The sequence below is a fragment of the Rana temporaria genome, chromosome 9 (assembly GCF_905171775.1).
Source record: "Rana temporaria chromosome 9, aRanTem1.1, whole genome shotgun sequence".
Classification (NCBI taxonomy): Eukaryota; Metazoa; Chordata; class Amphibia; order Anura; family Ranidae; genus Rana; species Rana temporaria.
Genome location: NC_053497.1, coordinates 120,682,479 through 120,754,567, shown reverse-complemented (window position 1 = coordinate 120,754,567; position 72,089 = coordinate 120,682,479). Strand labels below are relative to the sequence as shown.

Here is a 72,089-nt window from a genome sequence, read left to right as displayed (position 1 = left end):
AGAACAGCAACAGGTCAATGTACAGAAAGTATACGTCGTCTATAAGTAGGCATGTAAGATGGCCTGAAATAACACAGCGACTCATTGGGAACGGATGCTTTCCAATCCACTTTGGAGTCTTAGAAGATTACAGTGTATATAAATAAACCCATTTAATGCATTGACAAGATCCCGGAAAGATCTCTGTAATCAAATCTGATTAAACGGGGTGTGAGCTGGACGCAGAATGGAGGCAAGAAAAAAAGAAGGTTGAGAATGTTGTATTTGCTCACCATTTCCGATGGCCGGCATTATGTAGCTACGGGAGACAGCCCAACAAATCCCATTAGGATCAGCACTCAGCGGCGTCAGTCTGATTGACAGGACACCACTAGAAAGCTGGTTAGTCCATTACCTTCATATAGGGAGGGGGAAGAGCTCAGGATGGCGTGATGATAATTATGTACTGTCACTAAGGCAGAGGGAAGTTATATATTAAGGGCCAGATCCACGAAGAAGTTACGTTGGCGTATCTATTGATTGGTATCCACAAAACAAGATACGCCTGAAGCTGGGCTAGATCCAACTGACGTATGTCTTAGTACGCCGTCGGATCTAAGGTGCATATTTACGCTGGCCGCTAGGTGGCGCTTCCGTTGATTTCCGTGTAGAATATGCAAATTAGCTAGATACGCCAAACCACAAACGTACGTCCGGCCGGCGCATTTTTTTACGTTGTTTCCGTAAGGCTTTTTTCGGCGTAACGTTACCCCTGGGTTTATGAGGCGTACGCAATGTTAAGTATGGACGTCGGGCCAGCGTCAAATTTTCCGTTGTTTACGTCGTTTGCGATAAACACAGATCTGTTTTATTTCTTTGCTCTTTGTTATCTTTGTTATGATTCATTATGAATTTAACGACAAGTTCAAATTCAGACAAAAAATAATAATATATTTTGTGGAGAAGGATTAGAACCCCCGGCTTTTTTTCACTGGTATCTGGGGCTCTGTTAGAATTCAAATACACATATCAAAATTAGCAGGTAATAAAGATCAGGGGTAAGGGAAGATGAAAATTGATCTTAGACAAGGTCATTGGAAAAGAAAAGGGGTTACTGTAGGCTGCACTTAAATGATCCTGATCCCAAAAATTATAAACTCAGGAGGTAATATCAAAGAGTTTATTCTGATAATAATTTAATCGGTTGAATCACATTGAATATCACATCACAATTAAAAGGGCATGGTGTTGGGTACATCAAACCATGAGCACACATAACATACAGGACATACAGTAGACAAACATTGACACACTACGCTGTCCGGACTCTGTCGGGGTCAGTCATTGGTTTTAGTCACTATGAACAGTTATGGTTGGTAGTGGGGTATGTGATGTTCAATACAAGATTGACATAGGACTGCCAATTGTGGCCCTAATAGTATACTGACCAATGACTGATCCCTAAGGGATGGAGGAAGGGGGGAGGGGGTGTGAGAGGGAAACGGGAGGGGGGAAAAGAATCCAATGCCACGTGGCTATCCAACTATCCTAGATCTCTGGGCATGTTCCCCTGCAATAAGTGTCAGATATGCCCCTATGTCGATCGTACATCCTCCTTTCAGGATGCCCACGGACAATGTGATTTTGAGATCAGGGACCTGATAAATTGTTCGACAACCAGAGTGATTTATTTAATCACCTGTCCCTGTCCCAAAATATACGTGGGAAAAATGAAACGTGCCCTGAAAGTTCGGATAGGTGAGCACTTACGTGAAATTAACGAAAAACAAAAAACCCCTGAAAAACCACTCGCCAAGCATTTTGCTGAACACCACAACAGATGCTCCAAGGGCATGACTGTGAAGGGAATTTATGCCCTCAAATAACCCGGTAGACGAGGTGACTTTGACCGTATCCTCCAACAAAAAGAGAAGTGGTGGGTATATCGTCTCAAATCACTCGTCCCCGTTGGCTTGAACACTGAACTAAACTTACAAGTCTTTCTACACTCATAGGAAAACCTTGATTATGTCCCTATTCACCCCATGAGATACAAACTGTGATGCACCTTGGGACATCCTGCACACTATTAATTTTACCTTGGCTTTTCCTACCTCCTTTATTCATAACATCTTTGATACATGATTGACAATGTTCAAAACAAACACCTCACACTATCTCAAGCTAATCCTTCATGACTGTCAGGTTACCCATACAGTCCAAATCGTACCTAAATTTACGATATCTACCCAAATGTATTATTGCTCCCACTCGCTCCTGGAAGTCAGTGATTTCCACTGCCATAGATCTAGATGAAGCGATTGAGATACGAGTGTTACATGAGGAAACCGTCACTTTAATTTTTGGGTAGAACATAAATAATCCTGGTGATGAATGTCATTTGTTCAGCCGACAAATATTTGTTTCTCCTCCCCCTCCCTTTCTACCTTTTCCTCACCTTCATCCCTGCCGTGCACTCTCTTCCCTTCCCCCACTGTGTTCCTACTTCTAAAATTGAACACCGTTTTACAAAATGAGTTACACCAAATGAAGAAAGAAAAACGAGCATGCAAATAAATCAATTATTTTGGGAAATTCAAAGTAATTTACTTCACTTAATCTCCATGACACCGTAGCGTCGGGTATTCCATGCAGCGAATCAACGTCAGCACGCACTGTTTGGTGTCAGTAGCAGCTGTGGATTGCGTATAAAAACATCCAGCAGCTGACATTCCATTACGTCCAGGAAGAAGCTACGCCATTGGCTACGGCGAAACGCGTCGACGTCATCACCAGACGCTGCCCATGTGACCTGTCCATGTGATCCAATTCAAACCAGGAAGGAACACGGAGGAACGCGAGACGGAGACGGTGACGGCGATTGAGGCGCTACACCGGGCTACTCAGCCCACGCTCTGGATACAGGGTAATCTAACTCCTGCCCCAATTGATTCATTGCAACTGAGTTATTTGCACTCTCGGATACATCACTTGTGACAACTAACCAGAGGTTTGCAAATACTGGACTTATCATTACTCTGATCATTTCACAGAATGAATGAAGCTCAACAAAGGTCTGTAACCAACTTTCATTTTTTGATGTTATTACTTGGAGACACTTGGATGACTATATCCTCCGAATTTTCATTAACAATCCAACTTGCCAATGTCAGATATACTTGGGGATCTAGCTGCTTCAATTTGAAAAGCAACATAATTCATATGACTCTTGGTTATTAAGTCACACTAACCACCCTATCCTGACACGCAGCAGTACTGTTATGGCTCCGCATATCTAGGGTAAATATATTCATAATTAGCGGTGTGAGACCTACACACACCCCCATTATTTATACTACCTAAACTAATATATCTGTGCATTTCCAGATATTGAATGTTCTTATCATTGATAGCTCATTGTGCACTGCATCAATGTCATTCAAAATTACTGAATAACTACCCTGATTGCCCAGGCCATATAGTACAAACCCTTATTTCAGACCAAGTGAATTACCATTCATCCGAATGATCATCGATTCATTACCATCCAATATAGACTGAGAATTTTGGGACAAGGTGCATCCTTGCACCCTTCACTTGAGGAAGTTACCCCCTCATCAACGACGAACTTATTTATAAGTTCATTACCCAATTCCTCAGTCTAGTGATACCGGTTGCAACATCATCGCCTCAATCCCCATACTTTCCCCCCTCCCGTTTCCCTCTCACACCCCCTCCCCCCTTCCTCCATCCCTTAGGGATCAGTCATTGGTCAGTATACTATTAGGGCCACAATTGGCAGTCCTATGTCAATCTTGTATTGAACATCACATACCCCACTACCAACCATAACTGTTCATAGTGACTAAAACCAATGACTGACCCCGACAGAGTCCGGACAGCGTCGTGTGTCAATGTTTGTCTACTGTATGTCCTGTATGTTATGTGTGCTCATGGTTTGATGTACCCAACACCATGCCCTTTTAATTGTGATGTGATATTCAATGTGATTCAACTGATTAAATTATTATCAGAATAAACTCTTTGATATTACCTCCTGAGTTTATAATTTTTGGGATCAGGATCATTTAAGTGCAGCCTACAGTAACCCCTTTTCTTTTCCAATGACCTTGTCTAAGATCAATTTTCATCTTCCCTTACCCCTGATCTTTATTACCTGCTAATTTTGATATATGCTATGGTTACGGCCCCACTTCCATCATTGATGAGAGATCCCACACATACCTATCAACTAACTAATCAGACTTGCCTTTTTCCCTATCCCTCTCCCTTTCCTTCCCCTTAAATGCCTATTCAAATACACATAGCCTACTTACTGGCTGTGGGAAAAACGCAAAAATGTGGCAAAATCGCGTTCTGCGGTAAAAACGTTCCTATCCTGAATGTGATTTTTCCGCATTCATGAGAGGGAGGTTCCCTCCCCTAACCATATCAGCTCCTAAGGCCCCTTTCTCACTGGGGAAGTATGTGCGGTGGCGGTATAGCTCCACTATTTTTGGAATTGCGTCTGTATTTGGCCGCTAGCGGTGCAGTATTAACCGCTGCTAGCAGCTGAAAAAGGGCTAATACTGCACACAATGCGCCGTGGGCGGTATTACCGCGGTGCCCCCAATCTATGCATTAAGGTGAAAAAACATCTGATGATGCCGCCCCCCGAGCCCCCGTTTTACTTGCCTGACCCCTCGAAAGTCCCGCGCTCAGTCCCGAGATCCTCTTCGCCGCTCAGCCTGGCCGTGATTGGCTAGAGCGGATGGATTGAGAGCAGCGCAGCCATTGGCTGGCGCTGCTGTCAATCACATCCAGTGACGCGGCGCGCCGAGGGGCGGGGCCGAGTGATACAGTGAGCGACTATGGCCCGCAAGGACTCATCACCATGCGAGCTCTCGCATGAATGTGGTGAGTTCTTGCGGGGAGGACCAGAGACAGCTGCCGAGGGACCCCAGAAGACGTGGATCGTCGGAAGCTATGGGTGTTGGGATCCCTCAACGCCTCTTGGCGGACCTCAGGGAGACATTTGACCTGAAATGGACGGATAAGGCCCTGAAATACCTTGGTACCCTCATACCTACATCACCCGCCCGACTCTTCCATCTTAACTTCCCACCACTCCTGGCGACGGTGAGAAGGTTGCTAGACCAGTGGAACAGTGGCCTGCACTCATGGCTAGGCCGCTGCAATATTCTTAAAATGTCAGTGCTGCCAAAGTTCCTCTACCTTCTACAGGCCCTCCCGGTGTTGATACCAGGGGATTTTTTCAAACAAACCCATGCCGCCTTTACTAGATTTCTATGGGCAGGGAAATGTCCACGAGTAAGTAGGAAAACACTCTCGCTCCCGAAGTCACACGGAGGCCTGTCTATGCCCGATCTCCGCACCTATTACCGGGCGGCCCACCTGGGAAGGCTGGTGGACTGGTGTCGCCATACTGATACCAAGCTGTGGACACAAATAGAGCAGGAACAGTGTAAGATCCCCCTCCGTAGAGCGCCATGGTGCGCGACAACCCTACCGCCGGAGATCAGGCGTCACCCGCTGATAGGAGCCATGGTTAAGATCACCTCTCAGCTATTGACAAAACCACCCCTTGCGACGCTTAATTCCCCACTGAGACCGATACTAGGACATCCTGACTTTGAACCTGGACTCAATGATAGGAAATTCCTTGAGTTGCGTGAGGCGGGGTTGGACCAAGCGACGCATTTTAGCGACGGGGGTAAGTGGAAGACCGCCGCGGAGCTAACCAATCCTGCAGGCCCGTATAAATTGGACTACATGAGGGCACTTCAGCTCGGACACTTCCTGAATAGTATGCCACCCCCCGACGCTATACGGCAGCCCCACACGCCCTTGGAGGAAATCTGCGTCGAGACCGGGGTGGTCCCACACACCCTATCCCTGATGCATGGCATACTAAACACTCCACCCGAGGGCGGCCCAGTCCCATGCCTTCTTAGGTGGGAAAGGGACTTGAACTGTGTCTTCCCAACGGGCAAGAGACAGCGCATACTTGAGTTCACCCATAAATCGTCCATATGCTCCAGAACCCAAGAAACTAATTACAAGATACTTACAAGATGGTACAGGACCCCGGCGTTGCTACATACCCTCTTCCCTGGGGCGTCGGACCTGTGCTGGCGCTGCCAGGAGGAGAGAGGTACACTCTTACACATATTTTGGTCCTGCGATCGTTTACAGGGGTTCTGGAGAGAGGTACGCCGAGTGACTCAGAATTTCACTAGCCGCGAGATCCCAAACGACCCGGCACTCTTTTTGCTCCACGCGACAGACACCCCATCGAAGGTTTACAAAAAGTCAGTGGTACGCCACCTACTAGATGCAGCGAGAGCCTGCATCCCACTCACCTGGAAATCTCAACACCCACCAACCATTTCCCTTTGGCTTAAAAAAGTAGATGATATCAGCCGGCTAGAGGATCTCATCCTCACAAGCCAAGATAGGCAGGAAGCCTACAAACAAACCTGGCAGCTCTGGAATATTTTTAAATATTCGACTGAGGGTCTGCTCCTCAGGGGGGAGCGGCCGGAGGGCGCCGGGTCGGACACACCCCCTGATACAGGACTGCACCCACGGGGGAACCACCCCACATCCCCCCCCCTCCACCCCACCTGCTTGACTTCTCTCCCCTATTCTACTTTCATTCTTGAACTTTCGAGACTACTCTCTCTTATAAACCTCTTGACTCTAAAAATAGAAAATGGAAGGGAGGCCGGACGGGCACGGCCTGGACAACCAGGACAGGTCCCAAGTTCGGAGATCCCCGTCGCAGTAGGCGGGAGGGGCTCCCTGAGGGACACACTACAACCAAACACGCATGCAACAGCCGGGAGATTGACCCCTTTATATACCCAACCGCGCACAGGCTGCGGCGACACATGGGGGAACGCTAGACATTAGCTACACATGGATACGCATTGTAGATGGTTTTGTTAAGCTGTATGGAAACGAGTGATTTACCTGCTCTGCTGTATATGTTGATACATGCTGTTGTATGGGCCTGTGCAGGCCGGTCTCTCCGTTTATAAATAAAATATTTCAAAAAAAAAAAAAGAAGACGTGGATCGGGGCCACTCTGTGCAAAACGAACTGCACAGTGGAGGGAAGTATAACATGTTTGTTATTTTAAAGAAAAACATTTTTTTCCTTTATTAACCCTTTAAGCTAGTGCATTGTTGGTTCACTTCTATCCAGCCCTTAAAGGGGTTATTTTCCAAATAGGTTCCTTTAACCAGTTCCCGACCCCCGCATGTACATATACGTCCACAATATGGCACGTACAGGCACATGGGCGTACACGTACGTCCTCGCCTATTAGCGGGTGGGGGGTCCGATCGGGACCCCCCCCGCTACATGCGGAGGTCGGGTCCGCTCGGGGAGCGATCCGGGACCACGGCGCGGCTATTTGTTTATAGCCGCTCCGTCGCGATCGCTCCCCGGAGCTGAAGAACGGGGAGAGCCGTGTGTAAACACGGCTTCCCCGTCCTTCACTATGGCGGCGCATCGATCGCGTCATTCCCTTTATAGGGAAGACACGATCGATGACGTCATTCCTACAGCCACACCCCCAAACAGTTGTAAACACATACTAGGTGCACCCTAACTCCTACAGCGCCACCTGTGGTTAACTCCCAAACTGCAACTGTCATTTTCACAATAAAGAATGCAATTTAAATGCATTTTTTGCTGTGAAAATGACAATGGTCCCAAAAATGTGTCAAAATTGTCCGAAGTGTCCGCCATAATGTCGCAGTCACGAAAAAAATTGCTGATCGCCGCCATAAGTAGTAAAAAAAAAAAAAAATAATAAAAATGCAATAAAACTATCCCCTATTTTGTAAACACTATAAATTTTGCGCAAACCAATCGATAAACGCTTATTGCGATTTTTTTTACTAAAAATAGGTAGAAGAATACGTATCGGCCTAAACTGAGGAAAAAAAATGTTTTTATATATGTTTTTGGGGGATATTTATTACAGCAAAAAGTAAAAAATATTGCTTTTTTTTCAAAATTGTCGCTCTATTTTTGTTTATAGCGCAAAAACTAAAAACCGCAGATGTGATCAAATACCACCAAAAGAAAGCTCTATTTGTGGGGAAAAAAGGACGCCAATTTTGTTTGGGAGCCACGTCGCACGACCGCGCAATTGTCTGTTAAAGCGACGCAGTCCCGAACTGTAAAAACACCTTGGGTCTTTAGGCTGCATATTGGTCCGGGGCTTAAGTGGTTAAGCTAGTGCATTGCTGGTTCACTTACTTTTTCCTTCCATTTCCTTTCTAATTGTTCTTTTTTCTTTGTCTGAATTTCTCACTTCCTGTTCCTCCTCAGTAAGCTGTTTTGGCTGACTAACCCCCAGCCAGAACATGGGGGCAAGCTTACGGATGAGAAACAGGAAGTGAGAAATACAGATAAAGAAAAAAAACATTTAGAAGGGAAATGGAAGGAAAAGGTAAGTGAACCAACAATGCACTCGCTTAAAGGAACCTAATTAGAATATAAAAAAACAACCTTTACAACCCCTTTAAGGGCTGGATAGAAAATGAATGGATTTTATTTGAGCTATGTGAGATGGTTTCCCTTTCGTCCTTCCCCTCCTCTTTACCCAGTTCCCATTCTTCCTCCCAAATCCCCCCCCCCCCCCTTCTCTACTGTATTTACCGTGCAATTTGGGTTCAGGGGCCCGATATTACCTGGCTCCTCGGGTTGCCGTTTCATATGTTCTTTTTGACTCCAGTTCAGTGTTTGTCTGCTAATCATGTTGTGTATGATCGCCTTGAAAAAGTATTCATACCCCTTGAAATCTTCCACATTTTGTCATGTTACAACCAAAAACGTAAATGTATTTTATTGGGTATTTATGGGATAGACCACAAAGTGGCACGTAAATGTGAAGATGAAGGAAAATGATATTCAATTTTTTTTTCACAAATAAATATGTGAAAAGTGTGGTGTGCATTTGTATTCAGCCCCCTTTACTCTGATACCCCCCAACCAAAATCAAATTTCCCCCTGGAAAATTTCAAGGGGTCTGAATCATTTTTCAAGGCACTGTAACTGTTGTTGTTTCTGTATTCTCCATGTGCAATCTTTAAAAATAAAGGGCCAGATTCTCAAAGAAGCGCCTATCTTTAGGCGGGCGTAGCGTATCTCAGATACACTACGCCGCCGTAACTTAGAGCGGCAGGTCCCGTATTCAGAAAGGACTTGCTCTCTAAGTTACGGTGTCGTAGTGTAAATGGGCCGGCGTAAGCCCGCCTAATTCAAACTAGGCTGGTAGGAGGCGTGTTGTATGTAAATGATTGGTGACCCCACGTAAATGACGCGCTTTACGAACGGCGAATGCGCGCGCATGCTCAGTATCACTTTGAATTTTCAAAGTAAATTACGCACGATCAATGCTTAGTCGACGTGAACGTAACCTACGCCCAGCCCCATTCACGGACGACTTACGCAAACGACGTAAAATACGATGCTGTTCGTACGTTTTCGACGTCCATACCTAACATGACTTACCCCTGCTTTATGAGGGGTAACTTTACGCCGGTCCGACGCCTTACGTAAACAACGTATCTTGATACGCCGGGCGCACGTACGTTTGTGAATCGGCGTATCTAGCTCATTTGCATATTCAACGCGGAAATATACAAAAGTGCCCCTAGCGGCCAGCGTAAATATGCACCCCAAGATACGACGGCGTAAGGGACTTACGCCGCTCGTATCTAGGCAACAGTGAGGCGTATCTGATTCTATGAATCAGGCGCAGAGATGCGACGCCTTACACTCAGAGTTACGACGGCGTATGTGGAGATACGCCATCGTAACTCCTTTGTGAATCCGGGCCAAAGTATTTTGAAAAAAAAAGAAAATTTATGTATTGTTTAGGTTTGTCCACTTATTATTTTGTTTTAGTAAATCTAAATGTGATTGTAATGCGTATGACCACCCTAAGGGCTTATTAAGATGTGCGATTGGGGGGGCAACAATAAAAACATGCGACTGAGCCACATTTATAGTGCTGCCCCCCCCCCCAAAAAAGCTGCAAAGGTAGCCTCTCCACTGCCCTCAGCAAACCGATCACTCTTTTTGTGTTCAACGATCAGTAATCTCACTGAGCGCGACTCATTTCAGCAAATAGATACACCGCAAGCGCTCCCGCATGCAACGCAGTGCGTTGGTTCAGCATTTACAGGATTAAAACAGGCAGTGAGGAGGTGACATATCGCCTCTTCACCACCTGTCAAACGCCCCTGAAAAGTGACCTTAACATGGATCGCTTTTCTGAGTCGTGGTCGTTTAGATGCTAGCCTATACTTCAGGCTGAAGCTACACAGGTGGCTGATACCCGCAGGACGGATCGCTTGGCATTGAACTGCCTTTAGTTTTATTCGGTAATGCTCATGAGCGATTTGCAGTCCCGCGATCACATGACCAATTACAGGCGACAACTCCATTAATCAAATAAGCAAACATTGAATTTTTTCCTAATCGCAATCTGCACAGAGAGGCGCACGTTTCCCTGATTCAGAGAACAGAAGGCGATCTGATGAAAAACCGAACGTCTGAACAGAAAATCGCAAACAATCGCACTGCTTTGACAATCGCTGGCTTTCCCATTCACCCATGAACTGTCACCCATGTTATATAATATGGATGAGAAGGAAATGAATGGACATGTCATTGTGTTATTATCAGTATCACCTCCCTGTCATACACATACACACACGTGTATAGATCAGCACCTCATCCGATAATAACAGCCCTGCGGGGTGATTACATGGAGTGCAATGCCGAGCAATGATAACGGCGGCACACAGCCAGAAATAACAAAGGACGGTGCCGCCATTGGTGGAAGAATGAATAGTGTTACCCCGCACAGCACACGGTGCCCCCGGGGCTCGCCCATCCTCCGCCGTCTTCTTCTTCTTCTTCTCTCCTTAGCAACGCGGCACCGGTTACCAGGCGCGGGTGTCACATGGAAAACCATCCCACCTGAGCCGTAGCCCATAGGTTCCGCCCCTCGAGGAGTGCCCTATAGTAAGGAATCATGTGATCCATCTGCTGCCTTGCACACTGATAAAGAGCTGAGAAGATTAGGAGTTTTAGTTAATGGCTGCCAGCAGTGCCTGACTTTCAGGGGTTCCCAGCCAGGGATATTAGATAAACTAGCCCAGTACTGAGAGGAAAGGCTATTAGGCCTTATGTACAATGAGTGTTTGGTGCTGGGCACTGCTGGCAGAGGGCACAGGTGCATCATCCACCCCTCTGCCAGCAGCCTGGAAAACGCTATGATTGGCTGAAAGCTGCTACTGGATAGAACTAAGCAGTACTCTCATTTAGGGCACTATGCATACCTCTCAACATTTAGAAAATACAATGCGGGACATCTTGTTGAGCGGGGGGGTTTGGCGGGAATCAAAGTTGCGTCATCCGACTGTAGCCCGCTTCATATTTCCCGCCACACTGTGATTGGGCGTATAGCGGTCATGTGCGGAGGCGGGACTTCTAGACGATCAATGACAGGCCAGCCGCACATGACCACCATACGCCCAATCACAGGGAACCGGACACCAAACATGGCGGTGGAACGCAAACATGGAGGTGGAACGCAAACATGGAGGCACGGAATGTCGCGCCCGGGCCCTGTTTTGCGGGATCCTAGTCTAGTCCGCAGGACCCCGGGACAGACTTTGAATTGCGGGAGGATCCCGCGGAATCTGGGACAGTTGGGAGGTATGCACTATGTGCCCAGGGATGAAGGGTGCAAGCAGTCTGCATTTCAGACGTTCATCTCTGGGGGAATAGTGCCCTAAACCAGTGGTTCTCAACCCTGTCCTCAAGTACCCCCAACAGTAGGGTGACCAGACATCCTCGGTTTCCGGGGACAGTCTCCAGATTGAGGACACTGTCCCCGAACCAAGTCTTTCCCCGGATTGGATTTTAACAAGGGCTGGGGCTATTTCAAAGACAGTCAGAATAAAAAAACAAAAATCTGAATTACACACCCCTGCTCTGCCGCTTCTACTAGCTTGGATGATTTTTTTTCATTATCTGTGCCCCTTTCTGATGATCATGTGTTGGTCGGAGCGGAGGGAATATTTCTTCAGTTTCGGGTGCATGCCCGTTCAACTCCCGCTTGCATGTTCTTCTGCCTTGGCTCAAGTCCCGGCCAGCCACCTGCCTATCTCCTAACCTTCCCTGGTGCAGTGATCTTCCTCCGCTCCCCACCGAGTAGTAGCCGGGGCCCCGGAGAGTGAGACTTGACAGGCTGTGAGGCGGGCAGCGGCGGCAATGGGCAGAGAGTCACTGATTGCCGCCATTAATAGCAAAAAAAAAATATGTTCCCGGATTTAATTTTAAAAATCTGGTCACCTGGTCATATTTTATGAATTTCTCTTAGATAAAATAGCTGTCCAAGATACCAAGCCATTGACTCTGATTTAAAGCACCTGTGTAAGATAAAGGAAAACCTGCAAACATGGCCTGTTGGGCCCCAAGCCCACCCACTTGATTGGCTGGGAGGAAAAGCAACCAGATTGGCCAAAAGGGGAAGCCGCCCACGAACTGGATGAGGTAAGTGCGGGGATGGCGAGACGGCGGGGTGGGGGGTTTATTTGCCGTCCCCCCAAAAAATGGAGCACCAGCTGCCACTGATGAAAACTTTGGGATCCCATGCCTAATGTCCAGAGTGCACAAGGCTTTAATAGATATTACAGCCTTTGTGGAGGGGCTATTTGTTTGCTTCGAGTGGGTTTTGTATTCATATATAAATCTATTGGGGTGAAAAACCTGCTTGAAGGAGAATAACTACAGGTCAAATACACTGTGAATAAATTCTAAATGATCTCAGAAGTATCTCAAACTGATGTCATTACCCCAAGCCCAAAGCTTGTTGCCACATGCCTTTATATTGTTTCATTGCAGCAGATGACAACCCTCTCACTTACCTGATAAAATTAAGCATCGCATACCTTGCAATAGCTCACCTTTCCAGTGGATGGCACATTCAAACTTTGCTCACTGTTATCGTATTCTTCCCGTAAATTCTAATATTTGGGGAGAGTTACTAAAACCGGAGCACTCAGAATATGGTGCAGTTGTGCATTGTAACCAATCAGCTTTGAACTACAAAATGTTCAATTAAGCTTTGACAATACAATCTAGAAGCTGATTGGTTTCTGTGCAGAGTTGCACCAGATTTTGTACACTTCAGTTTAAGTAAATCTTCCCCCTCTGTGTCCCATATCGCTGTGGTTTCTCCTGTCGACCTCTATGTGACTTCTGTGGCCTGTACTAATGAAACTGTGGGCCAGATTCTTGTACATCCGCGCAATTTTGTGCAGGCGTAACGTATCTGATTTACGTTACGCCTCTTCAACTTAGACGGGCAAGTGCTGTATTCTCAAAGCACTTGCTCCGTAAGTTGCGGCGGCGTAGCGTAAATCGGTCGGCGTAAGCCCCAATAATTCAAATTTGGATCAGGGAGGCGTGTTTTATGTAAATCTACTGTGACCCGACGTGATTGGCGTTTTTCTCGAACGGCGCATGCGCCGTCCGTGGAATTTCCCAGTGTGCATTGCTCCAAAGTACGCCGCAAGGACGTCATTGGTTTCGATGTGAACGTAAATGACGTCCAGCCCCATTCACGGACGACTTACGCAAACGACGAAACTTTTTCAAATTTCAACGCGGGAACGACGGCCATACTTAACATTGGTACGCCGCACTTATGCCTCATATAGCAGGGGCAACTATACGCCGGGAAAAGCCTAACGTAAACGTCGTAACTTTACTGCGTCGGTCGGGCGTACGTTCGTGAATTCGCGTATCTAGCTGATTTACATATTTCGACGTGTAAATCGGCTTACACGCCCCTAGCGGTCAGCGGAAAAATGCAGTTACGATCCGACGGCGTAAGAGACTTACGTCTGTCGGATCTAATGGATATCTATGCGTAACTGATTACAAGAATCAGGCGCATAGATACGACGGGTCGGATTAGGACTTACGACGGCGTACATGGCGCTGCGCCGTCGTAAGTCCTTTCAGAATCTGGCCCTGTGTCGGTGGGAGGAACCACACCAGCCATCTTAAAGCTAAACTCCAGGTATGATTTCAATTGCATAGTTACTTTGGTCCAGTTTGGCACAATGAAAGTATGTATATCTTGTACCTGAGGGACCCCTGGGGAAGCTGACAATCATAGTGGTAGTCAATGCTACTAAAGTGAATGTTGCAATCTTCTGGGATAGGTTGCGGGATCAATTTTATTTCTGAGTTAACTCCGCTGACCCATATATTTAATAACCTCATATTCCCTCCAGGTCTGGTTGCAAGGGAATTTAAATGGTGGCTTGACAAAGGCCTATATTGTATTGGACACTATTTTACTCAAGTGTTTTAACATGTGTCATTGCCTTACGAAAGTTGATGATTGGCAACAATCTGAGATTTTGGCTTTTTCTCATCTTTCGAAAACCCCCATTACTCGTCCTCACAAAGTATGAGAAATGGTGTACTAAAGACCTTGGTCAACCAGGTAGTAGATCTTTGATCTACGGGCTTCTCCTTCAAAAAATTACCATATATGACAGATTGGGACAGAGACTCTTCGGTTGATCTGGATTTGGATATGTGGCATCAAAAATTTTGATCTTCCTTTAGGGGAATTCTGAATGTGTCTCTGATTGAGGCCAACCTTAAAGTATTGATTAGATGGTGAGTGAGTGAGTAACTTGTATAGCGCTACAAATGCGAACTAAATTGCCTCAAGGAGCATATTTCCATCCGGTGTCATCCTTATCCTTCAGAAGAGGTGGGTCTTAAGTTTTTTCCTGAAGACCCAATGGTTTTCTTCCATGTGGATGTTTGATGGAAGAGTGTTCCATAGCCGTGGTCCTTGGACTGCAAATCTTCGTTCTCCCTTAGATTTGTAGTGGGATTTGAGGATGTGGAGGAGGTTTTGGTTAGTTGATCGAAGAATGCAATTGGTGGTGTAGTTTTTTATTTTCTCTCATAAGTATTGAGGGGGCTTTCCTTGTGTACATTTGTGGGTGAGGCAGAGGTTCTTAAATGTGACCCGATCCTTTACGGTGAGCCAATGGAGGGTCCTCAGGGAAGGGGTGATTGATTCCCAGGGTTTTTTCCCCGTTGCCAGTCTGGCTGCCGTGTTCTGGACAACTTGAGTTGCGAAATCTGGTATTTAGGTAGTCCTAAGTAGAGGGAGTTTGCTTAGTCAAGTCGAGAATTGATGATTGTTCCGACTACTACCAATGTATCCTCTTCCGGGATGGTACTGAGTAATTTTTCATTTAGATAAAATGTATCCTGACTCCTCTCCACTCTGTTTCAAGGGATGTTCACTATGGGCCACTATGTTCCATATTTGGTGGGAATGTCCCAAGATAAGGAGATTTTATAATAAGATTTTTTCCTTGTTTCGCCATGTGGCTGGACTGTTGATACAGCAACAACCTCAAATAGCTTTATTGAATGAACCAGTGCCCGAAATACCTTGTAGTCAACAGCGACTCATTTTCTTTATCCTCCTTGCTGCCAAAATATCAGTAGTGGGAGCATGGAAAAAATCCTCTGTCTCCTTGAGAAGGTTAAACACAAAATATCATGGATTATGATTAATGAAAAGATAGTCAGCACAATAAAGGATAAGGTGAAGCAATTTGAGAAGACTTGGGACTCTTGGGCCAAAAATATGCAAATGCAGATGATGATTCCATCTTTATCTACAGTTTCTGTGTCTTCGGGAGATCGATAAGCCTATTTTTCATATTCTCTCCCTTCTCAATTCTTCTTTTTCTCTCTCGAGTATTATATCTGTTCTTTCTTTGCAAGATTATGCTTGAAGGGCTCTAATATGAATATGGATTATTGTTGATTCTTATGTCATCTAGATGTACCAGGAGCATCAACTTAAAATATGTTTTGACATACTGTTGCACTTCTTTACAGAGTACTGAAATTCTCAGCTGCCGCTCTGGCTCATGGCTAGATTTTATTAAATGTTTATGGAACAGTTTTGAATATTATACCCTCTATCGATACTGGAATTTTTTATTTTTTTTCTGGTGTGCAAAATAACAATTTTAAGTGGTTACAAAGGCAGTAGTTTTTTTTTTATCCTACTGCATTCTATACAGTAAGATAAAAAAAACAAACAGCTATTTCTTTAGAATAACAAAAGGTAGCAATCTTCAACAAAGTTTGTTAAAAATCATTGCAATGTACATTTATCACCCAGAGGAGATTGTTTTTTCTCAACAACTTTGGAGTTGCTCTTTTTATTGTCATTAGCTTTCCAGTATGAATATTTATTTTGTCTAATACTTTAACCACTTGCCGCCTGCCATCCATCAAATGACGGCTGGGCGGTGCGGCTTTTGTTTTGGGCGGGCATCATATGACATCTTCACCTTCCCAGGCCACTAGGGGGCGCGCGTGCCGTGCCCGCCCACAGCGTCATTGGGGACCTGATGCGCGGGCATCCACAATTGCCCAGTAACGGAGCAGGACCGTGGATCTGTGTGTAAACACACAGTTCCACGTCCTGTCAGGTGAGAGGAGACCAATGGTGTGTTCCTTGTACCGGGGAACACTGATCGGTCTCCTCCCCTTGTGAGTCCCCTACAGTTAGAATCACTCCCTAGGGAACACATTTAACCCCTTGATCGTCCCCTAGTGTTAACCCCTTCCCTGCCAGTCACATTTATACAGTAATCAATGCATTATTATAGCACGGATCGCTATATAAATGTGAATGGTCTCAAAAATGTGGCAAAAGTGTCCGATAAGTCTGCCGCAATATCGCAGTCATGATAAAAATCACAGATCGCTGCCATTACTAGTAGAAAAAAAATAATAATAAAAATGCTATAAATCTATCTCCTATTTTGTAGACGCTATAACTTTTTTTTTAAATTGGGGATTATAGCAAAAGGTATATTAGTATTATAGCAAAAAGTAAAAAATATTGTGTTTTTTTCAAACTTGTCACTCTTCTTTTGTTTTTAGCGCAAGAAATAAAAACCGCAGAGGTGATAAAGTACCACCAAAAGAAAGCTCTATTTGTGGGGGGAAATTTAGGCACAGTGTTGCATGACTGCGCAATTGTCTTTCAAAGTGTGACAGCGCTGAAAGCTGAAAAATGGCTTGGGCAGGAAGTGGGGTGAAAGTGCCCTGTATTGAGATGGTAAAAGTGGTTCTAAAGGCAGAAGGTGTTTTTTTTTTTTTATCTTAATGCATTCTATGCATTAAAATAAAAAAAATCTTCTGTGTGCAGCAGCCCCCCCTCAGCCCGCCTAATATTTACCTGAGCCCCATCTCGATCCAAAGATGTTGTGCGAGAGACTTGGCTGGCCTGTACTGGCCAGGAAATTTTAACAATTTTCCAATTTCCCTTTGGGATTAATAAAGTATTCTGTATACTCTCCCTCCTGATTGGCTGAGACAGCAGTGGAGTGCCATTAGCCCCCCACTGCTGTCAATCAAAGTCAGTGAGCCAATGAGGAGAGAAAGGGGGCTGGGCCACGGCTTTGTTTCTGAATGGACACACAGAGCAGCAACTCGGCTCAGGTGCCCCCATAGGAAGCTGCTTGTTGTGGGGGCACTCGTTAGGAGGGAGGGGCTTGAAGCGCTGAAGGTCCCGAGAAGAGGAGGATCTAGGCTGCTCTGTGCAAAACCATTACACAGAGCAGGTGTTTGTTATTTTTAAATAAAAATAAAAGAGAATTTAGTATCACTTTAAATAATAAAATATGTTTTAGATTTTCACTAAACCTCTGTGGATGGTACTTCAAACATCCTGATGTTGTTCTATCCCTTTTGTTTATTATAAGACACACTTTATGGCCTAATTGTGATCCCAATTCTATAATATGTTACCCAACCTTTTCTTCAATAAAAAATATAGAACAAGAAATACAAGGTGTTTTTTAATTGAACTAGGTGAAGAGGAGAGATGGTGCCATCCAACAATAGAGCACAGGGGAGATAAGGGATCCTGTGAGTTATTGCTATACTTGTCTAATTTTTTTATTGAACGAAGTATAAAGCTCTATAGTGCCACCTATGAGAGAACGGGTATTCACCATAAAATAAAACCTATGGGGACCATTGTGTCAGTGCTTGGAGTACAGTTCCCCATATAGTGTAAACGATAAAAAGACTTGGCAAGGTGAAGGTGAGACAAATCACATATGGCATTTAGGTATTTTGTGGCAAACCTCTTTGTTGATAAATGTGTGGCTTAGGCAATGAAATGGAAGCATGAGTTACGGTAGGTCTAGCAGGTACACTGAGAGACTTTTGAAATATAGATTTTGTAACATAACTCCTGTGAATTTAAAATAACTGCTATATGAGAATATCAACATCCGATGCAAAACGAGAAAGGCTTGCAAAACAATTCTCTTTAACTCAGATTGTGTAGTAATGTAGTTACACAACATATACTTCACTTAAAAGGGTTAGAAACAACGGCCCAGATTCTTGTACACTGGGCATATCTCTGCGGCGGCGTAACGTATCCGATTTACGTTACGCCGCCGCAAGTTTTTCAGGCAAGTGCTTTATTCACAAAGCACTTGCCTGTAAAGTTGCGGCGGCGTAGCGTAAATCACCCGGCGGAATTCAAATTCGGCGGGTAGGGGGCGTGTATCATTTAAATGAAGCGCGTCCCCGCGCCGAACGAACTGCGCATGCGCCGTCCGTAAAATATCCCAGTGTGCATTGCTCCAAATGACGTCATTGGTTTCGACGTGAACGTAAATGACGTCCAGCCCCATTCACGGACGACTTACGCAAAGGGCGTAACTTTTTAAAATTTCGACGCGGGAACGACGGCCATACTTAACATTGGCTGCGCCTCATATAGCAGGGGAATCTTTATGCCGGAAAAAGCCTAACGTAAACATCGTAAATTTACTGTGTCGACCGCGCGTACGCTTGGGAATTTGCGTATCTAGCTAATTTGCATACTTGACAGGGAATCCGACGGAAGCGCCACCTAGCGGTAAAAAAAAAGCAGTTAAGATCCGACGGCGTAAGAGACTTACGCCTGTCGGATCTAATGGATATCTATGCGTAACTGATTCTAAGAATCAGACGCATAGATACGACGGGTCGGATTAGGACTTACGACGGCGCAGCACCATGTACCTCTTTAATGGGGCATAAATAAGGGATTTTTGTACTCACTTTAAAATCCTTTTGTTTTAGTCAATTGAGGGACACAGGAAGTTTTAACCTTTGTGTTATACTGTCGCCTACAGAAGAACTGGAAGCTGGAAAACAATAAAACTGAAGCAGTGGAGAGTTGCTTCCTTGATACTTGGTGGTGGGAAAGAGAGCAAGCACACGTGACACTCCACCCAGCAGATGATGTCCCACAGCATTAACCCCCTTCCCTGGAAAAACAGGTGAGAAAGGGGAATTAAAGTGAATGTAAACCCAAAATTTTTTTATTTTTTATGTCACAATGTACAGTATAAGATTTTCTATCATCTGTGCCCAGTCTTACCACACAGAGTTAATCCAGCTCTGAGCAGTCCTCTTTTATTGTTCAGTGAAATAAAACGGACTTACAGAGAAAAACCTTAGTCCGTTCCGCCCCCTTGCTGTGAGTGACAGGTTATTTACATATCTCATGCACTAGCCTGGAGACAGGCATTATTTTTTAATTCCCACCCCCACTCCTTTTCTGAAGTCATGTGTTACTTTTCTGGATTTTGACTGGATGTTAGTAATCATAGCATAATTTAGTGTAAGGAATACACAGGAAAAAATGCATGTTGACAAAGGGGATTGTAGAGGAGGGTGGGGAGTCTACTCACATCACGACTCCACCCACAGAGCTCCAGACAACAGACCCACCCACAGAATCTTATAACAGACAGAGGGGAAACATTTGACAGGTAAGGATACATGTAGGAGGTATGTATACAGGGCCGGCCCTATGATGGGACCGGGTGGTACCATGGGTACCAGGCAGCACTTTTAGGGGGGCAGCATACTGATGCCCACCAGCACGTTCCGCCAGCTCCACTACCCAAAAAAAATTGATGTCCTTTTTTTCCCACAAATAGAGCTTTCTTTTGGTGATATTTGATCACCTCTGCGGTTTTTATTTTTTGTGCTATAAATATATATATTTTTTAACTTTTTTCTATAATAAATATCCCCAAAATTTAGAAAAATAAACAATTTTCTTCAGTTTAGGCCAATATGTATTCTTCTACATATTTTTGGTACCAAAAAAAAACACAATTAGCGTACATTGATTAGTTTGCTCAAAAGACATTGTGGCTGCCGGCAATTCACAGGTCCCTTTATACTCCTGGATACATGTATAGAGCCATGGCAGGTCCTTTTATACGCCTATATGCATGTATAGAGCCATGACAGGCCCTCTTTATACATCTATAGAGCCATGACAGGCCCTTGTTATACTCCTTTATACATGTATAGAGCCATGACAGGTCCTCTTTATACTCCTATATACATTTATAGAGCCATGACAGGCCCTCTTTATACATCTATAGAGCCATGGCAGGCCCTCGTTATACCCCTTTATACATGTATAGAGCCATGACAGGCCCTCTTTATACTCCTTTATACATGTATAGAGCCATGACAGGTCCTCTTTATACTCCTATATACATTTATAGAGCCATGGCAGGTCCTCTTTATATTCCTTTACATGTAAAGAGTCTCGACAGGTCCTCTATATACATGTATAGAGCCATGACAGGTCCTCTTTATACTCCTTTATACATGTATAGAGCCATGTCAGGTTCTCTTTATACATCTATACAGCCATGACAGGCCCTCGTTATACTCCTTTATACATGTATAGAGCCATGTCAAGTACTCTTTATAGTCCTATATACATTTATAGAGCCATGACAGGTCCTCTTTATACTCCTATACATGTATAGAGCAATGACAGGTCCTCTTTATACTCCTTTATACATGTATAGAGCCATGACTGGTCCCCTTTAGTTATCATGATATAAAATAATGAATGTGGGGGCCTTTTGGTTGGCGTGATTTTTTTTCTGGGGGGGGGGGGGGCAGCATTTCATTCTTGGTCCCAGGCAGCACAATGTCTTGGGCCGGCACTGTATGTATATCCTTATAGATCAGCACTATGGCAGTAGTTTAGAAAGGATGAGAGTGGGTTTACATCCACTCAGCCCAACTGGCCTACTTACTATATGAGTCAGAGACAGGGCAAGCACTGGGGTACTGCCAGTGGTTCTGGATCTGAAAAGTAATCCACAGCTAATTTTTACCAGAGCAGTGTCTGGAAGGCACCATATGCAGAACCTGGTGCCCAAACATCACTTCCAAGACATCCAGGCTTACTATGACCGCATGGAGGAGGGGTAGTTGAAGAGATAAAGCTACAATGGCGTGGTATAGAAGAGTCTTAGTTGAAGAAATATTTGAAGAACAAAGAAGGTGCTAGCAATAGTATACATTATTCCTAAAGCTGAACTCTTCCCATACAGGGAGGCTGTGCGTACACTACAGAGGTTAACTATTTTTTTTTTCTGAGGGGAGGAGAGCAGAGATTTACTCTCACCTAATTCTCTGATCCTCCCCGCAAAAGACTGGTCTGGCATCCCTGTGTTCCAGCCATCTTGCATAGTGGACTGTTCAGGGGCGGACTGACAACTCATGGGGCCCCCGAGCAATAGGAGATTATGGGGCCCCCAGGCAATAGGAGATTTTGGGGCCCCCAGGCAATAGGAGATTATGGGGCTCCCAGGCAATAGATTATGGGGCCACACAGTATTGTATACACACACATACAGTATACACACAATACACTCACACAGTATACATACACACACTGAATAGGTACTGGAGAGGCAGGGCAGCTAAAATCTTGGGATTTTTAGACCAAAAGGATGTCGGTAAGGGACATTTCAGGGACAGAGGTAAAAAAAACACAGATTTTTACATACTGTCCCTGGTTTTGCTGAGGCTGGCAACCCTGATGGGGCCCCCTAGTGGAATGGGGCCCTTGGGCAGTGCCTGAGTGCCCGAATGGTCAGTCCGCCCCTGGGACTGTTCCTAATGTCATCATGCACAGAGCAGGCTCCATAGAGAAGGAACAGTCCACCACTGGACTGTGGGGGGACGCCATTCTCCAGAGGATTGAAGGATTGAGTGAGTATAAGCTTTCTGCTCACCCCTAGATAAAACAGACAGTTGACCCATGCAATGCGGCACATCTCCATTGCATGGGAAATATTTTTTTTTGCCTTGAGTTGGCCACAACATAGCTGAAGAAACGACATCCATCTTATTAGAGCAATAGCAAAAACTATGGCATGCTGATAGTTCTAGGGGTTATCCTGGGCTGGCTAACAATTTTTTTGATTACCAGCATCCAATCTTTTTGTAGGCGGCAGTATAACCCGAAGGTTAGGACTTCCTGTGTTTCTTAATGGACAAGGAAGAAAATACTAGTTATGCATAACAGACAGTTGAAAACATAAATACACAATTACAGTAATCCTAAATGTACTGTTTCATTATTATTATTATTATACAGATTTTTTTTCATTACAACAGTTTGTGCTGCATTTTACAAAATATTAGGCAGTACAGTTACAATACAATTTAATACTAGAAGGCTCAGAAGGTCATGCTCATGAGAGATTACAACGTAAAAGGTAGGGTCAAGTGATACAAAAGGTAAAAAATGGGAGGGATGAGATGATGGAGAAAATGTATAGTTAGGCCCCTTTCACATGAGAAGTCCAATCAGTGCGTTTTTCAGCCGGACCCGATCAGACTTTCCATTCTCCTCTATGAGCAGTTGCATATACTGTAAGTGGACTTGTGTCTGTTTACACCCTGCTACCTCCAGTCCGATCTGGCAAAAACAAATGAAAAGGGGGATACATTGACCTGTCATTTGGCAGCTCCACTCAGCTCAACAGGGGATCAGCGAGTAAACCTGGATCCAGCCTGTGTACAGTAAGTGGACTTGTCTGTTTACACACGGCTACCTCTGGTCCGATGTGGCAAAAACAAATGGAGCAAACCTGGATCCAGCCTGTGTACAGTAAGTGGACTTGTGTGTTTACATCCGGCTACCTCTGGCCCGATGTGGCAAAAACAAATGGAGCAAACCTGGATCCAGCCTGTGTACAGTAAGTGGACTTGTGTCTGTTTACACACGGCTACCTCTGGTCCGATGTGGCAAAAACAAATGGAGCAAACCTGGATCCAGCCTGTGTACAGTAAGTGGACTTGTGTCTGTTTACACACGGCTACCTCTGGTCCGATGTGGCAAAAACAAATGGAGCAAACCTGGATCCAGCCTGTGTACAGTAAGTGGACTTGTGTGTTTACATCCGGCTACCTCTGGCTCGATGTGGCAAAAACAAATGGAGCAAACCTGGATCCAGCCTGTGTACAGTAAGTGGACTTGTGTCTGTTTACACACGGCTACCTCTGGCCCGATGTGGCAAAAACAAATGGAGCAAACCTGGATCCAGCCTGTGTACAGTAAGTGGACTTGTGTGTTTACATCCGGCTACCTCTGGCTCGATGTGGTAAAAACAAATGGAGCAAACCTGGATCCAGCCTGTGTACAGTAAGTGGACTTGTGTCTGTTTACACCCGGCTACCTCTGGCCCGATCTGGTAAAAACAAATGGAGCAAACCTGGATCCAGCCTGTGTACAGTAAGTGGACTTGTGTGTTTACACCTGGCTACCTCTGGCCCGATGTGGTAAAAACAAATGGAGCAAACCTGGATCCAGCCTGTGTACAGTAAGTGGACTTGTGTCTTTTTATACCTGGCTACCTCTGGCCCGATGTGGCAAAAACAAATGGAGCAAACCTGGATCCAGCCTGTGTACAGTAAGTGGACTTATGTGTTTACACCTGGCTACCTCTGGCCCAATCTGGTAAAAACAAATGGAGCAAACCTGGATCCAGCCTGTGTACAGTAAGTAGACTTGTGTCTGTTTACACCCGGCTACCTCTGGCCCAATCTGGTAAAAACAAATGGAGCAAACCTGGATCCAGCCTGTGTACAGTAAGTGGACTTGTGTCTTTTTACACCTGGCTACCTCTGGCCTGATGTGGTAAAAACAAATGGAGCAAACCTGGATCCAGCCTGTGTACAGTAAGTGGACTTGTGTCTGTTTACACCTGGCTACCTCTGGCCCGCTCTGGTAAAAACAAATGGAGCAAACCTGGATCCAGCCTGTGTACAGTAAGTGGACTTGTGTCTTTTTACACCTGGCTACCTCTGGCCCGATGTGGCAAAAACAAATGGAGCAAACCTGGATCCAGCCTGTGTACAGTAAGTGGACTTGTGTGTTTACACCTGGCTACCTCTGGCCCGATGTGGCAAAAACAAATGGAGAAAACCTGGATCCAGCCTGTGTACAGTAAGTGGACTTGTGTCTGTTTACACACGGCTACCTCTGGCCCGATGTGGCAAAAACAAATGGAGCAAACCTGGATCCAGCCTGTGTACAGTAAGTGGACTTATGTGTTTACACCTGGCTACCTCTGGCCCAATCTGGTAAAAACAAATGGAGCAAACCTGGATCCAGCCTGTGTACAGTAAGTAGACTTGTGTCTGTTTACACCCGGCTACCTCTGGCCCAATCTGGTAAAAACAAATGGAGCAAACCTGGATCCAGCCTGTGTACAGTAAGTGGACTTGTGTCTTTTTACACCTGGCTACCTCTGGCCTGATGTGGTAAAAACAAATGGAGCAAACCTGGATCCAGCCTGTGTACAGTAAGTGGACTTGTGTCTGTTTACACCTGGCTACCTCTGGCCCGCTCTGGTAAAAACAAATGGAGCAAACCTGGATCCAGCCTGTGTACAGTAAGTGGACTTGTGTCTTTTTACACCTGGCTACCTCTGGCCCGATGTGGCAAAAACAAATGGAGCAAACCTGGATCCAGCCTGTGTACAGTAAGTGGACTTGTGTGTTTACACCTGGCTACCTCTGGCCCGATGTGGCAAAAACAAATGGAGAAAACCTGGATCCAGCCTGTGTACAGTAAGTGGACTTGTGTCTGTTTACACACGGCTACCTCTGGCCCGATGTGGCAAAAACAAATGGAGCAAACCTGGATCCAGCCTGTGTACAGTAAGTGGACTTGTGTGTTTACATCCGGCTACCTCTGGCTCGATGTGGTAAAAACAAATGGAGCAAACCTGGATCCAGCCTGTGTACAGTAAGTGGACTTGTGTCTGTTTACACCCGGCTACCTCTGGCCCGATGTGGTAAAAACAAATGGAGCAAACCTGGATCCAGCCTGTGTACAGTAAGTGGACTTGTGTCTTTTTATACCTGGCTACCTCTGGCCCGATGTGGCAAAAACAAATGGAGCAAACCTGGATCCAGCCTGTGTACAGTAAGTGGACTTATGTGTTTACACCTGGCTACCTCTGGCCCAATGTGGAAAAAACAAATGGAGCAAACCTGGGTCCAGCCTGTGTACAGTAAGTGGACTTGTGTCTGTTTACACCCGGCTACCTCTGGCCCGATGTGGCAAAAACAAATAGAGCAAACCTGTATCCAGCCTGTGTACAGTAAGTGGACTTGTGTGTTTACACCTGGCTACCTCTGGCCCGATGTGGCAAAAACAAATGGAGCAAACCTTGATCCAGCCTGTGTACAGTAAGTGGACTTGTGTGTTTACACCTGGCTACCTCTGGCTCGATGTGGCAAAAACAAATGGAGCAAACCTGGATCCAGCCTGTGTACAGTAAGTGGACTTGTGTCTGTTTACACACGGCTACCTCTGGCCCGATGTGGCAAAAACAAATGGAGCAAACCTGGATCCAGCCTGTGTACAGTAAGTGGACTTGTGTGTTTACATCCGGCTACCTCTGGCTCGATGTGGTAAAAACAAATGGAGCAAACCTGGATCCAGCCTGTGTACAGTAAGTGGACTTGTGTCTGTTTACACCCGGCTACCTCTGGCCCGATCTGGTAAAAACAAATGGAGCAAACCTGGATCCAGCCTGTGTACAGTAAGTGGACTTGTGTGTTTACACCTGGCTACCTCTGGCCCGATGTGGTAAAAACAAATGGAGCAAACCTGGATCCAGCCTGTGTACAGTAAGTGGACTTGTGTCTTTTTATACCTGGCTACCTCTGGCCCGATGTGGCAAAAACAAATGGAGCAAACCTGGATCCAGCCTGTGTACAGTAAGTGGACTTGTGTCTTTTTATACCTGGCTACCTCTGGCCCGATGTGGCAAAAACAAATGGAGCAAACCTGGATCCAGCCTGTGTACAGTAAGTGGACTTATGTGTTTACACCTGGCTACCTCTGGCCCAATGTGGAAAAAACAAATGGAGCAAACCTGGGTCCAGCCTGTGTACAGTAAGTGGACTTGTGTCTGTTTACACCCGGCTACCTCTGGCCCGATGTGGCAAAAACAAATAGAGCAAACCTGTATCCAGCCTGTGTACAGTAAGTGGACTTGTGTGTTTACACCTGGCTACCTCTGGCCTGATGTGGTAAAAACAAATGGAGCAAACCTGGATCCAGCCTGTGTACAGTAAGTGGACTTGTGTCTGTTTACACCTGGCTACCTCTGGCCCGCTCTGGTAAAAACAAATGGAGCAAACCTGGATCCAGCCTGTGTACAGTAAGTGGACTTGTGTCTTTTTACACCTGGCTACCTCTGGCCCGATGTGGCAAAAACAAATGGAGCAAACCTGGATCCAGCCTGTGTACAGTAAGTGGACTTGTGTGTTTACACCTGGCTACCTCTGGCCCGATGTGGTAAAAACAAATGGAGCAAACCTGGATCCAGCCTGTGTACAGTAAGTGGACTTGTGTCTGTTTACACCCGGCTACCTCTGGCCCGATGTGGCAAAAACAAATGGAGAAAACCTGGATCCAGCCTGTGTACAGTAAGTGGACTTGTGTCTGTTTACACCCGGCTACCTCTGGCCCGATGTGGCAAAAACAAATGGAGAAAACCTGGATCCAGCCTGTGTACAGTAAGTGGACTTGTGTGTTTACATCCGGCTACCTCTGGCTCGATGTGGTAAAAACAAATGGAGCAAACCTGGATCCAGCCTGTGTACAGTAAGTGGACTTGTGTCTGTTTACACCCGGCTACCTCTGGCCCGATCTGGTAAAAACAAATGGAGCAAACCTGGATCCAGCCTGTGTACAGTAAGTGGACTTGTGTGTTTACACCTGGCTACCTCTGGCCCGATGTGGTAAAAACAAATGGAGCAAACCTGGATCCAGCCTGTGTACAGTAAGTGGACTTGTGTCTTTTTATACCTGGCTACCTCTGGCCCGATGTGGCAAAAACAAATGGAGCAAACCTGGATCCAGCCTGTGTACAGTAAGTGGACTTATGTGTTTACACCTGGCTACCTCTGGCCCAATCTGGTAAAAACAAATGGAGCAAACCTGGATCCAGCCTGTGTACAGTAAGTAGACTTGTGTCTGTTTACACCCGGCTACCTCTGGCCCAATCTGGTAAAAACAAATGGAGCAAACCTGGATCCAGCCTGTGTACAGTAAGTGGACTTGTGTCTTTTTACACCTGGCTACCTCTGGCCTGATGTGGTAAAAACAAATGGAGCAAACCTGGATCCAGCCTGTGTACAGTAAGTGGACTTGTGTCTGTTTACACCTGGCTACCTCTGGTCCGCTCTGGTAAAAACAAATGGAGCAAACCTGGATCCAGCCTGTGTACAGTAAGTGGACTTGTGTCTTTTTACACCTGGCTACCTCTGGCCCGATGTGGCAAAAACAAATGGAGCAAACCTGGATCCAGCCTGTGTACAGTAAGTGGACTTGTGTGTTTACACCTGGCTACCTCTGGCCCGATGTGGCAAAAACAAATGGAGAAAACCTGGATCCAGCCTGTGTACAGTAAGTGGACTTGTGTCTGTTTACACACGGCTACCTCTGGCCCGATGTGGCAAAAACAAATGGAGCAAACCTGGATCCAGCCTGTGTACAGTAAGTGGACTTATGTGTTTACACCTGGCTACCTCTGGCCCAATCTGGTAAAAACAAATGGAGCAAACCTGGATCCAGCCTGTGTACAGTAAGTAGACTTGTGTCTGTTTACACCCGGCTACCTCTGGCCCGATGTGGTAAAAACAAATGGAGCAAACCTGGGTCCAGCCTGTGTACAGTAAGTGGACTTGTGTCTGTTTACACCTGGCTACCTCTGGCCCAATCTGGTAAAAACAAATGGAGCAAACCTGGATCCAGCCTGTGTACAGTAAGTGGACTTGTGTCTTTTTACACCTGGCTACCTCTGGCCTGATGTGGTAAAAACAAATGGAGCAAACCTGGATCCAGCCTGTGTACAGTAAGTGGACTTGTGTCTGTTTACACCTGGCTACCTCTGGCCCGCTCTGGTAAAAACAAATGGAGCAAACCTGGATCCAGCCTGTGTACAGTAAGTGGACTTGTGTCTTTTTACACCTGGCTACCTCTGGCCCGATGTGGCAAAAACAAATGGAGCAAACCTGGATCCAGCCTGTGTACAGTAAGTGGACTTGTGTGTTTACACCTGGCTACCTCTGGCCCGATGTGGCAAAAACAAATGGAGAAAACCTGGATCCAGCCTGTGTACAGTAAGTGGACTTGTGTCTGTTTACACACGGCTACCTCTGGCCCGATGTGGCAAAAACAAATGGAGCAAACCTGGATCCAGCCTGTGTACAGTAAGTGGACTTGTGTGTTTACATCCGGCTACCTCTGGCTCGATGTGGTAAAAACAAATGGAGCAAACCTGGATCCAGCCTGTGTACAGTAAGTGGACTTGTGTCTGTTTACACCCGGCTACCTCTGGCCCGATGTGGTAAAAACAAATGGAGCAAACCTGGATCCAGCCTGTGTACAGTAAGTGGACTTGTGTCTTTTTATACCTGGCTACCTCTGGCCCGATGTGGCAAAAACAAATGGAGCAAACCTGGATCCAGCCTGTGTACAGTAAGTGGACTTATGTGTTTACACCTGGCTACCTCTGGCCCAATGTGGAAAAAACAAATGGAGCAAACCTGGGTCCAGCCTGTGTACAGTAAGTGGACTTGTGTCTGTTTACACCCGGCTACCTCTGGCCCGATGTGGCAAAAACAAATAGAGCAAACCTGTATCCAGCCTGTGTACAGTAAGTGGACTTGTGTGTTTACACCTGGCTACCTCTGGCCCGATGTGGCAAAAACAAATGGAGCAAACCTTGATCCAGCCTGTGTACAGTAAGTGGACTTGTGTGTTTACACCTGGCTACCTCTGGCTCGATGTGGCAAAAACAAATGGAGCAAACCTGGATCCAGCCTGTGTACAGTAAGTGGACTTGTGTCTGTTTACACACGGCTACCTCTGGCCCGATGTGGCAAAAACAAATGGAGCAAACCTGGATCCAGCCTGTGTACAGTAAGTGGACTTGTGTGTTTACATCCGGCTACCTCTGGCTCGATGTGGTAAAAACAAATGGAGCAAACCTGGATCCAGCCTGTGTACAGTAAGTGGACTTGTGTCTGTTTACACCCGGCTACCTCTGGCCCGATCTGGTAAAAACAAATGGAGCAAACCTGGATCCAGCCTGTGTACAGTAAGTGGACTTGTGTGTTTACACCTGGCTACCTCTGGCCCGATGTGGTAAAAACAAATGGAGCAAACCTGGATCCAGCCTGTGTACAGTAAGTGGACTTGTGTCTTTTTATACCTGGCTACCTCTGGCCCGATGTGGCAAAAACAAATGGAGCAAACCTGGATCCAGCCTGTGTACAGTAAGTGGACTTATGTGTTTACACCTGGCTACCTCTGGCCCAATCTGGTAAAAACAAATGGAGCAAACCTGGATCCAGCCTGTGTACAGTAAGTAGACTTGTGTCTGTTTACACCCGGCTACCTCTGGCCCAATCTGGTAAAAACAAATGGAGCAAACCTGGATCCAGCCTGTGTACAGTAAGTGGACTTGTGTCTTTTTACACCTGGCTACCTCTGGCCTGATGTGGTAAAAACAAATGGAGCAAACCTGGATCCAGCCTGTGTACAGTAAGTGGACTTGTGTCTGTTTACACCTGGCTACCTCTGGCCCGCTCTGGTAAAAACAAATGGAGCAAACCTGGATCCAGCCTGTGTACAGTAAGTGGACTTGTGTCTTTTTACACCTGGCTACCTCTGGCCCGATGTGGCAAAAACAAATGGAGCAAACCTGGATCCAGCCTGTGTACAGTAAGTGGACTTGTGTGTTTACACCTGGCTACCTCTGGCCCGATGTGGTAAAAACAAATGGAGCAAACCTGGATCCAGCCTGTGTACAGTAAGTGGACTTGTGTCTGTTTACACCCGGCTACCTCTGGCCCGATGTGGCAAAAACAAATGGAGAAAACCTGGATCCAGCCTGTGTACAGTAAGTGGACTTGTGTCTGTTTACACCCGGCTACCTCTGGCCCGATGTGGCAAAAACAAATGGAGCAAACCTGGATCCAGCCTGTGTACAGTAAGTGGACTTGTGTGTTTACATCCGGCTACCTCTGGCTCGATGTGGTAAAAACAAATGGAGCAAACCTGGATCCAGCCTGTGTACAGTAAGTGGACTTGTGTCTGTTTACACCCGGCTACCTCTGGCCCGATGTGGTAAAAACAAATGGAGCAAACCTGGATCCAGCCTGTGTACAGTAAGTGGACTTGTGTCTTTTTATACCTGGCTACCTCTGGCCCGATGTGGCAAAAACAAATGGAGCAAACCTGGATCCAGCCTGTGTACAGTAAGTGGACTTATGTGTTTACACCTGGCTACCTCTGGCCCAATGTGGAAAAAACAAATGGAGCAAACCTGGGTCCAGCCTGTGTACAGTAAGTGGACTTGTGTCTGTTTACACCTGGCTACCTCTGGCCCGATCTGGTAAAAACAAATGGAGCAAACCTGGATCCAGCCTGTGTACAGTAAGTGGACTTGTGTCTGTTTACACCCGGCTACCTCTGGCCCGATGTGGCAAAAACAAATAGAGCAAACCTGTATCCAGCCTGTGTACAGTAAGTGGACTTGTGTGTTTACACCTGGCTACCTCTGGCCCGATGTGGCAAAAACAAATGGAGCAAACCTGGATCCAGCCTGTGTACAGTAAGTGGACTTATGTGTTTACACCTGGCTACCTCTGGCCCAATGTGGCAAAAACAAATGGAGCAAACCTGGATCCAGCCTGTGTACAGTAAGTGGACTTGTGTCTGTTTACACTTGGCTACCTCTGGCCCGATGTTGCAAAAACAAATTGAGCAAACCTGGATCCAGCCTGTGTACAGTAAGTGGACTTGTGTCTGTTTACACACGGCTACCTCTGGCCCGATGTGGCAAAAACAAATGGAGCAAACCTGGATCCAGCCTGTGTACAGTAAGTGGACTTGTGTGTTTACATCCGGCTACCTCTGGCCCGATGTGGTAAAAACAAATGGAGCAAACCTGGATCCAGCCTGTGTACAGTAAGTGGACTTGTGTCTTTTTATACCTGGCTACCTCTGGCCCGATGTGGCAAAAACAAATGGAGCAAACCTGGATCCAGCCTGTGTACAGTAAGTGGACTTATGTGTTTACACCTGGCTACCTCTGGCCCAATGTGGAAAAAACAAATGGAGCAAACCTTGATCCAGCCTGTGTACAGTAAGTGGACTTGTGTCTGTTTACACCTGGCTACCTCTGGCCCGATCTGGTAAAAACAAATGGAGCAAACCTGGATCCAGCCTGTGTACAGTAAGTGGACTTGTGTCTGTTTACACCCGGCTACCTCTGGCCCGATGTGGTAAAACAAATGGAGCAAACCTGGATCCAGCCTGTGTACAGTAAGTGGACTTGTGTCTTTTTACACCTGGCTACCTCTGGCCTGATCTGGTAAAAACAAACGGAGCAAACCTGGATCCAGCCTGTGTACAGTAAGTGGACTTGTGTCTTTTTACACCTGGCTACCTCTGGCCCGATGTGGCAAAAACAAATGGAGCAAACCTGGATCCAGCCTGTGTACAGTAAGTGGACTTGTGTCTGTTTACACACGGCTACCTCTGGCCCGATGTGGCAAAAACAAATGGAGCAAACCTGGATCCAGCCTGTGTACAGTAAGTGGACTTGTGTGTTTACATCCGGCTACCTCTGGCTCGATGTGGTAAAAACAAATGGAGCAAACCTGGATCCAGCCTGTGTACAGTAAGTGGACTTGTGTCTGTTTACACCCGGCTACCTCTGGCCCGATCTGGTAAAAACAAATGGAGCAAACCTGGATCCAGCCTGTGTACAGTAAGTGGACTTGTGTGTTTACACCTGGCTACCTCTGGCCCGATGTGGTAAAAACAAATGGAGCAAACCTGGATCCAGCCTGTGTACAGTAAGTGGACTTGTGTCTTTTTATACCTGGCTACCTCTGGCCCGATGTGGCAAAAACAAATGGAGCAAACCTGGATCCAGCCTGTGTACAGTAAGTGGACTTATGTGTTTACACCTGGCTACCTCTGGCCCAATCTGGTAAAAACAAATGGAGCAAACCTGGATCCAGCCTGTGTACAGTAAGTAGACTTGTGTCTGTTTACACCCGGCTACCTCTGGCCCAATCTGGTAAAAACAAATGGAGCAAACCTGGATCCAGCCTGTGTACAGTAAGTGGACTTGTGTCTTTTTACACCTGGCTACCTCTGGCCTGATGTGGTAAAAACAAATGGAGCAAACCTGGATCCAGCCTGTGTACAGTAAGTGGACTTGTGTCTGTTTACACCTGGCTACCTCTGGCCCGATCTGGTAAAAACAAATGGAGCAAACCTGGATCCAGCCTGTGTACAGTAAGTGGACTTGTGTCTGTTTACACCTGGCTACCTCTGGCCCGATGTGGCAAAAACAAATGGAGCAAACCTGGATCCAGCCTGTGTACAGTAAGTGGACTTGTGTGTTTACACCTGGCTACCTCTGGCCCGATGTGGTAAAAACAAATGGAGCAAACCTGGATCCAGCCTGTGTACAGTAAGTGGACTTGTGTCTGTTTACACCCGGCTACCTCTGGCCCGATGTGGCAAAAACAAATGGAGAAAACCTGGATCCAGCCTGTGTACAGTAAGTGGACTTGTGTCTGTTTACACCCGGCTACCTCTGGCCCGATGTGGCAAAAACAAATGGAGCAAACCTGGATCCAGCCTGTGTACAGTAAGTGGACTTGTGTGTTTACATCCGGCTACCTCTGGCTCGATGTGGTAAAAACAAATGGAGCAAACCTGGATCCAGCCTGTGTACAGTAAGTGGACTTGTGTCTGTTTACACCCGGCTACCTCTGGCCCGATGTGGTAAAAACAAATGGAGCAAACCTGGATCCAGCCTGTGTACAGTAAGTGGACTTGTGTCTTTTTATACCTGGCTACCTCTGGCCCGATGTGGCAAAAACAAATGGAGCAAACCTGGATCCAGCCTGTGTACAGTAAGTGGACTTATGTGTTTACACCTGGCTACCTCTGGCCCAATGTGGAAAAAACAAATGGAGCAAACCTGGGTCCAGCCTGTGTACAGTAAGTGGACTTGTGTCTGTTTACACCTGGCTACCTCTGGCCCGATCTGGTAAAAACAAATGGAGCAAACCTGGATCCAGCCTGTGTACAGTAAGTGGACTTGTGTCTGTTTACACCCGGCTACCTCTGGCCCGATGTGGCAAAAACAAATAGAGCAAACCTGTATCCAGCCTGTGTACAGTAAGTGGACTTGTGTGTTTACACCTGGCTACCTCTGGCCCGATGTGGCAAAAACAAATGGAGCAAACCTGGATCCAGCCTGTGTACAGTAAGTGGACTTATGTGTTTACACCTGGCTACCTCTGGCCCAATGTGGCAAAAACAAATGGAGCAAACCTGGATCCAGCCTGTGTACAGTAAGTGGACTTGTGTCTGTTTACACTTGGCTACCTCTGGCCCGATGTTGCAAAAACAAATTGAGCAAACCTGGATCCAGCCTGTGTACAGTAAGTGGACTTGTGTCTGTTTACACACGGCTACCTCTGGCCCGATGTGGCAAAAACAAATGGAGCAAACCTGGATCCAGCCTGTGTACAGTAAGTGGACTTGTGTGTTTACATCCGGCTACCTCTGGCCCGATGTGGTAAAAACAAATGGAGCAAACCTGGATCCAGCCTGTGTACAGTAAGTGGACTTGTGTCTTTTTATACCTGGCTACCTCTGGCCCGATGTGGCAAAAACAAATGGAGCAAACCTGGATCCAGCCTGTGTACAGTAAGTGGACTTATGTGTTTACACCTGGCTACCTCTGGCCCAATGTGGAAAAAACAAATGGAGCAAACCTTGATCCAGCCTGTGTACAGTAAGTGGACTTGTGTCTGTTTACACCTGGCTACCTCTGGCCCGATCTGGTAAAAACAAATGGAGCAAACCTGGATCCAGCCTGTGTACAGTAAGTGGACTTGTGTCTGTTTACACCCGGCTACCTCTGGCCCGATGTGGTAAAACAAATGGAGCAAACCTGGATCCAGCCTGTGTACAGTAAGTGGACTTGTGTCTTTTTACACCTGGCTACCTCTGGCCTGATCTGGTAAAAACAAACGGAGCAAACCTGGATCCAGCCTGTGTACAGTAAGTGGACTTGTGTCTTTTTACACCTGGCTACCTCTGGCCCGATGTGGCAAAAACAAATGGAGCAAACCTGGATCCAGCCTGTGTACAGTAAGTGGACTTGTGTGTTTACACCTGGCTACCTCTGGCCCGATGTGGTAAAAACAAATGGAGCAAACCTGGATTCAGCCTGTGTACAGTAAGTGGACTTGTGTGTTTACACCTGGCTACCTCTGGCCCGATGTGGCAAAAACAAATGGAGCAAACCTGGATCCAGCCTGTGTACAGTAAGTGGACTTGTGTCTGTTTACACCCGGCTACCTCTGGCCCGATCTGGTAAAAACAAATGGAGCAAACCTGGGTCCAGCCTGTGTACAGTAAGTGGACTTGTGTCTGTTTACACCTGGCTACCTCTGGCCCGATCTGGTAAAAACAAAATGGAGCAAACCTGGATCCAGCCTGTGTACAGTAAGTGGACTTGTGTCTTTTTATACCTGGCTACCTCTGGCCCGATGTGGTAAAAACAAATGGAGCAAACCTGGATCCAGCCTGTGTACAGTAAGTGGACTTGTGTCTGTTTACACCTGGCTACCTCTGGCCCGATGTGGTAAAAACAAATGGAGCAAACCTGGATCCAGCCTGTGTACAGTAAGTGGACTTGTGTCTGTTTACACCTGGCTACCTCTGGCCCGATGTGGTAAAAACAAATGGAGCAAACTTGTATCCAGCCTGTGTAAAAGGGGCCCTTAGATGAGTTTTCAGTTTCATGATCTAAAAGGCTCAGAACACCTAACCAGGAAAGTAATTTTCTTTTAAAGTTGTTTGCCAAAAATAATCCATACAGATCCACTAATTAGTGGTCCTCTAATACATTTTTCACTAAATTGCTTCTTGTAACATCCTTTTTGTGCTCCAGAACCTCCCTTTTCTCCCCTCACTTCCCTTTTGGTTGGAATGAGCAGAGCACACTAATTGCGATCACGTGCACTGCCCCGTGCACACTACAAATCCCGTAGTCCATAGTCCATCTCGGGAATGAGAAAGAGAGGATGGCTATGTTTAAAGGAAAAGCTGTTGGTCCCTGAATGGGATAAAGGGGACCTATAGGCAACAATTCAAACATTGCCTAAAATTTGAACCCATCCCCACACAACAAATGTCATACAGTTTTTGGCTGGAGCTGGGATTTAACTAAAAGAAGGGATTGAGCACAGCAGTTGGTGGGGAAGCTATTGACTCAATATAGGGCATACTGAGTCAATATCTACCCCGCCAACTCTGGTGCCTAAGGGGGCGATACCTTGTATCTGGAAAGATGAGTAGTGTCACAAGAAACAAAACTTCTTACGTCACAAGCACTGTTATTGCCCAACCTGTCGGTCTCGATTATGAAAGGAACTGGCTTTTTTTTTCTTAGGAAAACAGGTTTAGCATGTTGTACTGGAATCAGAAAGAGTCACAATATTCAAATGACTCAATGCCACACGTGCTGACAATGGTCGGGTATAGCAGCAATGTAAATGATAGATGGAGGGATAATTATCCAACTAACCACTAAATACAGTAATGTAGAGGAACTACAGCAGCTGACATCAGATTTGTAAAGGGGATGTGCTCATTGGTGATTCATTCATTCTGGCTGGGCTAAAGAAAATTGTCACGATACTAAAAATATACTGTATGGTTGTGATTTTACATATTCCAAAACTGGGCTGTTGGACGGAGTCAATTTCTGGCTTCCTATATATCTTTGATACTCCAACAGCCCTCAATTTGGGACGTTAACCACTTGCTTACTGGGCACATAAACCCCCCTCGTTCCCAGGCAAAATTTCAGCTACCGGCACTGCGTCGCTTTAACTGACAATTGCGCGGTCGTGCGACGTGGCTCCCAAACAAAATTGACATCCTTTTTTCCCCACAAATAGAGCTTTATTTTGGTGGTATTTGATCACCTCTGCAGTTTTTATTTTTTGTGCTATAAAAAAAAAAGAGCAACAATATATATATTTTTTACTTGTTGCTATAATAAATATCCCAATTTTTTTTTTAAAAAAATATTTTTTTTCTCAGGTAAGGCCGATACGTATTTTTCGACGTATTTTTGCAACAAAAAAAAAATCGCAATAAGCGACTGGTTTGCGCAAAAGTTATAGCGCCTACAAAATGGGGAACAGAATTATGATTTTTTTATTTTTTTTACTAGTAATGGCGGCGATCTGCAAATTTTAATTGGGACTGCGATATTGCGGCGGACGTATCGGACACTTTTGACACAAATTTGGGACCATTCACATTTATACAGCGAACAGTGCTATAAAAATGCACTAATTACTGTATAAATGTGACTGGCAGTGAAGGGGTTAACACTAGGGGGTGAGGAAGGGGTTAAATGTGTAGCCTGGGTGTGTTCTAACTGTGTGGGGGGAGGGGGGGTGACTGGGAGAGGTGACCGATGCTGTGTCCCTATGTACAAGAGACACAGATCGGTCTCCTCTCCTTTACACACAGAGCTCCACGTCCCTGCTGTGTTACCTGACGTGTACCCGGCGGACATCGCGGCCGCCAGGTACACGCATCGGCTTCCCAGCGATGCGCCGGGACAGTGTTTACCGGCTGCGCGCCCCCCAGAGGCGCGCGCGGGTAATGCACTTTAAATGACGTCCAAAGACGTCCAGTTGGCACCTGAGAGCCGCGCTGTTGACGTCTTTTGTCAATAGCGTGGGTCTCAAGTGGTTAAAGGTGCTGAAACCTCCTCTTGGAATAATACAGTGGATCTCTCGGTAGAGGGGGGGTTATGGTGTGGGGTTGATTTTCAGGGGTTGGGCTTGGCCCCTAAAGCCTCGTACACACGGTACGATTGTTGGCAGGCGATTATCTGTTGACAGACTGTTGTCCCAAAATCTGACCGTTAGTACGCTCCAATTGTTGTCCAACTTTCGGCCGCATAACAGGCTAGCAAATTTTTGGCGGACAACGGCTGCACGTCAGATTTTCTGATGGGCAGTACAGAAATCCGTCACAGAAAAGTCGAAAGTACAAACACGCATGCTCAGAATCAATGCTCTCCAAGCACAAAATTAGCAGAAGGTACCCAAAGGGTGGCGCTCAAGAGCTGAAATTCCTCGTAGTACGTCACTACGTTCTTGTTTGTGGCGCGACAATTGTGTACCGTTAGTTTGCAAGACAAGATCCTGGCACACACCCTTTAGAAAAAAATCAGACACTCGGTTGACCAACAATCGTACCGTGTGTGCAAGGCTTTAGTTGCAGTGATGGGAACTCTTATGCCGCGTACACACCATCACTTTATGTGATGAAAAAAAATGACGTTTTTAAAAACGTCAGTTTAATTGACTGTGTGTGGGGGAAAACGTCGTTTTATGTCTTGTAAAAAACGACCAAAAAAAATTGAAGCATGCTTCAATTTTATGTGTCGTTTTTCAAAAGTGCACTTTTTACTTCACAGAAATTGACCGTGTGTAGCAAAAAACGTAGTTTTGTAAGACGTTTTTTCATCCACGCATGCCCAGAAGCTACTTCAATGGTAAAACGTGGTGGAACGTAACCTCACTTTGCAAGAACATTGTGAGAAAAACGATGGTGTGTAGGCAACTTCGTCTTTGAAAATTGAAGTTTCAAAAACGTCATTTTTTACTTCACAGAAAGTGTCGTTTTTTTTCATCACATAAAGTGATGGTGTGTATGGGGCATTAGAGTTGGTTCACACAGGGGCGGCACGACTTCGTGGGCGACTCGACAAGGCGTCCTGAAGACGACTTCAGAGGCGACTTGCAAAATGACTTCTGTATAGAAGTCAATGCAAGTCGCCCCGAGTCGCCCCCGAAGTCGTACAAGAACCTTTTTCTAAGTCGGAGCGACTCGCGTCGCTCCTATTAGAACGGTTCCATTGAATAGAATGGGACGCGACTTGTCAGGCGGCTGAGTCGCCTCAGTGTGAACCGGCTCTTAGGCTACTTTCACACTGAAGCGCTGATTGCGCTGGCGGTAAAACGCTGCTATTTTTAGCGGCGTTTTACCATTTTGTTTGCTGCGATTTTCGGCCGCTAGCGTTGCGGTTTTCACCCCGCTAGCGGCTGAAAAAGGGTTAAAAACGCCCGCAAAAACGCCTCTTTGCAGCGTTTTGCGGGGAGGTTCGAGGCGCTACACCATTGTTTTCAATGGGCAGGGGCGCTATAGGAGCGTTATTTTTACCGCTCCTACCGTGCCTCAAAGATGCGGCTGGCAGGACTTTTTTTAATGTCCCACCAGCGCAATGCTCCAGTGTGAAAGCCCTCTGGTGAAACGAAGCCCTCTGGCGAAAACGAACAAAAAATGCATTCTTTTATGTCCACTGAACAATTTATCGGTCATTACATGATGGCGCTATCGTTTGTGCTCACGGCCGAATGTTCGTTTTTCGAAAGGCAAAGGCTGACTAATAAGAGAAATACATGACTTGTATAGGCTGTTCTTCTGGGATATGTAGTTCTACAGCACCAGGAAACGCAAAGGCTGACTAATAAGAGAAATACATGACTTGTATAGGCTGTTCTTCTGGGATATGTAGTTCTACAGCACCAGGAAAGGCAAAGGCTGACTAATAAGAGAAATACATGACTTGTATAGACTGTTCTTCTGGGATATGTAGTTCTTTTAGAGCCTAGAGAAGTTTGATTCACCTAGTGAGACCGCAGTTTCCTAGTCTGATCATGCTGGGTTATGCAGTTACATTGATTGCCTAGCCTGGATGTGCTGGGATGTGTAGTTCTACAGCACCAAGAAAGGCTTAGGCTGACTATTAAGATAAACCCATGGCTTGTATAGGTTGTTCTTCTGGGATATGTAGTTCTTTTAGAACCTAGAGAAGTTTATTTCATCTAGCGAGACCTCAGTTTTGTGGTCTGATCATGCTGGGTTATGCATCAATTGCCTAGCCTGGATGAGCTGGGACATGTAGTTCTACAGCACCAGGAAAGGCAAAGGCTGACTAATAAGATAAACCCGTGACTTGTATAGGCTGTTCTTTTGGGATATGTAGTTCTTTTAGAACCTGGAGAAGTTTGATTTATCTAGTGAGACCCCAGTTTCCTAGTCTGATCATGCTGGCTTATGCAATTACATCGATTGCCCAGCCTGGATGTGCTGGGATGTGTAGTTCTACAGAACCAGGAATTAAGATAAACCCATGGCTTGTAAAATTGTTCTTCTGGAATATGTAATGGATGCTCCATCAATTTATGCTACCCAATTTTTGTCCACTTTTTAACATGTGAATAAACACAACCTTTTTATTACATGGTATTACCTCTTTCCTTTTGAGCTGCGCAATAACCCCATTTGGGAAAATTCTTTTCATCATTTTTATCAGGGTGAGCAGCCACATTCTCTCCACCATAGTGTCCTGTCTCTTTTCTGAAATATGTAGTTCTTTTAGAATCTGGAGAGGTTTGATTTCCGCAGAGACCTTCCTAGTGTGATCCTGCTGGGCTCTGTAGTCCCTCAGTCTGTAGGCTGGGCCATGCCTATCTCTATACAATGACTGGTTGCCTGGCTGCGATCTGCATTCATCATGCAATCAGACAATGGGCAGTGAGGACCTGTCACCATCCTCAGGGAGGGACCGCCCCCTGCCATTCCTCTGCTAACTTTGAAGCGACCTCTGGTTGTGACAGCTCCTCGGGGCTCCTCCCAGTAGGCGGGCTCCTACCTGGGGACAGGTGCAGAGAGGAAATTCCATCCAGATCTTCTTTTTCCAGCTGCTGCCTCCTCCTGCCATGTCCCAGCCGGACTCAGTGCCCGAACTCTGGGTGATCACAGGCTCCCACTCCTGGACTGGCACAGGGCAGGTGGGCAGCCTGCACCCTGATGGACCCAAGTCCCCCTTTGCTGAGGAGTGGATCCCTGATGATCAAGTAGCCACCTTATCATTGGACTCCTTTGGGGCAGAAGAGACCATTGATCTAGGAGAAAACGCCTTTGGAGAGCCACCACCACCCTACAAGCTGCAGGTGACAAGAGAAAAGTCCTCCTGTGCCCAGTCCTCAATGCCAGACACCTGCAGGGACCATGGGGACCAGCTGAGCCTCTTCTGCTGCCAGGAAAACAAGCTGATCTGCCAGGAGTGCAAGTCCAATGGCAGCTGCCAGTCACACAAGACCATGCCAGTGGAGGAGAGGGCATCCCAGCTCAGGGTGAGTGAAGATCTGCATTGCATGGGGGGGGGGGGGGGTTACCCTGACCTTTAAAGGGTTAAAGCATAGCACCCCCCTGGACTGGAGGGAGGGTGCTGGAGCAGTGCAGCAAAGATCAGACTGCAGAGAAATCTCACTGACTCACTGCAGCAGAGAGGGAGAATTAAATAGATCTCCTATGCATCATCATTCAAGTGTGCCAGGTTTCATTTCATTCTAGGAGGCGAGGGGAGGGGTGCCAGGTGGTGATGAACTGTGGGTGTGTTTTTTACAAGCACTTTTTACCTTGTTGTGCAGATAATTACCTTAGCAGAAATGTCACACGCCTGAATGCAAACCCCAAGCATGTCACTTCACCAGGAAATGGCGACTTTGCTGTTGTCATTGGCAAATACCCGTGGTAACAGCACTTGCTGATTTCCCTGCGTTACTGCTTGTCAATCGCTTTGAGCGCCAGGGTGTTGGCGCGGTTGTGGGTCAGGATTTCGCAGTGCGTTGAACCACAGGATAACGATAAGAGTACCGCGAGAAGGGTTGATAAGTGTTTGCGGTTAAAAGCTAAAGTGGGACTCCAGACTATCATTTTTTTCTGGGGCACACACTATGAGAAAATCGAAAGAAAAATTCTGTACAAGGAGCGAGCGTTCGATTTTCGTATAGCGAGTACACAACTTTCCACATCTGATTCAGACTTTCCAAACAAAAATTCCCAAAGGGACAAACTCGTACGTAAACAGAACGAATCATTTTACCACATGCCTACTGGGCACTTTTACCCCCTTCCTGCCCAGACCAATTGTCAGCTTTCAAGCGCTGTCACATTTTGAATGACAATTGCGCGGTCATGCAACACTGTACCCAAACAAAATGTTTATCATTTTTTTTCACACAAATAGAGCTTTATTTTTGTGGTATTTAATCACCTCTGGGTTTTTTTATTTTTTGCTAAATACACGAATAAAGACTGAAAAAAAACAAAAAACTTTTTGTTATAAAATTGTGAAACTGGTAATTTTTCTTCTTCACTGATGTGTGCTGATGACGCTGCACTGATGAGGCAGCAGTGGTGGGCACTGATAGGCAGCACTGATGGACACTGATAGGCAGCACTGAAGGGGCCTGATAGGCAGTACTAATGGGCACTGGTAGCTGATGAGGAGGCACCGATTGGCAGCACTGGTTGGCACTGCTCTGATAATCATCCCTTTTAGGGATGCTGGTTATCGGCTCATTTACCCTCTCTTCATGCTGTCAGCGTGGGGAAATGAGTGCCGATAACCGGCTTTTGTATAGATCCATGATTAACTGTGATTGGACACAGCTGATCGTGTGTGTAAAGAGCCGTGGATTGGCTCTTTACCTCAATTTATGATCAGCAGCAGTGGCAGCTGGTGTTTTTTTGTTTGGGGGTGTCAAACAACCAAACCCCACTAGTGGGAACTCAAACCCCCTATTTCCCACTCTGTCTGCCGGTCGGTCCACCGGCACTTACCCCATCTAGGCGGCGGGCATCCGAGGAGCAGCGTCTGGGATCGGGAATCCGAGGAGCAGGGGATCAGGGCACCAAGCAGCTGGCGGGGATCGGGCATCTAGGCATCGGCCAGCGGTTCTTCTCCTCCTTGCTTCCGCCGTGAATCTCCTCCCCTCCTCCTAGGCATTCAATAGGATTGCCTGTCCTTTCAGCCAATCGGGTGATGGGTATCAGACCCACTTCCCGATTGGCCGGCAGGAGGATCAGTGTTGCAGGAGGAAACCAGATACGCTTAAATTAGGCTAAGATACGAGCGCCGTAAGTCTCCTACGCCGTCGTATCTTAAAGTGTAATTTTTAGGCTGGCCGCTAGGTGGTGCTTCCGTTGAGTTCGGCGTAGAATATGTAAATGACTAGATACGCCGATTCACGAACGTACGTGCGCCCATCGCAGTAAAAATACGCCGTTTCCGTAAGAGATACGCCGCGTAAAGATAAAGCTGCCCCCTAGGAGGCGTAGTCAATGTTAAGTATTGCCGTCGTTCCCGCGTCGAAATGTGAAAATTTTACGTTGTTTGCGTAAGTCGTCCGTGAATGGGGCTGGACGTAATTTATGTTCACGTCGAAACCAATACGTCCTTGCGGCGTACTTTGGAGCAATGCACACTAAGATATGTACACGGACGGCGCATGCGCCGTTTGTAAAAAAACGTCAATCACGTCGGGTCACGAGTAATTTACATAAAACACGCCCCCCCATCCTCATTTGAATTAGGCGCGCTTACGCCGGCCCCATTTACGCTACGCCACCGTAAGTTAGGAGGCAAGTGCTTTGTGAATACAGTACTTGCCTCTCTGACTTAAGGCGGTGTAGTGTAAATACGATACGCTGCGCCGCCTTAAAGATACGCGCCCTTACCTGAATCCGGCTAAAAGTCCCACAATTGACAGCTGTCACAGGAACAAGTGGAACATCTCCCTGTAATCTCTATTCTAAAAGTGGCAACTCTTATGCCCCGTCCACACAAGCGCAGCTTTGAAATCTCGCTATTTCAAAGCCGCACATCAGTGGGATTTGCACTGCTGATTTCATTGCGGCTGACAACCTCAATGACAGACGTCTGTGCAAGTCGCAATGAGATTGTCAAAATAGTAGCACAGAAACCTTTTCTGAAGTCGCGGCGACTTCAGTAGTGTGAATTTGAATGGCTCTCATAGAGATACATTTCCTGCGACTTTGGGTCTCACAAGTCTGATGCCAAGTCGGAAGAGTGTGAACCGAGCAAGCAGATTTTTTATTTGGGGTTTATTATTATTGTTATTTCAACAAGTAACACACAAGCGATATTTAGTAAACAAAAATGGAATAGTTATAGTAAACACCCATTCACACCGGTGCAGCTTTAATATCGCGCCACTTAAAGCGGAAGTAAACCCATCTATTTGATAGTTTAAAAAAACAGTTAACATTCCCGGCATGCCGGAAATGCTAGATGTCACATTTGCTTGTACTCTCAACCAAACTGTCAAACCATCCAATGGCTGGTTTCATAACTGATCACATGTGCAGCAGATTAAACAGAGGCCAAGATGGCAGCTTCCTTGACTGAAAACCATAGGAGGATTTACTTCCACTTTAAGCGATTTGCACTGCCGATTTCAGTGCGGGTTGTGACTTCATATAACAAATCACAATGAAATCAGAAAAAAGCTTTGCTTTAGATATACTTCAAAGGGTAAGTTCATCTTTTCAGGAAAATTGAAAAGGTAAAATAATTCCAAATGTCCTGTCCACCCTTTCTGACCCTGATGTACATACCGGTCATAATGCCCTGTGCAGGGCCGCCATCAGGGGGGTACAGGCAGTACACCTGTAAGGGGCCGGTGGTTCCCAGGGGCCCGGATGGCATCCCCCCTTTATTCTTTTTTTATACATTTTTTTTATTTATTTACCGTATATTTTTTTCCGTCAGCCCCCTCCCGACCTCTACGGGGCCCGGTGGTCCCCAGGCCCCCGGATGGCATGCCCCCTTTTTTTTTTGTCAGCACCCAAAGCCCCACCCCCGACCTCTAAGTGGCCCGGATGACTTCCCCCTTTTTTTATTCATTTTCGGTCAGCACCCAAACCCCCCCCCCCCCCGACCTCTAAGGGCATCCCCTTTTTTTGTATTTAAAAAAAAAAAAAAGGAGCCCGGTGATCCTCAGGGCCCCGGATGGCATCCCCCTTTTTTTATCAGCACCCAAAGCCCCCCCAATCTTAATTCGCGGTGGCAGCCCCCCCCCAGTTTCTCGATTTGTGGCCACCCCATTCTCAATTCGTGACACTCCCCCCTGCTTCTCAATTTGCGGCTGCAACACCCCCCCCCCCAGTTCTCTGCTCCAGGGGGCCCATGCCTGAAGCTGTGTAAGGGGCCCCAAAATTCCTGATGTCGGCCCTGGCCCTGTGGTACCTGTGTTGTGGTCCATACACTGTGCTCAGAATGGCATGTGTGACTTTGTGACCGCAGTGACCAATAGGAAGTGCTTCTTCCTTCTGGGACATCTTACCGGAAGAAGCCTCAGATTCGCTTTGCAATGCTGCACTGACCAATGAGCGCTTGCCATTGCGAGCATTATGATGGATACTCGCTCCAGGGCTGTGTATTGCAGTGTACGGGGTACAGACCACTTCACCGACAGTGAAGTGGTGGTTTGTTTTACAAAGTGATCGTTTACAATCATTTAAATATTCACAGTCCCTTTTCGTCCAATATATATCTCCAGTTTGTTCTTCCTCTCTCCCCGCTCTCACTATGTATGGAGGAATAGTGTGCTGGGAATAGATCACATCTATCCACGTGTAGTAAAGCAGGTGTTTATGTTTTCTGGGTGTCCACGTGCAATGACACGCATGTAACTGACACATACTGATTTGTATTTCCTTTCTGTTCCTTGAAAGGTTCCTGTACATTCAGTAAGCACATTTGCAGTGTGATTTGTCATGCGATTTGACAGTTCAAAATCACATGACAATTCGCACTCCATTGCTGCCACTGGAACCATTTAAATTGCAGCGACTTTGAAAAAGATAAAAATGTAGGTGCCGCTCAGGTACAGAGGTAAAGTCAAGGTAAAGGCAAAGCAGGAACATGGATTAATGCATTCCCCTAGTAAAAGCACCTCCCACACAGTACAAAAGCACAGGCTAGGCACACAGTTAGGCCCAGATTCTCGTATCTGGGCGTAAAACTGTGCGGGCGTAACGTATCTGCTTTACGTTACGCCGCCGCAAGTTTTACAGGCAAGTGCTTTATTCACAAAGAACTTGCCTGTAAAGTTGCGGCGGTGTAGTGTAAATCCCCTGGCGAAAGCCCGCCTAATTCAAATGAGCCGGGAAGGGGGCGTGGAGCATTTAAATTAGGCGCATTCCCGCCCCGAACTTAATGCGCATGCGCCGTCCCTAAAATTTCCCGACGTGCATTGCGCTAAATGAAGTCGCAAGGACGTCATTGGTTTCGACGTGAACGTAAATGGCGTCCAGCCCCATTCACGGATGACTTACGCAAACGATGTAAATTTTTAAATTTCAACGCGGGAACGACAGCCATACTTAACATTGGTTGCCCCTCATATAGCAGGGGCAACTTTACGCCGCGCAAATCTAACGCAAATGTCGTAACTTCACTGCGTCGACCGCGCGTACGTTCAGGAATTCGCGTATTTTGCTAAAACGACGGAGGCGACACCTAGCGGCAAATAAAAAAAATAGCATTTAAGATCCAACAGCGTAAGAGCCTTACGCTTGTTGGATCTAATGGATATCTATGCGTAACTGTTTCTAAGAATCAGTCGCATAGATACGACGGCCCAGATTAGGACTTACGACAGCATACATTGCGTTGCGCCGTCGTAAGCCCTTTGAGAATCTGGGCCTTAATGTTTAAGTTTTATTGCCCCTGATGTTAGCCCCTTCCCAGCCAGTGTTATAAGTACAGTGACAGTGCATATTTTTTTAGCACTAATCACTGTATTAGTGTCACTGGTCCCCAAAAAGTGTCAGTTAGTGTCCGAATGCCCGCCCATTTCCACAGTCCTGCTATTAGTTGCCGATGGCCGCCATTACTAGTGAAATAAAATATATATACAAATAATAAATACAAATTCCATAAATATATCCCATAGTTTGCAGGCGCTATAACTTTTGCGCAATGCAATCAATAAACGCTTATTGAATTTTTTTTTAAATAAAAATATGTAGCAAAATATATTTTGGCCTAAATTGATGAAGAAATTCGAAATTGTTGGCCTTTTTTGTTTACAGCCCAAACAAATAAAAAAGCAGAAGTGATCAAAAACCACCAAACAACTCTATTTGTGGGAAAAAAGGACATGTCACATGATCGCGCAATCGTCAGTTAAAGTAACGTAGTGCCGTATCGCAAAAAATGGCCTGGTCATGAAGAGGGGTAAATCTTCCGGAGGTCAAGTTGTTAAGGTACACACTGAAAGGCCTTGTTCACACAGGCATACTACAGAGTACACCTGTGTGAGGGCATACCTCCCAACAGAGATGGGAATGAGGGACACCTACAAGTAAACGTATGTAGGCATAGGACAAACCCCCCTGCCACGCCCCTTACCTGCTTCCTGCCCGGCATATTGTCAAATGACGGCCGCAGGGACTTTTCGTCCCTCCGGGCAGCCATCATATGACATCCTGGGATTCCCCCAGTGTGGACCGCACGCTCGCCGCATCACTAGGGACCCGATGCGTGTGCCCGGCGGCCGCGATGTCCGCCGGGCACCCGCAATTGCTCCTCACAGAGCCAGGGACTGTCAGGGAGAGGAGACAGATGGTGTGTCCCTTGTACATAGGGACACCAATCGGTCACCTCCCACAGTCAGTCCCCTCACCCAACAGTAAAAATCACTCCCTAGGGAACACATTAACCCCTTGATCGCTCCCTAGTGTTAACCCCTTCCCTGCCAGTCACATGTATACAGTAACAGTGCATTGTTATAGCACCGTTCGCTGTATAAATGTGAATAGTCCCAAAATGGTGTCAAAAGTGTCCGATGTGTCTGCCGCAATATCGCAGTCCTAACAAAAATCGCAGATAACCGCCATTACTAGTAAAAAAAAATAAAAAAATAATGCAATTTTTTTTTTTACCAAAAGTATGTAGAAGAATACGTATCGGCCTAAACTGACAAAAAAATATTTTTATTTAAAAAAAATTGGATATTTATTAAAGTAAAAAAATATTGTTTTTTTTTTTCAAAATTGCCGCTCTTTTTTTGTTTTATAGCGCAAAAAATAAAAACTGCAGAGATGATCAAATACCACCAAAATAAAGCTCTATTTGTGAGGAAAAAAAATGTCAATTTTGTTTGGGAGCCACGTCGCACGGCCGCGCAATTGTCATTCAAAGCGTGACAGTGCTGAAAGCTGAAAATTGGCCTGGGCAGGAAGGGGGTGAAAATGCCCGGTAGTGAAGTGGTTAAAGGGGAAATAGTCAATAAAAAGGGTTAATTAAATCCACAAGTGCTTTTTTTTTTTACCACTACTATTCCTTTATATTGGCTTTTAAAATTTACAAATGCAGCAATTTAGAATTTGGATGAAAGGTTTAGTAATGGGAAACACTTTTTGAAAGGTAAAAAGTGCATTTTATATACATCTATATGGATCAGACCAAAATGAGGGACAAATGAGGAGGAATGAGGGACATTGCTCCAAATCAGGGACAGTCCTTCAAAATCAGGGACAGTTGGGAACTATGTGCGAGGGCCATGTATACCCACATGGGGACGCACAAGTCTATGCATCTCCGTACAGGCAGTCCCATTGAGATCTATTGGGACACTGATTGCATGGACACAGCCGCTTCTCCCAATGTGACATCTGTGCAGGTGCGGGTGCATGGCCCCAAATGTAAACAAATAGGTGGATTCAGAAAGACTTAGGCCGGCGTATCATTAGATACGCCGGCCTAAGTCTGAATCTGCGCCAACGCAAATTTAAGCGTATTCTGGTAACCAGATACGCTTAAATTAGGCTAAGATACGAGCGGCGTAAGTGTCTTACACCGTCGTATCTTAAAGTGTAATTTTTAGGCTGGCCACTAAGTGGCGCTTCCATTGCGTTCGGCGTAGAATATGTAAATGACTAGATACGCCGATTCACGAACGTACGCTGTTTACGTAAGGCATTTTCAGGCGGAAAGTTATTCCATCAAATAGCTGGACTAGTAATGTTATGTATGGCCGTCATTCCCGAGTCGAAATGTAAAAATTTTACGTCGTTTGCGTAAGTCGTCCGTGAATAGGGCTGGACGTAATTTACGTCCACGTCGAAACCAATACGTCCGTGCGGCGTACTTTGCCGCAATGCACACTGGGAAATGTACACAACGGCGCATACGCCGTTCGTAAAAAAAGTCAATCACGTCAGGTCACAGTTAATATACATAAAACACGCCCCCCACATCCTCATTTGAATTAGGCGCGCTTACGCCAGCCTCATTTACGCTACGCCGCCGTAACTTAGCAGGCAAGTACTTTGTGAATACAGGACTTGCCTTGCAAACTTACGTCGGAGTTGTGTAAATAAGATACGCTGCGCCGCCGCAACGATCAGCTCGCCTACCTGAATCCAGCTACATGTGCGTTCGGTTCCATGCACTTCCACCAATGTCACATTGGGAGCAGCAGCTGTGTCCATGCAGTCACTGTGTCCCAATAGACATTAAATGGGACTTTCTGAATGGAACAACCTGTGCATTCCCATACAGGTAAACATGGCCCTCGCATTGGGTGTACACTGTAGTACGCCAGTGTGAACAAGGCCTAATTAGAACACAAACTAGGTGTTGCATACATGGAGTGATGGAGCAGCAGAGATTTTGGCATCGCCCATGAATGGTGTGCATATCTCAGAGGAGACTTGATATTTCAATTTGGAATGTTGAAATGATCCCGTCCAACCAGATAAACACTCAGCATGGAGGAAAAAGATTCTGGATTGTAGAGGAAGATCACAATACAGCATTCTCTACCTCTGCGCCGCACACAATGCTCTCTTTATAACCTCCCGAAATTCTTGGCTCCCATTGTCCATACCAAGGGGCACTTAAGAGTTGGGTTACTGTAGAAGTCTCCCCTTGGTGGTTTGGTGGGTATCTATTTCATGTAATAACCTACAAAAAAAAAAAAGAAAAAGAAAATTTCTGTCATTTCAAAGTTCAAAGGTTGCTGTTAATAAGAATCCAAAGTGATTATTTGGTTGACAAGTTCCACAAATACTGATTTACTGACAATCTCGTTATAACGTGTAAATATATAACTGAGAGCAAATGAAAAATCTCATGATAGGGATGCAACAAAACATATATTGCTTGTTTGAATGAATTGAATTTAATGTACATGTTTCCTTTTTTTCTATACTATATGTACATTATTTCTTTATGAAGCTAAACTTGATTGGTTTGCGCAAAAGTTATAGCATCTACAAACTATGGGAAAGATGACATTTTTATTATTTTTTTTTTTTTACTAGTAATGGCGGTGATCTGTGATTTTTAGCGGTACTGAGACATTGTGACGGACAGATTGGACACTTTTGACACTTTGTTTGGGACCATTGACAATAATACAGCGATCAGCGCTAGAAAAATGCACTGATTACTGTATAAATGTCAATTAGAAGGGAAGGGGTTAACACTAGGGGGCGATCAAGGGGTTAACTGTGTGTTCCCTCAGTGTGTTCTAACTGTGGGGGGATGGGAGTGACTAGGAGTGGAGACATATCGTTGTTCCTACTTAGTAGGAACAAACTATATGTTTCCTCTACCCTGTTCTTTAAAAAGAATGCCAGCAGGCAGTCTTTTAATACAGAATAGATTATATAAATCTGGCCATAGACAGACCAAGATTTGGCTGGTTCAGCAGGGACTGTTGTGTGGCTGACCCTGCTCAACAGAAGCTGGATGGATTTCTTTGGAAGTAGAATGTTGGAAAAATGTTGGGTCCTGTTGTTAGAATACAATGATGGGGAAGGGTTGGGGGATTCCTCCACCAACCTTGTTTGTGTGGATGGAGGAATCAGTTCTTTTTTTCCTTGAGCCTGCTGGCAGAATGATAACAAACCGTCTATGCCAGGGGTGCCCAACCTTTTGAAGGCAGAGGGCTACTTAAAGCGACTTAGTAACCAGTCGCGGGCCACAATGAGCGGAGTGGGCAGATGACAGGTCTGTGTTCAGTCTGCATATGCCAAGCAGACACAGCCCAATCTACTCTATGGGCCCTCTGATCCAATCAGATGGAAGGGGACAGATCCACTTCTGTTTTTTTTTTGGCAGATCGGATTGGAGGTAGGCAGGTGTAAATGGACAAAAGTCTGTTTACATCTGCTGATCCATAGAAGTGAATGGAGGGTCCATTGAGTCGGACCAATCGCTTGAAAGGGGCCTGACTTTACACTGATGGTCTGTGGTCTGTTACGGCACAGTGTACCTGTGTTTTTTCCATGGTTAGCTGCACTTTGCCATAGACGTCTATTATATCTTGCAGGTGCACTTTCTGAAAAGCTGCTTGCTTCCTCTACCGCCGGCTTTATTTACAACACCGATGCTCTCAGATGCTCTGCCGATGGTCGGCAACCTGCAATCTGGGCTTGCCAACCCAGAGCAGGAGGTCGCGGGCCACATGTGGCCCCCGGGCCACTGGTTGGGCACCCCTGGTCTATGCCCAGCTTAAAGCGGTAGTGAACCACAGGTTTCTTTTTTTTTTTTTTTAAACCTGCAAGGCAAAGTTATAATGTGCTAGTATGCATCACATATGTGAAACTTACCTTAAAACAAAGCCCTCCAGCGCTGATAGGGCTTCCATCTTCACCCGGTCTGTCTTCCTGGTTAGTGGGCTCAGGTCCTTGGCATGTGCGTGGGAGCGACTGTTTACGGCACTGGACTTTAAAGGAATGGCACAGAATTTCCGTTTCTTCAGGGCGCATGAGCCAGGGACGTCACCGGGGCTTCACGATTAAGGCAATCCAAGCGAAAGTGGAAGCAGATACCTGTCAAAACCAGGTACCCGATCCCCCCCCAAAAAATGTGCCATTTGTTAAAGAGAAGCAGGGGAGGAGGCCTTAAAGCGGGACTTCTCCTTAAAGCGGATCTCCACTCTAAAGTGGAGTCCCGCTGATCGGCACCCTCCCCCCCTCCGGTGTCACATTTGACACCTTTCAGGGGGGAGGGGGGTGCAGATACCTGTCTACAGACAGGTATCTGCACCCACTTCTGGCCCTACGATGCAGGAAAAAGACGGGTTTTTCCCTTGCTTCCCGTCCGTCCCCCGTTGTATGCTGGGAACACTCGGCTCCCAGCACACAGCGGGAGCCAATCGGCGGGCGCAGCGCGACTCGCGCATGCGCCGTAGGGAACCGGGCAGTGAAGCCGGAGCGCTTCACTTCCTGGTTCCCTCACCGTGGATGGAGGGGGGAGCAGCAGGGTGACGAGCGATCGGCTCGTCATCTGCTGCGATCGGCGCTGGACTCCAGGACAGGTAAGTGTCCTTATATTAAAAGTCAGCAGCTGCAGTATTTGTAGCTGCTGGCTTTTAATATATTTTTTTAGTGGCACATCCGCTTTAAGGGTGGAAAAAACAAACAAATACCCCCCAAGGTGAGTATTTGGGATTTTACAGACAACACAAAAAATATAATATAAACAACAAATAAATTGATTAATATTTCAACTTTTATACATTTTCTAGTAATAAATATTAATCAATTTATTTGTTGTTTATATTATATTTTTTGTGTTGCCTGTAAAATCCCAAATACTCACCTTGTTGGGGTATTTGTTTGTTTTTTCCATATTGATACCGGGATTGGCAACCCTCTGGTCTACTTTGGTGGATTCACATTTAAATGTCACCTTATGGGTGAAGCTCCGCTTAACCGGTTCCCGACTAGCTCATGCACATATACTGCGGCAGAATGGCTCCCCTGGGTGAAACCCTGTATGGGTATGTCCTTATTTTTTTGTGTAAACACACAAATCCCTGTGCTGTCGGGGAAGAGGAAACATATTGTTTGTTCCTACTAAGTAGGAAAAACGATATGTCTCCTCTGCTAGTCACTCCCACCCCCCCCCCCACTGTTAGAACACACTGAGGGAACACACAGTTAACCCCTTGATCTCCCCCTAGTGTTAACCCCTTCCCTGCCAGTGACATTTACAGCTGATCCCTGTATTATTGTCAATGGTCCCAAAAAAGTGTTAAAAGTGTCCGATCTGTCCATTGCAATGTCTCAGTACCGCTAAAAATCACAGATCACCGCCATTACTAGTAAACAAAAAATAATAATAAAAATGTCATAAATCTTTCCCATAGTTTGTAGATGCTATACCTTTTGCGTAAACCAATCAATATACGCTTATTGCAATTTTTTTTTACCAAAAATATGTAGAAGAGTATATATCGGCTAAACTGATGAAGAAATTTCTTTATTTTTTTAAATTGGAGGATATTATAGCAAAAGGTAAAAAAAATTTTTTTTTTCAAAATTGTTGCTATTTTTTTGTTTATAGCGCAAAAAATTAAAACCACAGAGGTGATAAAATACCACCAAAAGAAAGCTCTATTTGTGGGGAAAAAAAGAGGCAAATTTAGTTCCGGCACAACATCGCACAACCGCGCAATTGTCAGGTAAAGCGAAGCAGTGCTAAATTGTAAAAAGTGCTCTGGTCAGGAAGGGGATAAAATCTTCCGGGGCTGAAGTGGTTAACAGAGAAGTTCCACCCCCACCCAAAAAATTTAAGTCAGCAGCTACAAATACTGTACCTGCTGACTTTTAATATTAGAACACTTACCTGTCTATCAATCCCGCGATCTCAGCACCCCAGCCAATTTTCCGATGGGCTTTTGGGTGCTGCTGCCACCATTCGTGGTATGAGAAACTGGCCTTTTGGGTTCAAAACTGGTTTCCTACTGTGCATGCGCGAAGCGGGCTGAGCTTTCTAACTGACCCGGTGGCAGAGGAAGGAAGAGGGGGCGAAGGTCGCCGTGGCGCAGTCTCCCAGAAGTGGATGACTTTTTGACAGGTACCCACTCCCCCCTTCCCCCCCGAATGGTGCCAAATGTGGCACTGGAGTGAGTGAGGAGGCAGAAACGCGGAGTTTCCACTTTTGTGTGGAACTCCGCTTTAAGTCACTTCTGCCTTACCACCAATTTTCTTCTGATGCCGCGTACACATGATCGGTTAAACCGATGAGAATGGTCTGATGGACCGTTTTCATTGGTCAAAACCGATCGTGTGTGGGCGCCATCGGTTATTTAACCATCGGTTAAAAAAAAGCCAACTTGCTTTAAATTGGTTAAAAATCCACGCATGCTCAGAATCAAGTCGACGCATGCTTGGAAGCATTGAACTTCGTTTTTTCAGCACGTCGTTGTGTTTTACGTCACTGTGTTCTGACACGATCGTTTTTTTAACCGATGGCGTGTAGGCGCGACAGAACCAATGAAAATGGTCCATCGGTCCGTTCTCATCGGACGGACTGATCGTGTGTACGCGGCATGAGTGTTCAATGAGTTGCACATGCCCAGCCCAGTGTTCAGTCTTAGAATGCTTTGGGTGCACGGACATAAAACGTCATCCTGGGCCAGCCAATCAAGATGCCCAAAGAAGTTGAACCCAGAGGAAGGTAAATATGCCAGCAGTGGCAATGCAGCAATGAGGGAGATCGCAAACGTCATATGCCTGCAAAAGGGCACTTTGGGAGGGAAATCTGCCATAATTTGCATGTATGCTGTGCAAAGCCCACCCAGCAAAATGCTCCACTTTAACCACTTAAGCCCCGGACCAATATGCTGGCTAAAGACCCAAGGTGTTTTTACAGTTCGGGACTGCGTTGCTTTAACAGACAATTGCGCGGTCGTGCCACGTGGTTCCCAAACAAAATTGGCGTCCTCTTTTCCCCACAAATAGAGCTTTCTTTTGGTGGTATTTGATCTCCTCTGCGCTTTTTATTTTTTGCGCTATAAACAAAAATAGAGCGACAATTTTGAAAAAAATGCAATATTTTTTACTTTTTGCTATAATAAATATCCCCCAAAAAAATATATAATTTTTTTTTTTCCCCTCAGTTAAGGCCGATACGTATTCTTCTACCTATTTTTGGTAAAAAAAAATCGCAATAATCGTTTATCGGTTGGTTTGCGCAAAATTTATAGCGTTTACAAAATAGGGGATAGTTTTATTGCATTTTTATTTTATTTATTTTTTTTACTACTAATGGCGGCGATCAGCGATTTTTTTCGTGACTGCGACATTATGGCGGACACTTCGGACAATTTTGACACATTTTTGGGACCATTGTCATTTTCACAGCAAAAAATGCATTTAAATTGCATTCTTTATTGTGAAAATGACAGTTGCAGTTTGGGAGTTAACCACAGGTGGCGCTGTAGGAGTTAGGCTTCACTTTGTGAGTGTTTACAACTGTAGGGAGGTGTGGCTGTAGGTGTGACGTCATCGATCGTGTCTCCCCTATAAAGGGGATGACGCGATCGATACGCCGCCACAGTGAAGCACGGGGAAGCCGTGTTTACACACGGCTCTCCCCGTTCTTCAGCTCCGGGGACCGATCGCCGCACTCGAGCAGCGATCGGTGTCGGCGGGACCCGCGGTCCCGGAGCTTCGGACCGGGTCACGGGAGCGCGCCGCGGGCGCGCGCCCCACGGCTGGGTACAAGTTCAGGACGTATATATACATGCTTGTGCCCAGCCGTGCCATTCTGCCGACGTATATGTGCAGGAGGCGGTCTTTAAGTGGTTAAGAACAACATGGGAGGAGCCAAAGGCTCAAGTCACAAAGCTTTAACACCAGGATTTAAAGGAGTCTTTATTTTAGACATGTGACTGTTACTCATTGGACTCCGCTGGAAATAATAATTGTGCTCTTTTGAAAATAAGATCATTATTCAGAGTATTGTTACATGCTGTGCAAACATAAGATGTAAACAATTATACTTGTAGGTTTTAAAGCAGAACTAAAGGGAGGATTACCTACCTTCCCAACGCTCCAGTCCATAGTCGGAGGATTGCTGTGAGCAGGCAGGTAGGTATGTTTTGTTGCATGTCTCTTCTGCAATAAAATACCTACCTGTTTATAGTGCATCATAGAGGAACTGGCCATACACGTTAAGATTTCTCTTGTTCAGCTCCCCAGGCTAATCAGTGCGTATCACAGAATCTCCCCTGACAGCTGTTGTATTATGACAGCCAGCACAGAATACCTGATTGGGTGCAAGTGCTATTTGGTTGATCGTTTTATACCCAGCTCCTTCAGCAAAAGTCGATTGAAAAAGAGTAAAGAAAATGATCTGCCCGGAGCTATATCTCTCGTTCCAGTAATGACAAACATAGATAACACATTGGAATTGTCACAATTTACAAAATGACCCCGTCCAACACGTCATATAGGTTTTGTGTGAATAGAAAGGTTTTCCCCCCAAAAAAAACAAAGGAGAGAAAAGCAGAGGAATAACCAGCCCGGTGAGAATATAGAGACAACATGAGTTTATATAAACCAGAGGAATGAGATTAACCGGAGGCGAGGGAATGAGAGATGGAGCAAAGAGAAAAACTGTCTGGAAGGGGGTGGATACATTTATGTCAAAGGAATTCCTTTCCTCTTTCTTCCCATTTTATTTTCCTTTCCTCTTTATTTTCTGGCTTTCTTTCCTTTTCTCTTCCCATTCCTCTCTCTCTTCCTCTTTTCTTTCCTTTTATATCTCCTTTCTTTTCTATTTCTTCTGTCTCTTCCTTTACCTTTCCTTTTTTTTTGTAAATTTCTTTCTATCGTTTTTACATTTCCTCTTTCTTTTCTCCTTTCCTTTTAATTTCCTCTTTCCCTCATTTTTCTTTCCTCTTTCTCTTTTTTTTCATTTCCACTTTCTTTACTTTTCCTTATTCCTTTATTTTCCTTTCCTTCTTCCATTTCTCTATCTTTCCCTCTTTTCATTTTTTTGCTCTTTCCCTTTCTTGATTTTATCCTCTTTACTTTCCTTTTTCTCTTCATTTTCCTTTCCTCTTTTCATTCCTCTTTTTTTTCTTTCCCCCCCCCCCCCCTTTAGCTTTCTTCTTTTTCCTTTTCCTTTGTCTTCCTTTTCTTTTTTTCCTTTTGCCCTGTACACACGATCGGTTCGTCTGATGAAAACAAACTGATGGATTTTTTCATCAGATATCCGATGAAGCTGACTTTCATCAGTCTTCCCTACGCTGTGACGTAAAACACAACGACGTGCAGAGAAAAATAAAGTTCAATGCTTCCGAGCATGCGTCGACTTGATTCTGAGCATGCGTGGATATTACCTTTTGTATCACTTGCCCCTTCCTCTTAGATTGCAAGCTCCAACGAGGCCCTCCGATTCATTTTGACTGTAATATCTGCCTTCATTTTGTAAAGTGTTGTGTAAACTGTTGGCACTATATAAACCCTGTATAATAATAATATTCATGTGGTTCATCTTGCACGTGCTGTTTTCTGGGAATCTTTGGATATTTGTGACTTAATTCCGAAAAAGAAGTCAGAAGGCTCTTTACAGTTCAGATAAACATGAAATCATCTATCTTTTCTTTGGTTTAATGGTCTGTATAGACTGGAAATAAATTCTTCATAAAAAACAGACTATACACTGCCTCCAGATAAAAATTAGATAGAAATTAATGACAAAAAAAATTTAAAATCACAACATAGGGGTGTGACTTGTAAAAAAGGGCTTGTCTTTATTAAACTGGCTTCATTGACTGGGGAAGCATGATGTCTAAATCTTCACTATGGCATTACTACATTTTTTCTTTTCTTTTTAGAACAAGATTGTCGATCAGTGTGAGAAGCTGCAGCTGCGAACAGCTGGGATCGAGAAGTATCTTGCAGATGCCTTGCCATCAAAGATCCCAAGTGTGGCGGTAATAATGGCTTTTTTTCAGAATAAGTCCCCATTTACAGTGAGGGAAAAAAGTATTTGATCCCCTGCTGATTTTGTACGTTTTCCCACTGACAAAGAAATGATGATCGGCAGTGTTTGTTTCTCAGTGAAGAGGTGGCGGGGGACAGATGCTGCATCGGTCTGATGCTGCATCCACCTAGTTACGTTTGAATCTACAAGGAAAAAAAAAAACATACTTCTCTTTTAATGTGCGTATTCTCGAGCCACTCCTTTGTTGCCTTGGCCGTGTATTTTGGGTCATTGTCATGCTAGAATACCTATCCACAAACCATTTTAAATGCCCTGGCTGAGAGAAGGAGGTTCTCACCCAAGATTTGACGGTCCATTCATTGTCCCTTTGATGCAGTAAAGTTGTCCTGTCCCCTTAGCAGAAAAACACTCCCAAAGTATAATGTTTCTACCTCCATGTTTGACGGTGGGAATGGTGTTCTTGGGGTCATACGCAGCATTCCTCCTCCTCCAAACATGGCAAACTGATGCCAAAGAGCTTGATTTTGGTCTCATCTGACCACAACACTTTCACCCAGTTCTCCTCTGAATCATTCAGATGATCATTAGCAAACTTCAGACGGGCCTGTACATGTGCTTTATTGAGCAGGGGGACCTTGTGGGTGCTGCAGGATTTCAGTCCTTCACGTCGTAATGTGTTACCAATTTTTTTGCATTCGAGCAGAAAAACACACGACAACGTGTGAATGCACACAAAAAAACACACAAATGGCGTGTTTCCATTTATTTCTATGGAAATAACAAAGTGCCAAAAAACACGCAAATCTGCCCAATTTGAGCTACAAAAAAAAAGCAAAATCCATATAGTGAACTTGGTGTTGAGTTTATTCACTTTAGGGTCATCACAGAGGACAAGAGGGCACTCTTTTCGTGTGGAGGAAAAGAGATTTAATCTCCAAATATGGAAAGGTTTCTTCACAGTAAGAGCTGTAAAAATGTAGCATAGAACCCTCAAGAACTGGTTCTGTCCATCTCAGTAGATTGCTTTAAAAAAGGCCTGGATTCTTTCCTAAATGTACATAATATAACTGGATACTAACATTTATAGGTAAAGTTGATCCAGGGAATAGACGATTGCCTCTTGGGGAAGGAATTCTTTCCCCTGGGATCCTCCTGGAAGCTGTAAATAACGAAACTAGACACCACTACACTAGTAATCTCCACTAGCTTCCAAGTCCGATGCCTATTGCCTGCCCTGCTGCATTCTGAACACAGGAGGTCAGCCGCTTGGCATGGGAGCCCTTCACAGATCGCTTTGCATTTTGGATAAGGTTGTAAAGCTGGGGCGGTCAAATATTTAACACAGTTAGTCTGGTTGAAAAAAGACACAAGTCCATCTAGTTCAACCGGTAAAAGGGGGAAAAAAACATTTACATATCCTATATACACAATCCCTTACCCACAGTTTGGGGGAAAAAACAGCAAAGCATGATCCAATGTGCTTTGCTTTGCTGTTTTTTCCCCCAAACTGTGGGTAAGGGATTGTGTATATAGGATATGTAAATGTTTTTTTCCCCCTTTTACCGGTTGAACTAGATGGACTTGTGTCTTTTTTCAACCAGACTAACTGTGTTAAATATTTGACCACCCCAGCTTTACAACCTTATGCAAAATGCAAAGTGATCTGTGAAGGGCTCCCATGCCAAGCGGCTGACCTCCTGTGTTCAGAATGCAGCAGGGCAGGCAATAGGCATCGGACTTGGAAGCTAGTGGAGATTACTAGTGTAGTGGTGTCTAGTTTCGTTATTTACAGCTTCCAGGAGGATCCCCAAGGGTATGGTATATACAGTTATATCGGTCAAAGCTAGACCATAACAAGAATAGGGGAGAAATCTTTCAATGAGGACACTTCTGGTGACCCTAGTGACAACCAAGGATTTCATTCTTTTAGTGCGATTTCCTCTCATTTCCTGTTTTGACTATGGTACAGGAAGTGGAAGAAAATCTCAGAAATGGGGCACAGTTGGCAATAAAAACAAAAAAAAAAAAACTGAAAAGGGGTTTTAACCCTCCCTTATCCAAAATGAAAAAAAAAAAGTTTTTGTCTTTAGTTCTACTTTATGATAACTTACATTCTGTCTTCCTCTTCTATAGAGCAAAGCCCGGGCCTCCCGTGAAATGATCATCCAGCGCCTGATGTTCATCCGCACTGTGTGTGAGAACGAGGAGCAGCGCCTGCTGGAGGAGGTACATGCGGAGGAGGAGCGAGTACAGCAGGGTATTCTGACCCAGAAAGCCCACTGGACCGAGTCTTCAAAAAAACTGTCCAGCATCAGGAACTATCTGGTGGATATTTTGACCAAGATGGATGACCTGAGCCTGATTGTGAGTGGAGGGGTTTTCTATGGTGGGAAAGCCCCATGCCTTCTTTCGTATACTGAGAACTTAGGTTGGGTGTCAAAATGAGAAGCTCCTGGGAGCTTTCCCAACGCCTGCTCATGACTCGCAGAAGCCCGGGCAGTGAGAATGTATGTTTGTAAGCGGGTTGAAATGATGCCAGTTAGATGCGCTCCGGACCACCTTCTCTCTTTTATAACACATGATCAGTGGGTCAGACCCAGAGAAAACCCCCAAAAGCCTCAAGAACCAGTAAAGGCATCAACCCTTCTCCTCCCGTTCCTGGGCAGCACCTAAATGGCATAATTTCAACCCACTTACATGAATGGTTCAGTTAATCTATAGCCAAGTTTTTACTTTGTTGCTCTGCACTGGAGTTGGTTGTTCTCCTCTCTCTAACTTTATTTATAAGAAGGCTCTATATTTTTTATTGATCAATAGAGGACATTTTGGTTCCTTTAAAGTGTATGTAAAGCCAAAATGTATTTCAAAATTTTGAACAGGGTAGGAAAAGTTTTTTTTTCTTTTGCTGTCTGTGTACCATTAAGAAATTACTCTTCACTTCCTGGCTCAGAGACACAACGGGAAGTTTTAGGAAATCTCCCAAATTAGGAGGAATTTTCCTTTTAAGACATCTGTCCCCAGAACGAGTGTCCCAATTAGAAGCTTTCCCTTTACCACTTTTTCTAGGACAACTCAAAATTATGGGCTTTCAACTCATTTTTTTTTTTGGTGACAATGGTTTTCAGTACAAATAGAGTGGTGACTCTTCCCAATGAGGACATAGGGTCTATCCTTTCCTCCGGCTATGCAAATCTAAAACAAAAAAAAAAAAACAGGTTTTACAAAGAGATACAGTTTTAAGCCAGGTGCACACGTACGGGAAATTGTCAGGTTTTGGTCTATGTGTACTCCTCTCTTATTAACAGAAGTCGGTCTAACGACCGGCTTATGTCGAACAGTCATGCTGGCAAATCAGCATTTGATCAGTGCATGCAGCCAATGGCTGCAGAGCTAATCTGTGTATTCTAAAAGGGAGGGAGACCCCGCTGTCAGAATACAAAAGCATGGTGGGGGAGATCTGATGTGGATGCAGGGATCTGAGAGCTTTTTTTGTTGTTGTTCATACCGCTTGTTGAACGGAAAAAAAAAACTGTGCATGGATAACTTTTTTAAGTCCAGGGATCTCTCATTGGGAGAGCCCTCACCAAGTATTTGGAGGACCAGATTTTTTGTTCACCGGGGATCAATTTAGCACCGCACCGCAGAGTTCCAAATCAGAAAAGACAAAAAATTGAAATCCACCTCACCAAAGAAAAAAAAAACATTAAAGATCCGTTCAGACAATCAAATGTGAGCTTATGATCAGGTTGTTGATGTTGAAATGGGATTTCCCGACTTATATTACCAGGACACGATTTACATACCAGTGAGCCATTAATGTTATCTGAATGTTCTAAACTGACCTTCCTTATTGGAATGAGATGTGATAAAGCTATAAAGGCACTTATGACCAGAATATTGATTTATTGCTTGTGTATGAGAGATCAGCAGGTTGTCTCTGCTGCTACATTGCAACATGACAAGGCAATTGAGGGAACACTGTCATAGCATACCTCCCAACATTTTTTTTTTTTTTTTTAATTTTTTATTTACACAACATACAAGGCTGGTCCACATGAACCACATCAATAACAATACAACAGCCGTAGTCAGTGTACATGTGTATAAATTCAAGTGGCATCGCCTAAACATAACAGTCTGCAACCGTGGCCCAGCCTCCCATATCTTTTCCGTTTTCTAAGAGCGAAATGAGTTAGGAAAAAGGAAGGAAGAATGCCGGAACTGCTCGGGTAGGCAGTCCAGCAAAGTGAGAATATAAGGTTAGCTAGAAAAGCGGGGGTGAGGGAGGGGGTAGAGAAAAAGAAAAAGGAGGGGGGGGGGGGGGTCTCGCGACCATGGACATCCAGTTACATCTGGCTTTCTACTTCCAGTGGCCGCCCCGGCCTCGCATTCAGGAGGGCTTCGGGGCAGGCACAGGAGAGTCAGTCCAATTGTGGGGTCTGATGTTCACCTCTGAGGGCCTGGCCCTCCTCTGAGTATTTGAACATTGTCCAGAGCTGCCACGTCTGAGAGTATTGTTCGTTTCTATCCTGCTTTGAAAGGACCAAATCTTCTAGCCAGCCAATCTCGTCCACCTTCCTCAACCACATGGATACAGTCGGTGGGTGCGGTGACTTCCAGCACAATGGAACGCAGGCTTTAGCAGCGTCCAGCAAGTGTCTTACAATGGATTTTTTATAGATCCACGCCGGGGTGTCTGTCGCGTGGAGCAAGAAGTATGCCGGATCATCCGGCACCCTTCGATCCGTGAATTTTTGAGTGATTCGCCTGATTTCCTCCCAGTATGGCCTAATGCGTGGGCACGTCCAAAAGATGTGCATCAAAGTCCCCTTCTCTAGCTGGCATCTCCAGCAGAGATCCGATACGTCTGAGAACAGTTTATTCAGCACGACTGGCGTTCTATACCACCTTGTCAGAAGCTTGTAATTAGTCTCCTGGACTCTAACGCAGATCGATGATTTGTGCGTGAATGTTAAGATATGTTGTCTCTTATTAGTTGTGAATTGGGCTCCCAGGTCTTGTTCCCACTTCCCTAGGCTCGGGAGTTGATAGCTTTCTGGGGGCTCCACTAGTAATGCATGAAGCAACGAGAGCGCATGAGGTAACGCTCCCGTCTCTTCGCACATCTCCTCCAGTGACGTAAGGGTACGGCCCGCGGGGGGGGGGTGTCATGGTCTTAAGAAAGTGGCTTAGTTGGCCGGCCCTCAGAAAGTCCAGTCGAAAACTGCTCGAGCTGTCCATCAACTGCGCTAGCGTCTTCCACCTGCCCGATTCACTGAAGTGTGAGGCCTGGAAATAACCTGACTCGCTTAATGTGGTAAACCTGGCATCGTTAAGACCGGGCGTGAAGTCTGGGTTGCCCAGAATAGGGCGCAGGGGTGAACTTTCCGACGCAAGGCGGCCCTGTCTCAGCAGTCTGGAGCAGATTTTTATAGTGTTTCCTATTATCGGGTGTTGGTATACGTCTATTCTTTGTAGGGTTTGGCACCACGGGGCGCGTCTCAGTAGGACCTCCCAACATTTTGAGATGGGAATGAGGGACACCTACTAGCAAATGTATGTAGGCATAGGACACGCCCCCCTGTCACATCCCCTTAAAGGAGAATTAACCCCCAAAAAAAGGTTACCGTATTTATCGGCGTATAACGCGCACAGGCGTATAACACGTAACCTTACTTTAAGAGGGAAGTTTCGGGAAAAAACGTTCCACAGCCCCCTGCGTATAACACGCAGGCACAGTTTACCCTCTATTTTCAGGGTAAAAAAGTGAGTGTTATACGCCAATAAATACAGTAATTAAATCCAGAAGGGCTTTTTTTTACCACTACTTCTTTATATTGGCTTTTAAAATTTACAAATGCAGCAATTTAGAAATTGGATGAATGGTTTAGCACTGGGAAACACTTTTTGAAAGATAAAAAGTGCATTTTATATACAATTATATAGATCAGATCAAAATGAGGGAAAAATGAGGAGGAAAATCAAATCAGGGACAGTCCCTCGAAATCAGAGACAGTTGGGAGCTATGTCATAGTGAGTAATAATATTAAAAACCTGTATTCTGCTGGAGATGCACCCTTATGTTTGTACACAATACTGATGTATGAATGCTGAATCCTCCTGGCAGAAAATTCCTGCCCAAAAAACATGATTATGGTCCATATAGTGTGCCCGTTTACATGTGTATGAGTGTAGTGCGTACCTGTGTAAAAATTCTTCCATTTCTTCTGTTAAAAAAAAAATTCTTCTACTTCCCACTATGCTAAATATCGAGGCGGTGTGATCTAAGTACATATTTGTGTGTATTTGCACAAACGTGTAAAATACTGACCGATAATTTTACTGATCCAAACATGGCGCTAGTTGAAAGTAATGAGTTGCATTCAGATCAGTAAAAAAAAAAAAGAAATGCCTGAACATCTAACAATGTGGTGTTTTTGGAACTCCTGTGCTTAATATAGAAATCCCCAGATCTAGCCACACAAGTATATAGTCAAATTTGATTGCCCAACGCTTTCCAGACCACAGATTGGTCACAGAAATGACATAATACCTATATAGACATAGACAGTCAGATTCATGAGATAAGATTTCCCAGCTCACCCAAATATTATCCATAGTAAAAGATCCGGTGGAGAAATTGTGAACTCTCCATACACATGCTGATTATTAGCAACATGATTGTTGGAAAAACAAGCTTTCTTATGGTAGCCACACACGTATTGATATGATCATTTGTTGTACAATCAATTATTCAATATCCACACAAACTGCAAACTAAAGATCTTTCAATCAGTCAATTTGATGGACTTTTGATCAAGTCTGAATAAATTATTGTTTTGAATAGGTTGTTTAAATTTATAACTGATCAATCAAATTTCCGGGCATTAGTTGATTGTATTGTGCAGCAATAAAACAGGCCCTTTCACATAGGCATCAATGCCTATTGCCCTCTGAAAAGTCATCTGTGGTTTGACACTTTTCAGAGGGCGGTATAGCAGGGGTTCAAGAGGCGATCCTGTCTCCTTCTGAATGTCTACTGTTTTTTTTAATTTTTTATTATTATTTATGATAAATAGCCTGTTTGAGATTGCTGGCACATAAATCGGTTATAAATCGCCACATGTATGGTGGTCATCTTTATGCCATCTGGGTACTAGCACTTTAGGATGCATTGTCTTATGTCCTACATTCCCAGCACTTTTATTTTGTCTGTATGCTGACTCTTCTCTTTCCTCTCTTTTCCCCAGAACTCTGAAACTGAGATGGATGAAAGGTGAGTTTTCTTTATAGTAACTTATAATGCATCAGGGGTTTAGATATACAGGTGAAATTCGAAAAATTTGAATATCGTGCAAAAGTTCATTTATTTCACTAATGCAACTTAAAAGGTGAAACTAATATATGAGCTAGAGCAGTGTTTCTCAACTCCAGTCCTCAAGGCGCCCCAACAGGTCATGTTTTCAGGCTTTCCATTATTTTACACGGGTGATTTGATCAGTTTCACTGCCTTAGTAATTACCACAGCCGTTTCATCTGAGAGAAATCCTGAAAACATGACCTGTTGGGGTGCCTTGACGACTGGAGTTGAGAAACACTGAGCTAGACTCATTACATGCAAAGCAAGATAGTTCAAGCCGTGATTTGTCATAATTGTGAAGATTATGGCTTACAGCTCATGAAAACCCCAAATCCACAATCTCAGAAAATTAGAATATTACATGCAATCAATAAAACAAGGATTGTACATAGAACAATATCAGACCTCTGAAAAGTAGAAGCATGCATATGTACTCAGCACTTGGTTTGGGTCCCTTTTGCAGCAATTACTGCCTCAATGCAGTGTGGCATGGAAGCCATCAGCCTGTGGCACTGCTGAGGTGATATGGAAGACCAGGATGCTTCAATAGTGGCCTTTAGCTCTTCTGCATTGTTCTGTCTCGTGTCTCTCATCTTTCTCTTGGGAATGCCCTATAGATTCTCTATGGGGTTCAGTGCCTCTCCATTCCTCCTCCATACTCTGGCTCCTTGGTTTCCAAATGAGATGCAAAATTTGCTCTCATCAGAAAAGAGGACTTTGGACCACTGAGCAACAGACCAGGTCTGTTTTCCTTTAGCCCAGGTAAGACGCTTCTAACGTTGTTTGTTGTTCAGGAGTGGCTTGACAAGAGGAATACATTTGAAGCCCATGTACAGGATCCGTCTGTGTGTGGTGGCTCTTGATGCATTGACTCCAGCCTCAGTCCACTCCTTGTGAAAGTCCCCAACACTTTTAAATGGCCTTTTCCTGACAATCCTCTCCAGGCTGCGGTCATCCCTGCTGCTTGTGCACCTTTTTCTTTCACACTTTTCCCTTCCACATAACTTTCTATTGATGTGCTTTGGGAACATCCAACTTCTTTTGCAATTACCTTTTGAGGCTTTTCCTCCTTATGGAGGGTGTCAATGACGGTTTTCTGCACAACTGTCATGTCAGCAATCTTTCCCATGATTATGATTCCTACTGAACCAGACTGAGAGACCATTTAAAGGCTCAGGAAACCTTTGCAGGTTTTATGGATTAATTAGCTGATTAGAGTGGGACACTTTGAGCCTAGAATATTGCACCTTTTTACAATATTCAAATTTTCTGAGATTGTGGATTTGGGGTTTTCATGAGCTGTAAGCCATAATCATCACAAATATGACAAATCACGGCTTGAACTATCTTGCTTTGCATGTAATGAGTCTATCTCATTGTAACGGAACCCCAAATGGGACAGGGGTTAACACCGTTTAAGATATTCTATTCCGAACACAAGACAGCTTATCGACACGTATGGACAATGACACACTCCACCCACAACATCATACAATGGTTCCTAACGTGCCCCCCTCAATACACATCCCTTTAGTAGACATAATCTACATGAGCTAATTAACTAATCATTTACCCAGACAAGGTGACTCCGAGATATGACCTTTCAAGATAGACACCTGTTATACAATACACATTCCTCTAGTAGACATAATCTACATGAGCTAATTAACTACAGCTGACAAGTCAGACATCTGACCTTTAGACTATGCTAACTCACAACACACATCTATCATCAATAGAACTTTCACACAATACAGTGTCAATTAGCATAACACAATGAAAGGTTCTTAGGAGCCATACTAAGACTCATTTACATTACCGTAGCAGACTTAATTACCACAGAAAGCTTTTATAGTACACATCAGCCAACACACAATATATATACAATATCTATACCTCATTAAATGTGACTAGCACAGACCATAGTGGGGTTCTCATTCACCCTGTGCCCCTATTAGAGACACAGGGTGATCTGCACATAAGAGGCATCGGTGAAGGTGAAACAGGAGTATCTCATACTTTCTATGCGCTTCTGGAATTCCACGGGCCCTCCCGTTACATGTCTCCCCTTTCGGCAGGAGACTAACACAGGAGGAGACCCCAGACGGGTTGACTCCGAAGTTAGTCCATAGTTCCATTTCTCTAATGCCGGTATCCCCACAGTACCCCAAATAAATTGCTCCAAACAGAGCATTACTCACCCAGCCAAACTCTGTCTCTCTCAGAGAACATGCCTGCCGCTGGGGAGAGGCCTGGACTAGCCCATCTCCCTGGAGTTCTTTCAGCTGCTGGAGAGAAGACAGGGTGACTGGGCTCAGTTCATCATGCTGTTGGGGATCTGGGCCAACTGCCCCCCATCCCTGGGGTATACAAGTGGAGACTGAAGTCCCATCCACTACCACAGGAACTTCCTCTCCTGCTAGTTGAGAGCAGCGGCCCGTGGCACTCTGCTCTGTTGCCAGTGATTCAGCTGGGAGTAAAAGTTTTACCACCTCAGCTTGTTGCTGGAGAGAGGGGCCAACCACTCGGCTCCCTTGAACTCCACAGTTGGTTCCGGTGCTGGGCAGAGATTGGTAGCACTGTTGCCAGCACTTCTGCTGGGGATGCATAAACCGTAACATCCTCTGAACGGTCCATTAAGTCCATGCATTCTGTAATCTATGGCTGGGGAGATGAGCCAACTTCCCTAGAGGATGGGGGAATCCATTTTAGTTTAATCAGCCCACTGGGTGATTGAAAAAACAGAGCCATGTATCCTTGGCTTCACTCTCAAAGCTGTGGGGTAGTGAAGAAACAGTATGTATGGGGAGTGCAGTAATTATGTGAACCTGTTGTGACCTGCATGGGAAACATGTAAGGGAATATAAAGGCTGCCATTAGCACCCTTTACTTCTGAAAATCATAGTTTCCTGGCTTTCATTCAGATCATTCTGTGCCAGAGGCAGCCAGGTAGCTAGCATTTTTCAAGAGGAAGTCAACAATGGTATCCTAAATAATTATTTCAGTACAGTTTCCCTTTAAGCAGATCCTGGATCTGAATATAATATGATGTTATTTTATTCCTTTTAGAACAGAAGAAGCTGAAGGCATTCTGGAGCCTGAAGAATCTGAGAAGTTAAACTTTAACATTGACCGTGTACAGAGTCCGCTACTAAACAGATTATGGGCTTCCTCGGTCCTCTGCTCCACCACTGGTTAGTACCGTTTAGATGGAGATCAGTAAATGCAGGACTTCTGATCTACCTTACAAGAAAAACACCCTAATCCAAAAGAGTAGAGCCACAGGATTGGGTGAAAAAAGCGCTTACTTAAAAGGTTTGTTAACCCATCTATATAAGACTATGCTAGCTCTATTAGAGGCTGGCATAGCACACTGTGTAAGTAGTTTTTAAAAACAAGTGTTCTAAATACCGAATTTAAACTGTCTGTCTTCAGGCCGGTCACATGACTCGCTGCCGCTTTACAGCTCCGATGGATGTCTCCTACAGGAGGGGCGGTGATCTCCCTCTGACGTCAGCCTGGGAGATCATGTGGCCGCTCGTCTCCTCTGCAGGAGCCCTGTTTGGGAACTGTAAAGCGGGTGCGAGTCATGTGACTGGCCTAAAGACAGCTCAAATTCGGTATTTAGAACACTTGTTTTTTGTAAACGACTTACATAGTGTACTATGTCAGTCTCCAATAGGTTTTTATTTGACAATAATAGCAGCAGGAAGGCAGGAGAGAGAGGAGAGCAGAGGGTTAGGAGCATATGATGGCTGAGGGCTGAGCATCCCTGATATTCGTGGTCAGTGCATAGAGGGGATACAGAAAGTGCCAGGTTCAGGATCTGTATATATATATATATATATATATTATTTTTGGGGGTTAACAAACACTTTAAATGATACGCAATTATTTTTTTTCCTGAATCCTGGGGCTCTACCCATTAGATTAGGGTGTTTTTCTTGTAAGATATGTTTGGTTGCTACGGCAACACTTAACAAGTGAGTAGGCCTAGATATTAAATAACATTGCTGATACCCATAATTTTTCTCATGGTTAAGGACTTCTGATCTGCGTATTTGTTCTGGGTTAACATCTCTGAAAGTACTGAACTAGGAAAAGCAAACCGCCACACATCGATGACGTGACATACTGTAAGCCTTGTCAGGTGAAACGCGTCAGTGGGAGGTCTCATGGGTGGGGACTGTTATGGTGGTTGACAGCTTTAATAAATCAAAATGTATTTGATGTATTCAGTGTGCGGTGGATGGCTTTTTCCTTTCCATGATTTGAAGCACAGATGGCTTCATATATCAACCTGCAGCCAGTGCTGAAGGCAGTGAAGGGATTTGGCTTAAAAGTGATACTTATGCCGCGTACACACGACCATTTTTAATGGTCTAGAAAAAAGTTTTTTTCAACCCGATTATTGTTAAGCTGGCCTTGCCTACACACGATCGTGAAAAAAAATGATCTAGCAAAGCGTGGTGACGTACAACACGTACGATGACACTATAAAGGGGAAGTTCCATTCGGATGGCGCCACCCTTGGGGCTGCTTTTGCTGATTTTGTGTTAGTAAAAGTTTGGTGAGAGACGATTCGCGCTTTTCAGTCTGTTACAGCGTGATGAATGTGCTATCTCCATTACAAATGCTAGTTTTACCAGAACAAGCGCTCCCGTCTCATAACTTGCTTCTGAGCATGCACGTTTTTTTCACGTTGTTAAAGCCCACACACAACCATTTTTTACGACGTTAAAAACGACGTGAAAATTTAGAGCATGCCCTAAATTTTTAATGCCCATTTTTTACGTTGTGAAAAATGCTCTGGAGCCTACACACGATCGTTTTTAATGACATAAAAAAAAAAGTGTGTGCGTGGCATAAGAGATTCAAAACAAATAATGCTGCACTTGTACATAATAAATGTATAATAAATGTATCCAACCACTTAGCCCCCTTTCACACTTGTACGACTTCAAAGTCGCGCGATTTTGCCGCGATTCGCGGCCGCGATTTCAATGAATGCCTGTGTAAGTGGCATCAAAATCGGACCAAAGTAGTGCAAGGACAACTTAAAGTCGTGCCAGTATGAATGGTAGTCATTGAAAATAATGGAGAATTACTTGTCATACGACTTTGCAGTCCAAAATTGTGAGACAAGTCGTATAAGTGTGAAAGGTGACTTAGTATGTCAATTCTCCTGTGCAAATATGAGTGCCAACATAATAACATGTGACTATACAATAATATGATACATTCATGTGTATTTCTTCTTGTAGTAGTACAAATTCTATGCTTGAGTGCAATCCAATATTTAATTAATTAAAATGTCAGAAAAAAGTCAGTTGTACTTGAAGACTGCCTAATGCACATATTTTGTGGCTTTCAAGTGGTATACCGGGATGATGCCTGCAGCTACCGGCATCATCCTGGTATTGTTTTTTACAGGAGGCAATCAGCTTTTCTGTAAAAGCCATCCAAATGGCTAATAAGCCGCTGGACTACTTTTACAGGCGGCGGGAGGGGTCAACCCCTCCTTCTGCCAGTGCCTCCCTGGGATCTTCGTCTCTCCAGAGAATCTGGAATTGAAGCCGGCACTTTCACCAGCTTACAGCAAATCCCATGGAGGACTGGAATAGGTTGGTATAGGAAACCAGAAGTGAGGAGTACTGTTATCACTAGGGTTGTCCCGATACCGAGCATTTGCCTGAGTAATTTTTACTTACCAGAAATAGCGGTTTCTATGCGGAAGTCCCTAATCTGCCTCTTAATCGTCCGCGGCAGGTCGTCTTAATCGGTCATAGTCGTGGTGACTTCTGGTGAATGGGGCACGCTGCCTTCTGGGAACTGTGTGTATCCCAGAGAGCAGCCGGCCCATTCACAAAGTGGCTCGCGCGTGCGCAGTAGGAAACTGCTGCTTCACTGCCCGTTTCCCTTACTGAGGATGGCGGCACCGGGAGCTGCGAGGATCGGCCTCGGGGGGCTGACATCGCGGGTGAGTAGGACAGGTAAGTGTCCTTATTAAAAGTCAGCATCTACAGTGTTTGTAGCTGCTGACTTTTATAAAAAAAAAAATTGCGGGTGGAATCCCCCTTTAAGTGGTAAGATAGCTCTTCCCAACACATTGAATAATGATGTCAACTCAATATTAGTAATTCAATTATATTGTTTCTTTTTAGCATGTGAAGACCTGACCTTTGATGAGAAGTCCATAAGCCCCTTGTTGGCCTTATCAGAAAACAACACTCTGAAGTTCCTCCACAAGAAAGCCAAGACCTATTCAGATGGGCCTGAGCGCTTTGACCACTGGCCTAACTGTCTGGCCAACGAGTCGTTCCAGAAGGGCATCCATTGTTGGAAGGTCAATGTGGAGAAGAGCTGTGCCTACAAGCTCGGCATTACCTACAGAAGCATTGCGCGCAGGGGCTCAGGCAATGATGCCAGGCTAGGATTTAACCCAGTGTCTTGGATTTTTTCACGCTATGACAAAGACTTCCGCTTTTCCCATGACTCTCAGCATGAACTTGTAGAACTGCTAAAAAGCCCCAAACATATTGGTGTTTTGGTGGATATCGATGGAGGAGAACTGATCTTTTTTGACCCTGGCTCTTGCGTCATTCTTCACAGCCACCAGACCAAGTTCACAGCCCCAATCAGTCCTGTGTTTGCAGTCGCTGATGAGGGCATCAGCCTTGAGAAGTGAACTACTGAAGTAGAAATACAGATGTTTATATTTATAAAGACTCTTTTATATATATAAGAGGTTATATTTTTTCCTTGAATATAACAAAATATTAAGCTTGTGGCATGTTACAAGTACATATTGTATATGGATAAACTCAATGGAGTTAACAGAAAGGAAGAACTTTTTTAAGAGATTATTTAAAGAGGACCTGCTACTAAGGACCCTAGGTTTTTATATGAAGAAATGTTCGAAAAAATTTGGCTTTGGTCAGCCTTCAGTAAACATGATATTTTTTTGGTTCATCCCTGTCAATGTCAATCATTGCAATACTATAAAACTACATTTCAGGTTTGGGTTAAATTTGGCCGAGCAACACACAAAGGTGGATGGGAACACCCAAAACTCCCAGGTAGGAGGCATACAGTCGAGATTATGGCAGGGAACTATTGCTGTGTGTTAATGTGTCTCCAAGGGGTGTGATTATTAAAAAAAATGCATAGTCTGTTTGAGGGAAGCTGCTGGTACATTCATTCTCTGCGAATAGGGCAAAATTGAATGTTCTTCAATTTCCTCTACAGGTTGAATTTTATTAATTCATAAAAATTAGAGAGGTTCATAAGAAACTGAATTATGGCCACTAGATAGAGCTAAAGCTCATAGGAAACAAATACTTATTTCCTATCATCGTTAGCTCCATCTAGCGGTCATAATGCTGTTGTAGCACTATTGTTCTCTCTTTCTGCAGCTACTGAGGTATGATGGCATCACCTGTGTAGTATTTAGGAGCAGAGTCTTTATAATATGTGTGATCAGGACAGGATCTTTA

At 45.1% G+C, this 72,089-nt stretch overlaps 2 protein-coding genes across 2 annotated transcripts in view; one reads left to right on the top strand and one right to left on the bottom strand.

Moving 5' to 3' along the window:
• WDR31 (WD repeat domain 31) overlaps nt 1-11,001 on the bottom strand; it is a 33,898-nt gene extending 22,897 nt beyond the window's left edge. The window contains exon 1 of the mRNA XM_040324317.1: nt 10,886-11,001. The gene's annotated coding sequence lies outside the window, so the exon portion shown is untranslated. The remainder of the gene's footprint in view (nt 1-10,885) is intronic.
• Nucleotides 11,002-40,315: 29,314 nt separating this feature from the next.
• BSPRY (B-box and SPRY domain containing) lies at nt 40,316-71,565 on the top strand. Its single transcript, XM_040324316.1, has 6 exons — nt 40,316-40,797; nt 57,124-57,222; nt 59,367-59,597; nt 64,484-64,509; nt 67,663-67,787; nt 70,758-71,565. Exons 1-6 carry the CDS (start codon nt 40,381-40,383, stop codon nt 71,279-71,281), a joined length of 1,422 nt encoding a protein of 473 aa, XP_040180250.1. The 5' UTR covers nt 40,316-40,380; the 3' UTR covers nt 71,282-71,565.
• The last annotated feature ends 524 nt before the right edge of the window (nt 71,566-72,089 follow it).

Bases quoted from the DNA above. Each gene is read 5' to 3' on its own strand.
- BSPRY (XM_040324316.1), top strand. From the start codon at position 40,381: ATGTCCCAGCCGGACTCAGTGCCCGAACTCTGGGTGATCACAGGCTCC. The intron at 57,223-59,366 runs GTAATAATGGCT...CCTCTTCTATAG, and splicing joins CAAAGATCCCAAGTGTGGCG to AGCAAAGCCCGGGCCTCCCG. The intron at 67,788-70,757 runs GTTAGTACCGTT...GTTTCTTTTTAG, and splicing joins GGTCCTCTGCTCCACCACTG to CATGTGAAGACCTGACCTTT.